Genomic DNA, 72,089 nt, shown 5'->3' on the forward strand with positions numbered 1-72,089 from the left:
AAAAATTCTAAGTCCCAAGTCAAATGTTCACTTCTTCCACCTTGAATAACTTCTTCCACCTTAAAAAAATTCTAAGTCCCAAGTCAAATGTTCACTTCATAAAAGTTGTAGACATTTAAAACTTCTTCAATTTGGTAACAAATTGGACCTCATTTGGATTTGGCATAAAGTAGTTATGCATTTTAGAATTTGAGGAAAATCACTTGTTCAATGGTAGTGGCCCAAAATGACCTATAATATTTCCTCTTGGCACATGCATTTACAAGTTGAATTTGAACTTATTACAAACATAAAAGTTGAATTAGACATATTTAATTTTATCATGGAATTTTAATTGATTCTATCTCATAAAAATTGAGAAAGTTATGACCTTGGGAAGTTGGCCTCCAAACTAGGGTTCAAACAAAATGACCTATAATCTTTCACCATAAAAAATGACTTTCCAAGCCAAAATAGCTCTAGACTTCAACATGAACGTTGTTTGGAATGTCATTTTGAGTAAATTTTCTCTTGGAATCGTTTTCATATTACAAAGTTTGTAGGAGATAGGGTCTAGAGAACCCCAGTTTTGACCAGTTGACTTTCTCTAGTCAACCACCATGAACCAACTTGCTAGATTGACATTCTATTGACTTTTGGGACTCATGGAGGATCATATATGTGTAAGATGATGAATAATGAAGTATCCCTTGAAATATTTGATCAAATGTTGAAGACACTTATTGAAGAAGTCACGCAAGATACCTAGATAAATTAGGGTTTCCAAGGTAAACAAACTCCAAACTCTTGATGATTCCTTGATCAAAATGATATGTGAAGATCATGGGGATCAATATATGATGCTTAGAGCCAATGTGAACCATTTCTTGATTTCACTTCTTGCATTGAGGGTCTTGAACCCTATATATGAGCTTGATAGAGCATAGGTGAGCATCCACACTACGTACAAAAGCAACAAACTATACATTGACATATTTTTGATATTTTTGTTAGTAAATAATGAAAAAAAAAAGTATGATACAATAAAAAATGTTCTTGGTGATCTCTCCCAATGCAAACCCAATGAATGAAGGGTAAAGAAGATTCTGAGGTGTGGTCCCAATGCTAATGCATATGATGAGATGGCATGAGGGATCTTAGGGTCAAAATTGGGGTCTTACACCCTCGAGATGAAAATTGGATGGAAGATGCTCTTGCAACTTTAGCTTCCATGATTATGGTGAAATTTTGTAATGAAGTTCCCAACTTGACTATGATGCGTCTTGATAGGTCGACTCATGTGTTTGCTGTTGAAGAAATCAAAGATGAAAAGCCATGGTATTTTGATATCAAATGTTTCCTCCAAATTCATATCTACCCATTTGTGGCATCTTTGAAAGATAAGAAGACTTTGAGAAGATTAGTTGGCAATTTCTACCTGAATGGTGATGTACTTTACAAGAGAAACTTCGATATGATGTTGCTCAGATGCGTGGATAGACACGAGGCAGACCTATTGATGACTGAAGTCCATAAAGGTTCCTTTGGTACTCATTCCAATGGACATGCTATGTGTAAGACCCCAATTTTGACCCTAAGATCCCTCATGTCATCATAACGTTGCATTTGCATCTTGCCTCAAGGATCATAGCATCTTGGCTCTTAACCTTTGGGTGGGAACACTTGTGAGTTGGTTTGAGATCACCAAGCATTCTTTAATTGTATATTATTGCTTTCCTTCTTTTCTTTACTAACCAAAAGCACAAAAATATGTCACTAACATCTTTTGTTTTGTAGCTTGAGCAACCATGAGATCCAAAGCTCCTAGAAGACCCTATGCTCATTGATATGGCCAAGTGAAGATGAAAGCAAGCATGACAATGGTTCACAAATCTCTCATCAATCAAATATGCCTCCCAAGTATCTCAATTCATCATTTTGATCAAAGCAAACCAAAGGGCTTGAGGCTTGTTTCCCAAGGAAACCCTAATTCATTTGTGCATCAACTATGCCTTGCTCATGAAGCAACCTCAACCCATGATCAAATACAATAAAGAGAAGTTCTTTATTCATCATTTCATGCATATTTAAGCTTATTTTAGTGTCCTCAATCATCAATGCATAAATATTTGAGGCATGGACTTGAGAAGTTGATCAGTCAATTCATCTGACTATTTTGAAGTACACTGAGACCTAACTTTTAATGTGTTTGTCAAATGGAGGTGACCCCAAGAGAAACAATGTTCTTAAGAACCATATTAACAACTTTAATTTTCATCAAAAGTCCATTTTAAGCTTGGAAGTTCATCATCCATTTCAAAACATTATAGGTCATTTTGACTGAAACCCTAATTTTGGGTCAACTTCCCAAGAACATAACTCATTGATTTTTCATGATTTTTATGTGGGATCAAATGAATTGGAACTTTTAAGATGTCTACTTCATTTTTTATGTTTAGAAAATTTTCATAATCCTAAAAGAAATACATGTGATAATGCAAAACATTATAGGTCACTTTGGACCAAAGGCATTGAAATGTGAAAAAGTCCAACTTCAAGTGCCCATAACTTTCTCATCAAAAATCTAAATGATGCAAAATTTGAGTCCAAATTGATTTTCTTGAAAATACATACAACTTTGATGTTGAAGGTTTTGTCATTTGGGGCTTGCATTGAAACAGAAGGGCTTGAAGTTGGCCCATTTTGGAAATTTTCACATACACATGTTTTGCACCTTGCACTTTATGATCAATTTTCACCAATTTCCCATTTCCAAATGAAGATTTGTTCAACATAACAATTGATCCTCATGTCAAGAGATTTCCAACCATTACCCATAAGGCTACGTTTTATTTTTGGAAATAGCATTTTCGAAGAGGAGAAAGCTTTGGTACATTTTTAGAAACTTGATTCAAACTTTATGCATGAGCCAAATACACCTCATCTACACGTTCAAAACATATTTGTTGATGTTAAGCTTGCCATTCCAATCAGAATTGGGCCCTCCATGCGCCTGTACAGGCCCATGCATGGAGGCCCTCTTCATTCATGCACACACTTTGTTCATGCATTGCAGCTTCCATTTGCTATAAATAAGAGTCCATAGCTTCATAATTTGATAGCCTAAAGGCGCCTGTTATGCTGCAAGAATCCCTCCATAGCCATACTTAAAGGAATTTCCACTTCTCAAAAATTCATATTTGAATTTCAACTACATTGGTTGATTTTCAGATTTATAATTCCTTGACCTTGCTTCATCTTCATCACTAGATCATACTGCAAGCATTAGCAAAGGAGAATCGTGCTCTCAAGATCCACATTTCAGAGGTGGATATTCAAACTTTCGTTCTTCGAATCTCTTTATTTATAGCTTGTTTCTTGCATTTATTGGGTTGGCTGAAGTCCTCTCATCAGAGGCAATTGATTGATGCTTTGAATTTTGAAATCCATTAAGTTTCAATTGAACACCATATTTTTCAACCTCTGATTTCTCTTACCATGGAGATCTAGAGTGAAAATAGATGGCACAGGGGTGATGTACATCACCCCAGCTTTCCATTGTTGTATAGATCACCTCATTTGGTGAAGGTTTATTCTCTCCAACTCTCGCCGGAATCTCTGGCCTCGCCGGAGAAGACGGTGGTGTACACCACCGTCTGGTTGTCAGATCAAACCATGGCCGTTGGATTTTTTTTCCAGATCTAATCTAGACCATCTCTTTTTATGACTTATTTAATGGCAGCGTGTATCTCATTGACTTGAGTGTATGATGAACGCGCGCTTTAGGAACCGTCTGATGCGCCAACTCAATTAATGAGCTTCTATCCAACGCCTCACGTTTTTTCCTATTTTTAATTTCTGATTTTAATTTCCATTTTCATTCTTTTATTCCATTTCATTTCAAAAAACCATATCACATTCATTATTGGTCCAAAAAATGTGAGACCAATTGCATTATTTCTCTTTTAATTTCTAGTTTCTAAAAATGAATTTTAATATTTTTTATTTTATCATTTGATATTTTTTATGAATTTTATCTTTTCTGGTTATTTTTAATTCATTTTAAATAGTTTTCAATATCCAAAAAATACAAAAATATTTTCTCAACCTCTTTGAATGATGATGGATCTATGAAAAATATTCTCATCAATTTATTAATTGATTTGAGATTTATTTGAGATTTTAATTCAATTAGGTTATTTTTATGCATTTTTAATTGATAAAAAAATAGTTTCTGGTTTCTAAAAATGCTGAATTTTTTTGTCAAACTTTGTTTGACCTTGTTGAACTTAGGATGATCCATTTGGACTTTTCAAAGTTGATTTGAAATGGATTTGAAGTTTGACCTTTAATTGTTTATTTTAATTCAAGTATTATTTTAATTTCCAAAAATAACAAAAATATTTTATTTGTTTCTTGACTTCTAAGTTTCATTTTGCTTCTGTTTACTAATGTTTGACCTTGATTCCATCTATCTTTGGTCAATGTATGTTGATTACTTCATTTGAACTACCATTAATGTTCATTCTTATTCATCTCCTTCTTCATCTTTTCTTTTCTTTTTTTGATCAATGAGTTAAAGATTGGTGGTTAGCCTTGATGTATGGGAGGTTTAACCTTCCTTGATTCAAATCTAAATCATCTCGATCATAGATCAAGTGAATGACTTTGCATTAAGGATAGGTTGCTTCCTAATCAAGCAAAGAACCTAAATCAATACAAGATCATTTCTCATCTTCTTTTGGCATGGCAAGTTGTAGGAGCTTGATTCACTAATCAAGATCTCTAACTTGTGTCTGTTGCCTATATTTCATTGATCAGCCTCAGATAGGTGTGACTACTACATTAGTCCATTTACGATTGCTTAACATAGCGCTAAATTGCCTCATGGCACACTAACACTAACAATTGACCATTAACATTTAATTTTTGCACTTTACATTTATGCAATTTAATATTCTTGTACATATTATTCATTTGCTTTTGCCCTTTGCTCATTTGAGAACATGTTTATGTTAATGCAATTTGCCTTTTGCTCACTTGAGCACATAATTGTGTATATATTATTGTGCTTTGTGTTGTGTTTTGATTGTTGTGAACCAAATGCAAAATGGACAAAAGGACTTAGACTTTAGGACATTCCCTATGCAAAATGGAGTCAAAGAGCAACTAGGCCTCATGCCTTTAGGGTGCTATAAATGTCAAAGAGTAACTAGGCCTCATGCCTTTAGAATGCTTAATGTTGAAGATGAATTGAAAGGACCTAATCTCTAAACTCACTCTTGTCCATTCTTTGTTTGCATTGTGGAATTTTTTGATGTGTGTGTTCTTGTGATAGGGATGCTAACTTGAGCCTAAGTGAATAACCATTGTCATGAGCTTCTAAAGTGAGAGATACAAGAGCAATTGGAAGATTTGTAAGAGCTTTGCTTGATTGGTTGATTTCTTGAGTATACACTTATTTGCTTGCTTATTCCAAAGGATGAGAGCTACTTGGATCATCAATATGATCTCAAGAAGGGAACTCCATTTGGGGTCTTGTTTCTTCTCCTCATCTCTTGTATGCTTAGGACTTAGCCATTCTTCTTCTTCCTTCCACTATAACCCAAGCCAAAACTTTTGTGCAAACATTAACATTTGTTTTCAAACATTAGAAACCTAAGCATTATGCTTTCGATTTTCAAACTTTCTTTTCGTAACACTTATTTTGAATTGAATCTTTAAGTCAACTTTAACCATATTTTGTAAATACTGACCATTGGTAAATATAACTCATTCAAATGTTTTGTGGTTTCAATGGACACTTTCTTATCAAAACTTTTCATAACCATTAGCTATTAGGTTTGAGTTATCCTTGAGGTAGATATAATACTCACCTATATCCTTAGTGATGGACAATGAGTCTTCCATGCTTATTATAGGGTTAACCCCTCACAAGCATGTTTAAGCTATCCTCACATGATGGATTTGTGGTTTTCGGTTGAGTTTTCTCCCTTGGATAACAAAAGACCTTAAGGCTTTTGGACCAATCAATCCACTAACTTGTTTTGAGATTTTTACCCCGAACTACGAGGTTTTGATCCTAATCTTTTTTAAGATGGTACGTAGGCAGTGGGTTTATCCATTCAAACACAAAATTGTAAATAATTTCTACATTCTTCTCTCATCTCCCCCAATCATGTTTGCACAAATAATTTTCACAAAATACCAACCAACCTTACAACAAATTATGAAAAGGGCTCCCTAGGAGTACCTAGGATGTTTTGGGTGCTTAAAACCTTCCCATTGCATAACCAACCCCCTTACCCAGATCTCTGACATTTTTATTAGTTTTTGATTCGATAAAACTTCTCGGTTTTTGTTCTCTTTCTAACCTTTCCTTTGGATAAATAGAAGTGCGGTGGTGACTCGACTTGTATGGTTTACTTTTAATTTAGTCAATAAATCTAAAGGTAATGAATACCTCGCTACACTACGGAAAAGAAGATGTTGAGAGGAGGTTACTATTGGCTGATAATGGAATCTGACTGTTGCAAGTTTGTGAAGAAATGTTACAAGTTTCAAATTTATGCAGATAAGATTCATGTTCCTCCGACACTTTTGAACGTCATTTCCTCTCCATGGCCCTTCTCCATGTGGGGAATTGATATGATTGGCATGATTGAGCCCAAAGCTTCAAACAAACATCGTTTCATTCTGGTGGCTATTGATTACTTCACAAAGTGGGTTGAAGCGGCATCGTACGCAAATGTAACCAAGCAAGTTGTTGTAAGGTTTATCAAGAATCAGATTATATGTCATTATGGTGTGCCAAACAAGATCATTACTTATAATGGATCGAAATTGAACAATAATATGGTGGAAGCTCTTTGCAAAAACTTCAAGATTGCACATCATAATTCTTCTCCCTACAGACCTAAGATGAACGGGGTTGTTGAAGCTGCAAACAAAAATATCAAGAAGATCATTTAGAAAATGGTTGTGACATGCAAAGATTGGATAAGATGCTCCCATTTGCTTTGCATGGGTACCGTAAATCCATCCGCACTTCAACAGGGGGAACTCCTTTCTCTCTTGTTTATGGTATGGAAGTTGTGCTCCCCGTGGAGGTTGAGATGCCATCATTGCGTGTTTTGATGGAAGCCAAGTTGACAGAAACTGAATGGTGCCAGACCAGATATGACCAGCTGAATTTGATTGAAGAGAATATATTGACTACCATGTGTCATGGTCAATTGTATCAGTAGAGAATGAAGAAAGCATTTGATAAAAAGGTCAAGCCTCGTGTGTTTCGAGAAGGTAACCTCGTGCTCAAGAAAATTGTATCCTTCAAACCTGATGCTAGGGGCAAATGGACTTCTAATTATGAAGGCTCATATGTTGTTAAAAGAGTCTTTTGAGGTGGTGCTTTAATTCTTACAACTATGGATGGTGAAGAGTTCACACATCCATTGAATGTCGATGTAGTCAAGAAATACTTCACCTAAAAAGAAAAGAACAACTCGCTAAGTTGAAAACCCGAAAGGGCGGCTTAGGCAAAAATGAGCGTCTCAGTGGATTGAAAACTCGAAAGGGAGATCCAGGCAAAAGTTAGAGACATAAAACAGAAAATGTATCCCGGTAGATTGGGTACCCCACCTTGGGGAAATCTAAGCAAAAATTAGGGACTATGGCAAGTAACTGCATTGGGTTGGTCCTAATCATGGTAGCAGCTTCGACCAAGTCATTTGGCTCTGATTCATCATTCTCAACTAAAGACAAGCACAATGGATATTGAAGTTGGTAGGGAGAGTAGTGATCATTGTGTTCAATGTAGCCCTTTTCCATGTAAATTACCATTTTTTCAAACTTTGTAAAGATCTATGGAGTCTCATCATTTACGGACTACCATTCTATTAAATAAAGTTGAGCTTTTTATCCAATCATTTCTATTCTTATTTACTTCTGCTAAATAAAATTGAATTTTTATGATGATAATTTTAAAATATATTAATGAATAATAATTGTTTTTCTTAAAATAATAAGAAAAATCACTTTAAGAATAATCGATTTCAGTAAGGAATGTCAACAGCAACCTGAAAATAGGTAAGTCTTGAAGTGCGAAGCATCGTTATTCTTCCCCAAGCAGTTGGTTTGGCAACTATTTTCCTCCCCAACATTTCGTTATTTATCCCCGGCTTGGTTGATGAGGTTCTCCCCGAATATTTCATAATCCTTGGAAAAGCCAGTGAGTCTCATCTCCAGTTGAGCTGATGATTGATCCCTTTTGCGAATTCATGTTCCCCAGCTGAGGTGTTCATGTTTGGTATCCCCCAGTCTTATGATTAGACCCTGGAGATCCGGAACCTTTATTTGGTTTCCATTTTCTTAATTGTGTTGCGTAACTTCGGCAGTTTCTCCTTTGTGGGAATCAAATCCGGTTATATTTTCCTTGGAATTGGTTTATTTCATAATTTCCAAGAAGAATTTGTTGATTATTGAGGAATGTGATGATCTTAGCCATAACATCCCCAGCAATTTGCTTAGATCCCCATGCAGAGTTTTACCTCTTGTGTCCCCTGACGGAGTTTATCTTCTGACATGAAGATCCCTTGCTCCCAGCAGTATTGGATTCTGAGTAGTATTTGGTTTTGTCCCCTGTAAAGTTGTCTCCCATTCGATATGGTGTTGACCTAAAATTCCCCACAGTGTTGACAATTTGATCCTCAGCAGATCTTTTCTCTATCCTCGACATGTTTGGTTGATTATCCTTCGGCAAGTGCTCTCTCTCCCCGTAGAGTTTGCCGCGATCGATTGGAAGCATGTTCTCCATGACTTTCTCAGCCATAGTTGATTTGTTCAAAGTTATATGATTTATTTTCATCCCTAGCATTTCCTCTAGTTGGTGTTTCCATCTTATTGAGATTAGTTGAGTGTTACAGTAGTGATTCAAATCTTTGTTATTTGTATCCTTTATGTTGATTGTCAGCATAATCATAAATCATATACATTCACATTCATGCATAAAACGTAGAATCAGATATTTCATTATTCATTTTATAGAATTTGATTTCTTTATTTTGATCCCCTACTTCGGAAATATCATTTACCTACGCATATTTGGTGTGTCTGTCCTCCTTCAATTTTAGAGTGTCATCCCCTTAATCAGAAAGAGTTTAACCTTTCTTATTTCCTCATGGATGATTATTATTTCATTTTTCTCCCTAGTTAATTGTCTGGATGGAACCACTCCCCTTGAGTTGTGTCCTCATTGGGTTGAGTCTTCATTTGACTGTTTCTTTCTACCTATTACCTAGATAGATATTTTGGTCCCCTGAGAGTCTATTACTCGGTAACTGATAATATTCTTCTCGATTCTTGAGTACTTTACTTTTTCCCAATACCCGGTAAAATGTAATTTACTTCCTTTGCTTTCCCTAACAGATTCTTTTCACGTTTCCCCCGGTATTTTATCCTTGATATGTTCACTTTAACCGGTGACGGATATTCTTCCTTTTGTGGTTTTCTACCCAATAAAAAGGTAGTCGTAATCCCTATTTTTATTCCCTAGAGAGTATGTCCCTGATATGTTCACTCTAACCAGTGATGGATTTTCTCTCCCTTTTTGGTATTCTACCTGTCATACCCTGATTTTGGCCCTGAAATGTTTTCCCATCAATCATTTGTTTGCATTCTTTTTTTTCATGATCATTCCATCTGGTCATGATGCTACCCACCAACGTTGTTGTTGGACTCGCTACCACGACCAGTCCATGTTTGTCTTTTGGGCCTTGTTTTTTATTTTTGATATAAGATGATTAATCTCCCTAGCCGTGCATGATTTGAAAACTCTTTCATTTGGTAGAATCAAGTGAACCTCGCGGTTTTCGTTTGTGTGTCCAATTTCAATCCATTTTTCATTTTTTTGTTCCAATCCATCATCCGTGCTCCCCAATGAAATTAAGTCAAACTCCAAGGAGGAGATGGTTCCCGTGAAGAAAAATCAGGTTCAGCTACCGTCGTTGGTTAGGACTTCGAGAGGGCGAGTTCAGGTTCTTCCTTCTCGTTTTAACGACTCTGTCATTAATGATTGGAAGAAGGATGAAAAAATTAATTTGCGTGATTGTGAAGTGGAATTTGAATGCAACAAGGACAGGGTTGTAGTACCCAAAACCTGCAATAATGATGTTAAAAAAGGCGTAACAATGGGAAAGTTTGGTTATAAGCAACGCAGGTATTCGGCACTGCATGGAGAGGGTGATGTTACCGTGAGTGGGCGACATAAGAGTTTTGGGTAGAAGAAACGATTCAGTTTTGTATGAGGATGAAGTTGATTTGGCTAAGGGTAGTGATGATATAGTTGAATGGAAGGAGAATAATGGAGAGAAAAAAGGTGGTTTTTCACTTTATAAATACCATTTCTTTGCTTTCTTTTTCTTATATCTCTTTGTTCTACAAAGTTGAAAAGAAGAGAGAGAATTTATATATTCTACTTCAAAGATTATAATTTGTGTAATTGTCCTTAATAAGCTTGCAACTATGAGTTTTCCAAATGAATCCATGCCTGATTCTCCTCAGAGAAAGATTGGAAGGGGAAAGATTGAGATCAAGAGGATTGAAAAAACAATAAATCGCCAAGTTACCTTCTGCAAACGTAGAAATGGCTTGCTTAAGAAGGCATATGAGTTATCCGTGCTTTGCGATGCAGAAGTTGCTCTTATAGTCTTTTAGACTCGTGGTCGTCTCTATGAATTTGCAAATAACAGTGTGAAAGCTTCTATTGAGAGGTATAAGAAAGCATGTTCTGATACTTCTGGTGTTAAATCAGCTTCTGAGACTAATGCCCAGTATTATCAGCAAGAAGCCGCGAAACGGCGAGTGCAAATCAGTAATTTGCATAATCATAACAGGCAAATGATGGGTGAAGCTTTAAGAAATATGAATGGTAAGGAACTCAGAAACCTAGAGAGTAAATTAGAAAAAGGAATTAGCCGAATTCGCTCCAAGAAGAATAAAATGCTATTTGCAGAAATTGAGTACAAGGAAAAGGTTTTGTTTCGCTACCAAAAAACCACCATTTTCTCATTTAGCAGCAAGTGTCCTGTGCATTACACGTCATAAGATGTTCCGAATTCACGAAATCTACACAAATGGAATGTGAACCAAATTCAACCCACCCTAAAACCCCAAAAACCCCAATCCCTACTTCACTCTCCTGTTTTCCTCCTCTACCAAATAGTAAGGCAGTTTTTGGCTCCTGAAATCTCCTACAGTAGGCAAAATGAGACTGATGGGCATGTGTGCTCACAGTTTTGAGAAGCTCTCCGCAATCCGTCAAAGGAGAATTGTTCCTTTCTGCAGGGGTTTTAATGCATTTCAACAGGCTCAGTCGTTTTTCAACCGCCGTCACCCAAAATTCAGGTTGAAATGTTTGCTGCTACGGTACCACCTGAAACCAATGAAGAAGCACAAGTTTAAAATCTAAAACTCATAAAAAGCGAGTTTGCAGCATACAATATAACCATCGTTCGCATACCGTGTCGACTTAAAAATGCAGTCTTGCAATATTACCTTGTAAAACACTGCACAAGTTTATGGCAGGCATTAAGTAATAAACAAAATCCAAAACCTGCTTTCTTCTAGCAACTCAAATTTGCTCCATCTGAAAACAAGCATTGCATTGCATTAACCACTACAATCATGTCAAGTTTTGGAACATGGGAAAGAGCAAACCGCTGAAACCTATATCGAAACCTTATGCGTCAACAGGGCAACAACATATGCATTTCTCCTACTAACCCTGTTGCCAAAGAGATTTTTCTCTTGTATCATCATGACTAAAAACAGCCAAGGAAATGACGTGGTTTTATTACAAAAAGCACCAGTCAATGTCATGTTTGTTACAAGTCCTAAAGGTTTTAAACTTACAACCTCCTACACGCACTTCAACGTGTCTGCTGCGGGGAGGATCATGTTCAAATTGTTCAAAGAAATAAAAGGGATCATCAGAAAGTAAATTTGAAGGAAACTATAAAAGGCTAAGGATTGGTATGTGAGTCAGCAACTTTGGAAATGTTTTATTTTTGACATGCACAACAGTAAGAGTTTGTAGGTATTCTGCTTTGCTTTAAGTCCAAATGACAGTACTGAATGGAGACAACATATTCAAGCTGAAGCAGAGCACTTCTTAGATGTACCTGCCATGACAGTAGATACGATAAAACGTTTGATCAACAAGAATAAGGTTCAGATCCTTTTCAATCCTAATACAAAAGGTGCCAAGATGAAGTATTTGCAGTGAAACCTGCACCAGTCCAAGCTTAGCATATGAGAATTCCTAGCACGATTGAGTCCACTTACACAGGTTACTTAGCCGCTAATGAATCTGGTTCACTTCTTCAGTATGCACAACTTTTATCCTGAGAGTAATAGCCGCACACGAACACACCAAAACAGGGCCTCATCAAGTTTGGGAGGACTTCCTTTTTACTCTAGGATTGCTACACTGAATGCAAACTTCTCCGCAATGTCGATTAGGCTAACCCGTAGCAATAGAGTGATAGTCTACCACTAACAATAGAAGAGAAGCTGCTGCAACACAAACACACAAAAATCAGTTTAAGTCAAAAAAACGCATCCTATTTTGATCTAAGTAAGTTTACAGTGGTGAAACTTTTTCTTACCAACGGTGAAGTTTTTGGAGATGGAGAGGAATTGAAGGAGGGACCACCAACTAGGGATGAGGACAAAATTTCCCAAGCATCCTCCGTACGAACACGCTCCACTACTCTGAAGAAACACAGCAGAGAGAAAGAATGGAGATTAGTGATATATAAAGAGAATCAACCAAAAAACCCTAGGAATTCCTTTGACGGCGAAATAGCAAAAAAAAACCCTAAAAAGAGAACACGGAGGAAAAGAAATACACTCTGAAGGGGCAAAATCGAGCGGAAGTTGATATCAAACGAACCAAAAGAAAAAGAACATTTTGGAGGAGATTCAGCAAGACATTACCTACATCAATTGTTCGATCTCGTTGCATTTGGTTAGTTCCTATTTACGATCTTTGTTGTGTTATAATATTGTTTGGTATTCCTTTGTGACCATAGAGCGATGGGAGAATAGTAATCCTCGTCCAACTCCGGCTTTCTCTTAGAAGTTGTCGTCGTGGATATGGCTTCAGTAGTTTATCTTTGGATGACAACATTGATGCCTCTTCTGTCGTTTTCTTTTCCTGTGCTTTTCAAAAACGAAAGAAAGTTTTTTTGAAGAGAGGTTGGATTTTTCAAAAGAGATAGGCGGGTGCTTTTTTTTTTCGGCTTTCCTTTCCTACATTTCTCCAAGTTATAGTGATTTTTTGCGGTGTGTGGCTTTTGAACCGTTGCAAATGTCGTCTCCTTCACGATTCTCCAGGCATTTATGACTTGTTGATAACTTGTCTTTTCATGTCCCCCATATATTGATTACAGTGGAATATTTTCTTTCACAAAGCGATACAGCCATGTTGGCTTTCTCTGTTTTTTTTTATATATTCAATCTTGTCGAGTTTTATTTATATGGTAGGGTCGCTGTTAAGGTAATAGTTGGCCGTCTGTGGCCAAGTGGAGAAAGCTTTGTCTTTCCTTCCTCATGGTGGTGGGTTCGATACCTTGTGACACCCATTTTCTTAATTTCTATTTTACTTGCATGTTTCTCATATTCATATTATATATTAAACAATTGTTGATTTTTATGTTTGACCCTGATTTATTTTCATGAATTAGACATCGATTTTTAATCTATGGATTCAACAATTCCTGTGTTGTTATTCCATTATTATTTTATTGATATATTGGTAGTATTTCGCCACGTTTTGATTAATCACATATGAAATTTCGATTGTTGTCAATATGTGCAAATCGGCTTTGAGCAAATTATCTAGGTTTTGCTTGCTTCTCAATTTCCATTCGCCTTGCACGTCTTTGTGTTATGTGACTTTGATTTGCATCCTCGCATCCCGATTTTAATCCGTGCATGTCCCAATTTTACTTTTTTCGATTTAATTTTTAAGTGTGTTGTAAATATAACTTGTTGTACTTGTTATTTTCTTCACATGGCTTACTCTTGGGCCTTCTTACAATGAGACGGTTCTCTTGCACTTACACTCATGCATTGCTCGTTGATTATTTTGTTCCAATTTAATTATTTCATTACTTTGAATCCCTATTCGACAAAATATGCCCCCACTCCCCTAATGTGTAATAATTTTACTGTTTTTATTTCTTTATTGCTTGATTGTTTAGCTAGTTACTAACACAAGAATAAAATCAATTTCTTTTCAAAAAGATCAAAAGTAAGACTCGATCCAACGTCAAGTATTTTCTCAATAAATAAACCCATCCCTTTTCTTTCAAACCACTTCATTCAAATCTTCCTCAATCACTCATCAAATGCTTGATCCAACGTCAAGCCATTTTCATAATAAAAAATCAAAAAAACTTAATTCATATTTATGACCTTTTCAATAAAGATGGAAAAGGAACATGGTGGATACCACGCACTCCTGAGACTAGGGTTCAAGATGGATGTCTCGCCTATCTTAGCTCTCGTTATCACCCAAATCTATCCATTCTGTTTCTCTCAAACATCCATTCAAATTTCTCAAAAACGTCCATCAATGCTTGATCCAATGTCAAGCCATTTTCATAATAAAACTCAAAATACTTAATTCATATTTAACACTTTTCCAATAAAGATGGAAATGGAACATGGTGGATACCATGCACTCCTGAGATTAAGATTCGATGTGGATGCCTCGCCTACACTTAATTCTTATTAAATACTTTTGCAAATAAGATGGAAATGGAACGTGGTGGATACCACACACTCCTGAGACTAGGATTCGAGATGGATATCTCGCCCATCCAAGTTCTCGCCATTACTCACAACGCATCAAACCAATCAACTTCTTTTCTCACCGTCGTGCGATTGACTCTTAAACCTTTTCTCAAACGAAAGTCACTTTGTTTCAAAAAAAAGCAAGGCAATGTTTCTCCACCTGTTTTGGGTAGTCCAACAATGTTTTCGTCGATTGACACAAAGTAGCTTTCGCTAAAATCGACCAACAAACAAACATTTTTCTATCCAGAACTACGTAAACCTTGACTTCTCTATTGAGATACGTAGGAGTAAGATTTGTAAATCTTGTCAGGCCCACTAATAAAAAACTTAGGTTTAGTCCTTCGTCAAAAATCCAAAAACATTCTCCTCTCTTTTATTCTTTCTTTCCCACCTAATAACTTAAAGCCTAACATTTCAAACTAACACTAATATGCACAACTAACCTTACGGTTCCCATTGAGTACAACGGACGTGAGGGGTGCTAATACCTTCCCCTTGCGTAATCGACTCCCGAACCCTGATTTGGTTGCGACGACCAATATCATTGTCGTTCTTTCTTGGGTTTTATCGATATTTCCCTTTCCTTTTTAGGAATAAATAAAGTTCGGTGGCGACTCTGTTCAGTCCATCATTGTGAGCGTGTGATTGCGCTTCACTAGGTCGTATCCCCATTTTCCGAGGCACGACAGATGGCGACTCTGCTGGGGACGTTGTTCCCTAAGTAAGTCAAGCCTAGTTAGGACGTTTGTGTGCCTTTGTTGTTTAATTGTGTGGCTTTTCCTTATTTATCGCTTTTATTATCTTTATTGTTATATTGATATATTTGTTGAATATTGGTTCCACTGTGTTGGGTACTTGGATATTTGATTGCAAACCATGTGGGAAAGACTCTACACCCGAGTCTAGAATGGAAAGACATAAGATAGGATGGTGGTTGAGTAGTACAGACTCCCGAGATGAATACTTCGTAAGAGTCGGTACGAGAACCTCACTCGGAGTAGATCCTTTTACAAATATTGTCGCCCGAGGTGGATACCTCGTAAGCTTCAATATTTCAAAGGGGTCCATGACTCTAAGAACCTTTTACAACATTGAACCTTTGGCCAACTAGAAATGATGGTTGCGTAGTATGGATTCCCGAGGTGAATACTTCATAAGAATTGGTACGAGAACATCGCTCAGAATAGATTCTCTAGATGGAGTTGACGATCAGAAAGTATTTTCCGTAAGCATCAAACATTCTTTTGAATCCATGAATCTGAGTACCCTGTCTAGAACCAAGTCGATGGTTGCGTAGTACGGACTCTCGAGGTGAATACTTCGTAAGAGTCGGTGCGAGAACCTCACCCAGAATAGATTCCCTTGATGGAGTTAATGACCGGAAAGTATTTTCCGTAAGCGTCAAACATTCTTGTGAATCAATGACTCTGGGGATCCTTTGTAACCAAACCCTAGATCACACCCGGTGAGAACCCCGTTTTGGAAAGCAATCAAATTTATCCATACCCCGGACCTTTAAACCTGTACCAAAAAAACATTGCATTCATCCATTCATTGCATACGCATAAAAAGCAAAACTCTTAGTTTGTTTCGCGTTATTTCAGGAATCCAAGACTTGTTAGAAAAATGAATCCTGAGAGAAGAAACACTTTTCAGTTCAAATACAAGAACGTGGACCTTGCCAGCCTGAAGAAGTTGAGTTCCAAAGTAACACCAATCAAACTCAATAGCTTTGTGCAAGACTATGGAAGAATTTTGGACATCCTAAATGAGAAGATGGACATGATGACTGCAGTGACTATTGCTCAATTTTTTGATCCACCTCTATGTTGTTTCACGTTTTCTGACTTCCAATTGGCTCCTACCTTGGAGGAATTTGAGAGGATTGTAGGCCGGAACCTGAGGGATCATAACCCATTTACAAAGTTTGATGAAGGTATTCCTCCCAAGAGGATAGCTTTAGCTTTGGGTTTGAAGGTTTCTGAAGTCGTGGACAATTGGGATGTGAAGGGAGTTCTCAATGGTTTTTCTAGGAAGTTCTTCGAAGAACAAGCTAAGAAGATGGAAAAGGGGGGGAATTGGGAAGCCTTCTATGATGTGTTAGCCATGTTGGTATATGGGATAGTTCTCTTCCCAAATATTGACCATTTTGTGGACCACCTGGCGGTGAGAATCTTCCTCTCTGGAAACCCTGTACCGTTCCTCCTGGCATACCTCCACTATGCTCTCCATGATTGTCATAAGAAGAAGGGAGGAACCATCTTATGTTGTGCGCAACTGTTGCATGCCTGGTTCAGATCTCATATGCCCGAAGAATGCCCTTTTGTCTCGAAGGAACTCAAGCCCTCTCAGAAGTTAGCTTCTCTCACCTCCAATCATGTTAAGTGGTATATCAGGGATTGGGAAACCGAGGATGTTATTGTCAGCATTAGAGACTTCCCAAATGTACCTTTGATAGGAACCAAGGGTTGCATCAACTATAACCCCGTGTTATCTTTGAGGCAGCATGGTTACCCTATGAATGGCCCTCCAAAAGTGGAAGCTTTAGAACCTTTCATCTTACACAGCATTGAAGCAGATCACCCTATGGTGAAGAAGATCAAGAGGTCTTGGCAAGCAGTTATCAGAAAGGGTAAGGAGTTGGGTAAGAGAAATGTCATTGCTCAAGAGCCTTATACTTGTTGGGTAAGAGAGAGGGTTCATATGGTTAAACTCCCTTTTCCATTTGATCCTTCTATCTATCCGTTGGTTCCTGAGCTAGAGCCCATATTACCTGAAGATGTGGAGAAGCTTAATGCCTATATTAAGGAGTTGGAGTTGGAGAATGCTGACTTGAGGATTAAGCTCGGCCGAGTCTCGGTAGAAAATGGGAATTTGAAAGATGGTCAATAGAGGAAGGACAAAGAGCTTGAAATCTCCAACAAAAGAGCTAGGGAGTCTAAGGCAAGGAGAGAAAAGTTAGGACAAGCGCTCTACAACACTAAATTTGTGTTAAAGTCAAAGGAGGAGGAGTTGGATAGAGCTTTACTCCGGATTCAAAAACTCAACAAGACTCTGGAATTGACCCTTGAAATGAAAAGGGAAGCACAGTTGATTTCTGAGATTCGTACTCGTGAACTGGAGAATACCATTCAGAAATACAAGGATACTCTGGAACCCGGGAAGCTGAGAACTGAAGAGTCAGAAAGAGTTTGCACACGGCTGAAATATCAGTTGGAACAAGCCGATGCTAGAATCCAGGCACTTGAAGGTGGGGATCAGGATGTTGCCTATATGATGTTGCTAGGTGAATGCAGATATTGGAGAAACCTCTATAGGGATACAGAGGTGACCAAGGCTGAAGACTTGCGCATCATTCAAGATCTCCAAGGGCTTTACACTGAGTGGAAGGGCAAATTTCTGAGGCTGTCCAGATTTGTGAATTCCGTCATGCGAGAGCTACCTGAGAAACTGCAAGAAGTTGATTGGTGCATGTGCCCAGAGAACACCCTGCATCAAGTCTTTAATTTCATTAAGTTTTGTAAGGCGGTGTTGGAGGGGCTGACTACCGACCTTGCTACGGTTCCGAAAGCCCATAATCCATAAGAATTTCCGTTTGTATTTGAACTTTGTTTTAATTAATGAAAAATCGCTTTTGGGATTCATTTTATTGTGTTTTATTGCTTTATTGCTTTAAATACTTGCGAGCAAGGTTGTGGCATTTCTGAAATGAATGACTGAAACTAACCAAGAGTTTTGCAAACAAGATGCATCCATACATGCATTCATACATTGTCAAAATAGAGTCTCACTCCGCCCTTTCTTCCCCCAGTTTCACGTTGATTTTTCAACACCAGTACAATAATCGCGCCCGAGCAAGACAAATGATGACTGAACAAGAGCAAGAGAGCGCCCAAGTTAGAGTTAAATTAGACGAGATCAAGGGGGGTGTCGCAACCTAAAAAATGCGAGGAAACAACCGGCAAAAAAAGAAGACAGAAGAGTCGCCACCGTTCGTTATTTATCCCAAAGGAGGGAAAGGAAACGATCGAAGAAAACCTGAAGAGAAAAGGAAAAGACAAGGTCTCGAAACCAAATCTTGGGTTTAGGAGTCGATTATGCGAAGGGAAGGTATTAGCACCCATACACATCCGTAGTACTCTACGGGATCCACTCTTGTTGTTCTCGTCTAAAGGGTGTATGTTTATCTAAGGTACTATTTACTAAAAGAAAGTCAAAAGAAAAATGACTCGCACGGATGTCGCATCCACTGCATACGTATCTCATCTGAATATGAGAATCAGAGTCTTCGTAGCTCGGCTACCTATGGGTGAAAGAGGATTGTGCTCGCTAAGACATCGCGTCTTATGCCTACGTATCTCATCTAGAATGAGAATTAGAGCAAACCGTAGTTCAGCTAACTACGGGAACAAGGGTCTCGATTGCAACTAGGGCAAGAGAAAGGGAAGGTCTCGATCGCAACGAGGGCGAGAGAAAAGAATCGCAACGAGGGAGAAAACAAACAAGGATTAGTTATTAGTCGTCATTCAAAAACTCGGCAAGACATCGCATCTCGTGCCTACGTATGTCATCTGAACATGAGAATCAGAGTTGTTGTAGTTCGACTAACTAGGGGTTAAGGATTGCCATCTGAACATGGACTTACAAAGGAGGACACCAGTTGTGTCAAAGGAGAGTGGGCAATGTGTTCAACGTCCTAGCAGTAGGTGCCGCAGCTCGCTGAATCGAGTCTTAGGCAGTTACCTCTTTGCAATAGAACAGATTGACATGCCACAAGATCGGAGACGCACGGAAGGTCTAAAAATGGGGAAGCTCTGTCCTAGAGTTGTCATGCAATATGGACCTATGTGTTAGGATTTACAAATGGGAACGTCTACCTAATGTTAGCATGCAAAGAATAAGGGAATTCTACCTATGTTATCATACAAAGAAAAAGGGAATACTACCTATGTTATCATACAAAGATTAAGGGAATCCTACCTATGTTATCATAGAAAGGGTTCTATCTAATGGGTGCCACCTAAACGGAACAAGAGTCGACGGATGGAGCAAGGAGAGGAACCACGGGTAAGAGTAGATGGTGATGCCTGAGGCAATCGACTTACAGGTAAATGGCGATGCATGAAGCAATCTACTTACAAGAGAAATAGCGATGCATGAAGCAATCGACTTACAAAAGGATGGATGAATACGTGTCGGTTCTGTTAAGTTTTGAAAACGATTACTCGACGTTGGATCGAGGTTTTGATCTTGTTTTGAAATGATTATCGGATGTTCGTTTTAATTCTTGTATTAACAGATGAATAAAGAATGAAAGAATAAACATTATACACTTCATGGGAGAGGGGTACATTTGTTTTGAATGGGGATTGTTCATGGCAATCAAACAAATAAGAATATATGCCTCATACATCGTACAAGTAGGCAACAATTAATCAAACAGATAAGATAAGCAAACATGTATATAATCAAATCAAATAATCAAAGAATGAAATAACGGAGCATTAGACAATGCATGAGAAGTATAAACATGTTAAACAATCAAACAATAGAAGCATGGATGAAAGAAACAAGTATAACAAATGACAGATGAATCAGATAGATGAAACTATGCACACAAAGGATCACTGAATAATTTAATCGGGAAATGATGCAAGGATCAAATAAAAATCAAGATAAAAAGCCTCTAATGTATGACATATGAGATGAACAAGGGAGGAATAAAATATCTCTTCAATTTCCCTAAGCAATCCCTAAGTCAAACATCAATCATAGAAAAGTCAACTGAAAAGTCAAGTCAACTTAAAAAATATGGAATAAATAGTAAATTAATCAAGAAAATTATGAAAAATTAAACTAACTAAGGTGGGGTCAGGACATCATCATCCCCCAAAAATATTTCAAAAATAATGAAAATTAGTGTATAAATTAATTGAAATAAAACAGAAGTCAAATGAAAAGTCAACCAAACAAACTAGGTCAAAAATAAATCCAAAATAAATTTAAAATGGGAAATAAAATTCCAAGAAAAGGTCAGGTTGACCATGAGACATTGGTCAACCTTCATCCGAAAAATCAAAAGTTAAAAATAATTTTAAGTCATGAAAATAAAAATCACAAAAAAAGTATGCTAATATGAACCATTTAGAATAAATAATTAAAATAAAATACTAAAATTTAATAAATACAAAAATTAAAATTAAAATAAATTAAATAAGACATCAAGAATGTGAAAAATATTTTTTGGGTATTTTAATGAATAAAGAAAATATTTTTAAGAATTAAAAAACAAAACAGAAAAAATAAAATAAGAATTAAAAATGAAAAATGAAAGTAAAGGTGAATGGATCATGGGCCAGGCGTGTGGGGTGCTGGAAGTAAGTGTGCAGGAAGCCCGGTCCAAATGAACTTATTCAGCGTGTGACATTAAATAAAGTAACATAAAGTTTTAAAAAAACATGTGACATACATATCAACCGGGCAAGGCATCACTTAAGCACCGCAGGACAAAAGAAGACTGGGTGGCTAAGATTATATCATGCGCTAGGGATCGAAGGGCTAACAAGGCGTCACGCGTTCATCATCTTCTCCAACTAAACCCTAGCGCCATGCACGAAGGAAAACGCGAAAAACAGTAAATCTTTTCTCATCTTCCACAACAAAATGCAACCAACTTAGTGCACCAAATGGCATGGTATAAAAAGCAAAGTTCAAGTATGCAATGAGTAGAACATCATGGTATTTTATTTCAGTGAAAATAATGGCCTTAACATGAAGAAAAGTGGACAGCAAGATGGCCATATGCACACGGATACAACAGAAAACAACAGCATAAACTCAAGCTCAATAACAATGCCTCATGGTGAGGGCTTCATAGACAAGCATGGCATATTGTTAACATGGGAAACAACATAAAGCAAGCATGTAAACATGATGAACAAGCATGGAATGAGCATGGAAAACATGATGAGCAAGCATGAATATGGCCATGGAAGAGAGTGATAAAATGCTTACCTAGTGGATGTAAGGTCCACTGCCTCTTTGTATTGGAGAGGATGGAAGGAAATGAGGTGCTGTTTCAATGCTTCTACTTGAGAAACTTGTGAAATGGAAATGGAAGGAAAGCAACCTTGTCCACTTGCCTTTGCTCTTTGCTCAAAAATACCAGCCTCCACCTCTTCAGATTAGGGTTTAATGCCTTAAATATGTAGGTCTAAAGTGTCTAATGGGCTTGCAAATGTTTGGTTTTGGTTATGTGCACTATGATACAAAAGTGAGGTGTATTAGAAGATCTCTTGTTTTGGCAAAACTTAAGTGAATGGAAGAAATATTACATGCCCAAATGAGGAAAAGCATGTGGGCTAGTCGATTTGCAGCATGACTTGGTTGTCTTGGCTTGGCAAGGAAACAATCCAACAGGGTGACTTTGAGACTTGGTATCTTGATGAGTACATGACCAAATGGCAAGGCAATGCAAACAGTAGGAAGAGTTCATGGAGCTTAACATCTTTCATGTTGGACACAAGTTGATATGATGAATGTAAGAAGGTGAAAAGTGGCCTTAAAGTTCAGGTTTCATCATCTGCAAAATGGTTGGGCCAGTTTGGCCTAAATGCTGCCTAGAAATTCAGTTTATGATACCAACTTTAGATGAGTGCATCTCCCAAACCAAAGATCCAAATGGGATGATTCCGAAAGTATGTGAAAGAAGACATGGAAAGGTACAATTGTTATGAAGAAAGTATTTTCAAATGGTGCCTTGAAAGGCAAGAAATCTGGCCAAGAAGTCTTGACAAATTTTGCAGATTTTGGACTTAGAAAATTTTCTAAGTGTCCTGAAATAATGTCTCACTTTGACCAAGCATAACTTTCTCAATTTTGATCCAAATGGAGCAAACTTTATATCTCTAGAAAGCTTGAAACAAGAGGAACAACTTTCATGTTGGAGAAATTTTCAAATGGAGCTTGCATATTGATGGAAAATAGGCTTAAAGTGAGTGTAACAACCATGAAAACTTGCCCTAAATGGAAAGTCAACCATTTCCAAATTTAGTAACTTTTGCAACTCCTGATTAAATGATGAATCCATGATCCAACCTTGATCAAATTTCACATGTAGGCTCCCTTAGGCATGAATTTTGAGATTCCACTCTTAAAATGTCAGGAGTTGACTTTTCTGGCCCCACAATTGACTTTTCCCAAACTGTTTGATTCCCGATTCCATTGATCAATTGAAGCACTTCTAGCTCAAATAGAGAGCTGATTTTTTGTATGTAGACCCTTGTGGAGATATGGAGGGCTATGGAAATGAGTTTCACCAAAACCTAGTTTAGGGCAAAAATGATCAGGAACTGATTGCACTGATTGCCAATGGATCATTCTGAGATAATTGTGAATCTTCCTAGGCCAAGATGCCTCTATAATCATGACATGAATGAGCCCCCTTATTTCCAACCAAACATTGCCTGTTGCAGGTAGTCATGAAACCCTAATTTCTGTTTAAATCCATATGCACACTCTGGGAGCTCTGAATCCTCCACTGATGAACTGAGGACCATAATAAGATACCCGGACCCCCTTGAGACCCTTAAGACTTGTATACTTGGAAAATGAAGTCCAATTCTCAATCTTGCTTTGTGTGGGCTCCTTCTGTTAAGGAGTGATCAATCAAACCCTGATTTCCAAGTCATTGATGCAGTATGCAATGAGTATGACCTAGTATGATGCTAATAAAATGTGAAACAAAATCCCATGCTTCCAACAAAAAATGAAGGGTAAATTTTGGGGTATTACAGGGGGCATGTCCCAGATGAGGGAAATGTTACAAGCTTTGACTTTCAGGTTTGAGGTTCCACAATCGACCGTGATTTCAGAGACCACGAGCCCAACAGTGGAAGTCCAACTTCAGAGGATGTTACCCTCAACCCTTCCTCCATATGGGCTACCTTACGACTTCGTCCCTCGAGTGGAAGTAATGCACGACATGGGGCAATATGTCCAACAAGCCGTGCCATTACCGGTTTACACCGATGCATGCCCAGTCATCCATATCGTTGCTCCACCAGCTGCCTATGCTAGGCACATTCCGCACTTCGAAGATCAACATCACATGTATCAGACTGTCGACTCAACCGTTGTTGGTGACGAAGTAAGACTTGAAGATTTCAGAGAAGTAAAGGAGAACATGCAACTCCTTGAGAAGAAGTTCCGAGATTTAGAAGGAGACCACGTCTTTGGATCTGCCGCCAAAGAAATGTGCCTGGTATTTGGGTTGGTGATTCCGGCCAAATTCAAAACTCCAGACTTTGACAAATACAAGGGGCATACTTGTCCAAAGAGCCATCTCATCATGTATTACCGAAAAATGGCTGCACACGTGGAAGACGACAAGCTGATGATCCATTGTTTTCAAGATAGCTTAATTGGGGCTCCTTCCAAGTAGTATTTAAGTCTGGATCAGAATAGGATCAGGTGTTTCCAAGACCTGTCAGACGCGTTCATAAAACACTACAAATACAACATGGACATGGCATCTGACAGAAGACAGTTGCAAAGCATGTTCCAGCATGACAAGGAGTCCTTCAAGGAATATGCTCAAAGATGGAGGGAACTGGCTTCTCAAGTTGAACCACCTTTAGCTGAGAAGGAATTGGCTGAACTATTCATCGACACTGTCCAACCCCAATTCTATGAGAAGATGGTTGGAAGTGCTTCCTTGGGATTCTCCGAGCTTGTTTCTATAAGGGCTCGGGTCGAATATGGTTTAAGAAATGGCAAACTTGCGGCTGTAGCTAGAACTTCAAATGCTAATCCAAAGAAGTTCTCTGGAGGGTTTCTCAGAAAGAAGGAAGGGGAAACGAATGTTGTGACTATTGGCCAAGGAAGAGCCCCTCCAAGGAGGAGACCATAATAATATTCACCACAACAGTATGTTCAACAACCCTTTCCCTATCAGCAACCCATGTATCCCGTTCAGTACGCCCGACAACCGTACGTAGCTGCTGTGATGCCTGCATTCAATCAACAGACTACTCAGGCTTATCAAGGGCCTCTAGTTTATCGACCAGCTCCAGTTCAACGTGTTGCGGTTCCTCCAGCTTATCAACAAGCACCAGCAGCTCCTGTATATCAACAGCCGAGAGCTCAAGCTCCAAGGTAAAATGCTTTGAACCAGAATAGGAGGCAAGGGGATAGGGCGACCTTCAATCCAATCCCAATGTCGTACACTAAGCTTTATCCCTCCTTGTTACAAAAGGGTTTGGTGGTTCCTAGACCTATGGGACCTCCACCTGATCGTCTGCCTCCATGGTACAACCCTAATGCATACTGTTCTTTCCATGAAGGTGCCCCCGGGCATGACTGTTAGGGACCAATTAATACTACTTTTTATATCAATTTATTGGTCCCTTTTACCAAGTTTTGATGTAATTACACATTTTATTCTCACTATTTTGTATAAATGCAATCCTGTTTAATTTATGTTGTTTTGAATGGCTATTTCACATATTTGTTAGTTTTGTAGAATTTTTGGGCAAGAGAGCTTTGGAATGCACAATCATAAATTTAAAGAAGTGTTGAATGCAATTTGGAAGCCTAACTTGGAAGAATACCACTTGGAAGACTCTTTGGATGAAGCTTGCAAAGCAAGGAAGCTGAGATAGCTTCAGTTCGCGCCGCGAAGCTTGCGAATCTAGCAAGCTGTTTTTGGGCCAAGGGTGTTATTTTTCATGACCAGCTGGTTTTGCCATTTTGGTGTCTGCCTTAGGGGAGCTTTTCTACTTTGGATGAAAATGATCATTTTAGGAAATGTCAACCCTTTTTAGAAAATCAGAATGGAAATTGATATTCATTCTAGCACATTCACACATTGATACTTTGATATTTTGTAAGAGGAAAAAACAGAGTTTTCTTCCATTGCCTATTGCTTTTGAAAATGATGATGAGGAGCTAAACCCCATTTTGTAAAGACTGGAGGTAGTAGCTATTCTCATTTTTTATGTATTCCATTTGATTTATATATATGATAAAAGATTGTTGATGTATTGAATGATATTTTTGCCCTAAGCTGAATATCAGATTTGAATAGTTGTTGAAAGAGATTATTTAAATCTTGACATAAAATAGATTTTCAAGTAGTGAATAAGTTGTAGAGATAGATTTATTCATTACTCTTCTTTGGTATCAACCATTAAAGATTTCTATATTGATAGTTAGGTGGAGAGATCGTCTAAGGATCAATATAGTGATTATCACAATGTCATTTAGACATAAATGACATTGAGAGGATACTTGAACATCATCAATAATCTTAAATCTATATAGTTATCATAATGAATCATAAGCACTTGGAATAGTGAACTCCAATCTTGCCAAGCTTTTACATTTGATTAAAACCATTTTATTGTTTTAGTGACATTTTACTCAAAAAGATAACTTTCCAAACAAAACAACTTGGTTACTTTCTAAACTTATAACAATTTGGATTATAGAACGGTGGTAATAACAACCAATCTCTGTGGATACGATAAAAAAATATTTGCCGAAGATATACTTTTCAACAATGACCTAGAGGGTTGTTACGTTCTGAAGCATAGGGTTCGTGAACTGATTGAAAGCAAGATCCTGTCTTTTAAGGATATGGGACCGAATATGAAGAACAATCCTCTTCCTCCCCATGGAGATCCTACAGTAAATGCCATTGAAGATGCCTTTGTTGGTGTTACGGTTGATAAGGTGGATGATGTTAAGACTCCTTTGGCAGCATTCCATGCCCGATTGGTGCAAGCTGGCCTGATTAATGTTCGCCATGACAAGTGTGAAGAGTGTGCGGCATACCCAAGGGGATGTCAAGTGGTATGAGATAACATTCAAGACTTGATAAATAAAGGAGTGCTTCAGATCTCCAGCGTTATAAAAAACGAAGACGTGTTGGTAATTGAACCTTGTTTCAATTTACCTGAACCAGTTGAGATCCCATATTATAGTGGTGGAGTGGTTCCTATGAATGGTTAGCCGTCGCCTGTTGAGATATGTATGCCTATGCATTTTCCATATGAGAACACCAAGGTTGTGCCTTGGAAATATGAGATTACCGTTGTGGACAAGGTTGTTGAAGGAAGTGCAAACGTTGAAGTGACAGAAGCTATAAGTGAGGATGTCACCAATATTGCAAGGATGAGCAGAATGACCCGTAGTGGTCGAATTTATACGTCTGAATTCAATGTGACTCCTCAAGCGCCGACCAAGGAATCTACAGTTGCAGCTCCCACTAAAGAACCTGAAGCGGTCCAGTCTGAAGATGCGGTTGAATTCTTGAGGTTGATCAAGAGGAATGATTACAAAGTGGTGGATCAGCTGCATCAGACACCCTCTAAGATCTCTATTTTGTCTCTGCTATTGAACTCCCAAGCCCATAGGGAGGCTTTGTTGAAGGTGCTTGCCCAAGCTCATGTAACACAAAACATAATAGTAGACTAGTTTGATGGGGTGGTTGCGAATATCACAGCTTGTAATACTTTGAGCTTTAGTGGAGAGGAATTACCTGAGGATGGACAAAATCACAATCGTGCTCTCCATATCTTGGTAAAATGCAAAGATGATGCTTTGGCAAGAGTTTTTGTTGATACTGGATCGTCTTTGAATGTTATGCCAAAGAGAACACTCGCCAAGTTATCTTATCAAGGACCAGCTATGAGGCCTAGTGCCTTGGTAGTGAAAGCTTTTGATGGTTCCAGGAGAATCGTGATTGGAGAGGTTGAACTGCCCATATTGATTGGACCTCATGTATTCCCGATTAATTTCCAAGTCATGGATATTAATCCAGCGTATAGCTGCTTGCTGGGACGTCCTTGGATTCATGTTGTAGGGGCAGTCACCTCCATTTTACATCAAAAAATGAAGTTTGTGGTGGACAATCAACTGATTATTATCTCTAGAGAGGAGGACTTTATGGTCAGACACCTTTCATCCTTCAGGTATATCGAGGCTGATGACGACGCTTTGGAAACTTCTTTCCAAGCTCTTGAAATAGCCAATGCCACTTTTGTGGAGATGAAGGACCCGGTTGGGAAAGCTTGTTCATCTTTCGCTTCTCTGAAAAGCGCAAAGTCTAGCATTGAAGGAGGAGACCCTGAAGGTTGGGGTCAGCTTATTGATATTCGTGAGAAGCATGATCGCTTTGGTCTGGGATATGTGCCTTCCGCTGTGAAAGGAGCCGAGTCCTTGCAAAGGACAGCACCCGAAGCATCCAGGAAGTATTCCTTAGCACAGGATTCATCCATGGAGATTAAGTCAATGCAATTGAAGACAACACCGAAGATGAAGATGAACCATGTTTGGTTTACCGGTGTGAGACAGCTTTGAACAACTGGAAGGCGGTTGAGATCCCCAAAAATTTTCCTTTGTCAAAGTAATAATTGTTGTTTTTTCCTTTCAAATCCGTAGCTCTTCCCAAGGCTAATGGATCATGTTGTATGGCCCCTTTTCATTTTCAAATAATCATTATCTGTGAATGAAAGGCATTTTGTTAAATTCTTATTATTCATTTATTTTGCTTTCTCTTAAGAAAATGGCAATCTTTTCAAAAACAAAAAAAAAGACAAAAAACTTTTCATTTATGCATCTTTTATTTTTACTTTTCTAAAAGAAATCAATCATTCAAACATGCAGAATAAATGATAACCCCGTTGAATCCAATGACTTTACTCCCTCTCATAACTTTAACTCCCCTATCTACCAAGCGGAAGAAGAGGGTGAAGAAGATTGTTACATCCCCGACGAATTGGCAAGGCTGCTCGAGCACGAGTCCAAAGCCCTTCAGCCACATGAAGAACCGATGGAAACAATCAACATTGGCACAGAGGAAGAGAAGAAAGAAGTCAAAGTCGGCACCACGCTTGAAGCAAACCTCAAAGAGAGATTGGTTAAGCTGCTACAAGAATATGTGGATGTATTTGCATGGTCATACCAGGATATGCCAGACCTAAACACCGACATCGTTGAGCACAAGCTTCCGCTTCAGCCAGAATGTATGCCAGTAAAACAGAAACTCCGAAGAACAAGACCAGATATGGCTCTGAAGATTCGTGAAAAAGTCAAGCGACAATTTGATGTTGGTTTCCTCGCAGTGGTGAAGTACCTACAATGGGTAGCTAATATTGTACATGTGCCTAAAAAGGATGGAAAGGTGAGGATGTGTGTTGACTATAGGGATCTGAACAAAGCTAGTCCAAAGGACGATTTCCCTCTACCACACATTGATACTCTGGTAGATAACACTGCAAGTTTTGTTGTATTCTCCTTTATGGATGGTTTTTCTGGATATAATCAAATCAAGATGGCTCCAGATGACATGGAGAAGACCACTTTTATTACCCCTTGGGGCACATTTTGCTACAAGGTAATGCCTTTCGGTCTCAAAAATGTCGGGGCAACTTACCAAAGAGCTATGGTCACTCTTTTCCATGATATGATGCACAAGGAGATAAAGGTCTATGTTGACGACATGATCGCTAAATCTTAGAATGAAGAAGATCATATGAGCCATCTGAAGAAGTTGTTTGAACGCCTCAGGAAGTTTAGATTATGATTAAACCCTACAAAATGCATATTCGGTGTCCGTTCAAGGAAGTTGCATGGTTTCATCGTTAGTCAACGAGGAATTGAGGTGGACCCCGATAAGGTCCGAGCTATACAAGAAATGCCTGCTCCATGCACCGAGCGAGAAGTTAGAGGTTTCCTTGGACGTTTGAATTACGTCTCAAGGTTTATCTCACATATGACAGCCACGTGTGAGCCTATCTTCAAATTGCTTCGAAAGGATCAAGCTATCGAATGGAATTCTGATTGTCAAAGTGCTTTTGAGAAGATTCGTCAATACTTGCAATAGCCTCCTATTTAAATTCCACCTGTCCCAGGAAAGCCATTAATCATGTATACGACTGTGCTTGAAGGGTCAATGGGATGCGTGCTGGGGCAACATGACGAAACTGGTCGGAAAGAACATGCTACTTACTATCTGAGTAAAAAGTTTACCGATTGTGAAAGTCGTTATTCGCTTTTGGAGAAAACTTGTTGCGCGCTAGAAGGGGCCACTCGTCGTTTGAGGCAGTACATGATTTACCATACTACTTTGTTGATCTCGAAGATGGATCCAATAAAGTATATCTTTGAGAAACCTACCTTAACTGGAAGACTTGCCCGTTGGCAGATGCTCTTGTTGGAGTACGACATCCAGTACGTAACCCAGAAAGCAATCAAGGGAAGTGTTTTAGCAGAGTATCTTGCTCACCAACCAGTTGAATACTATCAGCCATTGAAGTTTGATTTCCCTGAAGAGGATATAATGGTGATAAAGGATTGTGAGATCCCAGGCCCAGATGAAGGACCGGAGCCAGGATCCCGATGGAAGCTCGCGTTCGACAGTTCCTCCAACTACAATGGTAATGGTGTGGGAGCTATTTTGATGAATCCAAATGGTGGCTTTACCCCTTTCACAGTAAAGTTGTGCTTTGATTGTACGAATAATGTCGCAGAATATGAAGCTTGTATCCTTGGTCTTGAAGCCACAATTTATCTTCGAATCAAGATCCTTGAAGTGTATGGAGACTCAGCCTTGGTGATCTATCAAGTCAAAGGTGAATGGGAGACTCGTGATGCGAATTTGATCACGTATCGTGCTCATGTTGTAAAGATGATAGAATACTTTGATGATATCACTTTCCATCACATCCCAAGAGTAGAGAATCAAGTGGTTGATGCTTTGGCAACATTAGCATCAATGTACCAAGTCAGATTTCATAATGAAGCTCCACTTATTTGAATCGAGCGTAGAGATGAGCCTACTTACTGTCAGCTGATTGAAGAAGAAACTGATGGTAAACTATGGTTTCATGACATCAAGCGATATCTTTTAAGTCAAGAGTATCCAGAAGATGCTACATTGTTGGATAAGAAAAATCTGAGGAGGTTATCGTCCAAATTCTTTTTGAGCAATGATGTGCTTTACAAGAGAAACCATGACATGGTTCTACTCAGATGTGTGGATAGACACAAAGCAGACCTGTTGATCAAGGAGATTCATGAAGGATCCTTTGGAACCCATGCTAATGGGTATGCCATGGCCAAGAAGATTTTGAGAGCTGGCAATTATTGGTTGACCATGGAGTCCGATTGTTTCAACTATGCAAGTAAATGTCATAAATGCCAAATTTATGCTGATAAAGTGCATGTACCACCAACACTGTTGAATGTTTTGACATCGCCTTGGCCCTTCTCAATATGGGGCATCGACATGATTGGTGATATAGAGCCTAAGGCTTCCAATGGTCATCATTTCATCCTGGTTGCCATCGATTACTTCACTAAGTGGGTGGAGGTTGCTTCCTACACCAATGTGACGAGACATGTGGTTGCTCACTTTATCAAGAAGGAGATTATCTTCCGCTATGGAATCCCTAGCAAGATCATTACAGACAACGGTTTAAACTTGAACAACAAGACAATGACAGAATTATGTGAGAGTTTCAAGATCAACCACCACAATTCTTCTCCATATCGTCCAAAGATGAATGGTGTTGTTGAAGCTACCAACAAAAATATCAAGAAGATCCTGCAAAAGATGGTGAAAACTTATAAGGATTGGCACGAGATGCTACCCTTTGCTTTGCATGGATACCGGACCTCAGTCTGCACTTCAACAGGGGAAACCCCGTTCTCCTTGGTGTATGGGATGGAAGCAGTTCTCCCAGTCGAAGTTGAGATACCTTCAATGAGAATATTGATGGAGGCCAAGCTAGACGAAGCTGAATGGATCCAAAACAACTATGATCAACTTAACCTCATTAATGAGAAGCGTATGACCGCTCTGTGCCATGCACAATAGTACCAGCAACGAATCAAGAAAGCGTTTGACAAAAAGGTCCGTCCTCGAGAGTTCAAGGAAGGGGATCTCGTGCTCAAGAAGATCTTGCCAGTACACAAAGATTCACGTGGGAAGTGGACTCCCAACTATGAAGGCCTATACGTTGTAAAAAGAGCATACTCTAGAGGTGCTCTATTTCTCACAATTATGGATGGAGAATAGCTCATTCACCCTGTGAACTCTGATGCAGTCAAAAGATACTATGCCTAACAAAACCCGGTGGACTGAAAACCCGAAAGGGCGGTCCAAGCAAAAGTTAGGGATAAAAAAAATGGTAGCTCGCTAAGTTGAAAACCTGGAAAGGCGACTTAGGCAAAAAGAGCATCCCGATGGATTGAAAACCCGAAAGGGCGATCCAGGAAAAAATTAAGGACAAAACGCATAGACTGCATCAGTTGTCACTAATCAACACAAAAGAGCTAAAAGTGGAAGATCAACTCAACTGCTCCCTTCGGAAGCGAGGTTTTGTGGAATCATTGTTATTAGGGATAGTAGTAGTAATTGCAATTCAATGTAAACCTTTCCCTATTGCCATTTGCAAATGTGCAACATTCCATGGAGCTACACCATTTCTGTGCTACCATTCTTGAATATATACAAGTTTGCCTATCAAATTCTATCATTTGCTGTTTTTCTCTGATTTTCTTTGTTATGCAAAATGCCATTTATTTATTAATTATGAAATTTTGAACTCAAAAAGAATTTTTCAACATATTGAGAAACACAATTTTGCTTTGCCATGTGGAAATATTAAAAAGGAAACCATTCGTCTTTCCCCACAAATCTCAAGTTGCAAGACTTCTCTTGGATGATTTACATATATCTCCAGAGAGCTTAAAGTTATCATTCTCTAAAAGGATTATTGGGCTAGTTGTAACTGTTCAGCTTGATAGATCCTCCTTTGATGCAATTACTCACTCATTTGGTTGAGTTGTTGGTGTTGAGGATTCAGTACCTCCATAAAGCTTTCCCTAATTTCCAGTATGTATATTGTCAGCATTTGCATATCGTGATCATTCATACATCATGCACATAAGCAAAATCCAAATCATGTCTAGCCTGAAGTGCTTCATGCTCATTTGCATAATCATGGGTCTCGTTGTTAATTTTTATCCCTGGACCTCTAAGACCATTTGTTACTGGTGTCGTTTGTGAAGTCTGGTTGTCACCAGCGTCTTTGATCAAATCCAGTTGTAATTGGTATCCTTCTAAGGTCTGGTTGTCACCAGCGTCTGTCTAATCCATCTTTAAATGGTATCTTTAAGTCTGGTCATTACCAGCATCCTGGAAGTCCAATTATAACAGATCTCATTTTAAAGTCTGGTTGTCACTAGTATCTGTAAAATCCATTTGTCAATGGTACGATAAATCTGGTTGTAACCAGCATTGTCGGCAAGTCCAATTGTTATTGGCATTATCTGTTAAGTCCAGTTGTAACTGGCGCTCGAATGTTAAAATCCAGTTGTAACTAGTGGCTCTGTAAAATCTGGTTGTCACCAGCATCTTATTGTAAATCCAATTGTAATTGGTATCCCCAATCAGAGTTGTAACTAGCACTGTCTTAAAATCCATTTGTAAATGGTCTGATAAGTCTGGTTATAACCATATTTATTTGTAAGTCCAATTGTTATTGGCATTGTCTGTTAAGTCCAGTTGTAACTGGCGCACATTTTTTGAAATCCAGTTGTAACTGGTATCCTTTTAAAGTCTGGTTGTCACCAGCATCTGTCAAATCCAGTTATAACTGGTATCAGTTTAAAGTCTGGTTATCACCAGCCTTTGTCAAATCCAGTTGTAACTAGTATCCTTTTAAAGTATGGTTGTCACCAGCATCTGTCAAATCCATTTGTAAATGGTAGCTTTGAGTCTGGTCGTCACCAGCGCCCTTAAAGTCCAAGTGTAACTGGAACTTCCTGGAAAGTGGTCATTTTGACTCTTTCATTGATAGTAATTTCCATAATTTTTGATTGGATGATTTTCTTGTGAGAAATCTCCGGATTTGTCAAGAATGTTCAAAGTGTCGTCAGGTCATGTGTGAACCCGTTGATATACGCTTTTTGAATTTTTCTAGTGTTGTCAGGTCATGTCTGAACCTGCTGTCAGAACTTTTTGATATTCCCCAGCATTGTCAGGTCATGTAGGAACCTATTGCTGAACTTTTATTCAAGTATTACCAGGTCAGGTTTGAACCTGCTTTGAATAGCCTTTTTCTTTGATGATTCCAGTGTTGTCAGGCCATGTATGAACCTATTGTGGGAATTCTCGTAGAAAATATGCAAGTTGTCTTCATGTGGTGTCTGAACCTGCTGACGAAATCTCTTGTATTCTAAGTGTCGTTTGTCAACTTTCACTTTGAGTACTCCCCGGTGTGTGTCGGACTCTCCAGCAAGATTGTTATCCCCAGCGGTTTGTTTTAGCCTGTTGTTTCTGTTTCTCTGTGTGCCATCAGCATTCCCCACAGATGGGTCTGTCTGGTAACATCTCCTGTTAAGGATTCACTGTGTGCCTAATAGATAAATTCAGAAATAAAGTCTTTCACCCATGCATATCATATCATAGCATTTTCATTTTTAAGGATCAAAATCTGGGTCTCCATGGTATTTAACCATCCCCCACTATGATCCGATGAAAAAGTGTCGTTTCATTTTCCTCTGGTGGAGGATGTTTAAATAGGGGCAACTGTCATACCCTGATTTTGGCCCTGAAATTTTTTCCCATCAATCATTTGTTTGCATTCTTTTTTTCGTGACCATTCCATCTGGTCGTGATGCTACCCACCAACGTTTGTTGTTGGACTCGCTACCACGACCAGTCCATGTTTGTCTTTTGGGCCTTGTTTTTTATTTTTGATATAAGATGATTAATCTCCCTAGTCATGCAAGATTGGAAAACTCTTTCATTTGGTAGAATCAAGTGAACCTCATGGTTTTCGTCCGTGTGTCCAATTTCAATCCATTTTTCATTTTTTTGTTCCAATTCATCATCCGTGCTCCCCGGTGAAATTAAGTCAAACTCCAAGGAGGAGATGGTTCCCGTGAAGAAAAATCAGGTTCAGCTACCGCCGTTGGTTAGGACTTCGAGAGGGCGAGTTCAGGTTCTTCCTTCTCGTTTTAACGACTCTGTCATTAATGATTAGAAGAAGGATGAAAAAATTAATTTGCGTGATTGTGAAGTGGAATTTGAATTCAACAAGGACGGGGTAGTAGTACCCAAAACCTGCAATAATGATGTTAAAAAAGGCGTAACAATGGGAAAGTTTGGTTATAAGCAAAACAGGTATTCGGCACTGCGTGGAGAGGGTGATGTTACCGTGAGTGGGTGACATAAGAGTTTTGGGTAGAAGAAACGGTTCAGTTTTGTATGAGGATGAAGTTGATTTGGCTAAGGGTAGTGATGATATAGTTGAATGGAAGGAGAATAATGGAGAGAAAAAAGGTGGTTTTTCACTTTATAAATACCATTTCTTTTCTTTCTTTTTCTTATATCTCTTTGTTCTACAAAGTTGAAAAGAAGATAGAGCATTTATATATTCTACTTCAAAGATTATAATCTGTGTAATTGTCCTTAATAAGCTTGCAACTATGAGTTTTCCAAATGAATCCATGTCTGATTCTCCTTAGAGAAAGATTGGAAGGGGAAAGATTGAGATCAAGAGGATTGAAAAAACAACAAATCTCCAAGTTACCTTCTGCAAACGTAGAAATGGCTTGCTTAAGAAGGCATATGAGTTATTTGTGCTTTGCGATGCAGAAGTTGCTCTTATAGTTTTTTCGACTCGTGGCCGTCTCTATGAATATGAAACTAAATGTGTGAAAGCTTCTATTGAGAGGTATAATAAAGCATGTTCTGATACTTCTGGTGCTAAATCAGCTTTTGAGACTAATGCTCAATGTTATCAGCAAGAAGCCGCGAAACTGCGAGTGCAAATCAGTAATTTGCATAATCATAACAGGCAAATGATGGGTGAAGCCTTGAGCAATATGAATGGTAAGGAACTCAGAAACCTAGAGAGTAAATTAGAAAAAGGAATTAGCCGAATTCGCTCCAAGAAGAATAAAATGCTATTTGCAGAAATTGAGTACAAGAAAAAGGTTTTGTTTCGCTACCAAAAAAACACCATTTTCTCATTTAGCAGCAAGTGTCATGTGCATTACACGTCATAAGATGTTCCAAATTCACGAAATCTACACAAATGGAATGTGAACCAAATTCAACCCACCCTAAAACTCCAAGAACCCCAATCCCTACTTCACTCTCCTATTTTCCTCCTCTACCAAATAGTAAGGCAGTTTTTGGCTCCTGAAATCTCCTACAGCGGGCAAAATGAGACTGATGAGCATGTGTGCTCACAGTTTTGAGAAGCTCTCCGAAATCTGTCAAAGGAGAATTGTTCCTTTCTATAGGGGTCTTAATGCATTTCAACAGGCTCAGTCATTTTTCAACCGCTGTCACCCAAAATTCGGGTTGAAGTGTTTCTGCTACGGTACCACCTGAAACCAATGAAGAAGCACAAGTTTAAAATCCAAAACTCATAAAATGAGAGTTTGCAGCATACTGTAGCACCTCAAATTTGCATCCTACCTTTTGTACATTCATTTCATATTAGGTCATTAACATAACATAGGCCACTGTATAACATTGCATTGTCCATTTGCCCAAGTGCAAGCTCAGTTGACAAATTAAGTCAAACTGGTCAGGAGAATCAGTCAAACCAGCAAGCATGTGCTATTTTCATTGGAACAAAGCCCTAGGGTTAATTTATCAAGTTCATATGGTCTAAGGATCATTTTGAAATGAGTTGGCCAAAGATTGGATGCACAGAAGTCATCTGTCAAGCCGAATCTCAGCTGAAATCCTAGAAAGTCAACTGTGGTCAACTGTGCCTGATTTTATGGATTGGAAGGTGGGAGATGGTTTGAAGGGCCTCATTCATGTCCATATAAGTCTCATTTGACATATCAAAGACCAAGGTTGAAGAATTGGAGGTCAGACAAGAAGTTTCCTAAAATGGCAGGTGACCTGTAATTTCAGCTGCCCAAAATGGAAAGTTTTTCTCCCCAAAATTACTTCATCATACAAGCTTCAAATGGAATTTTATCCAACATGAAAGTTGAAGATCTTGATCTCACCTTTCCAAAAAGTCCAAGAACTTGAAATTCCCATGTGTGGTTGGCAAGATATGGTCCATTCATTTTCCAAAAATGCCCAAATTCAAAGTGGCATAACTTTCACATGGAATGGCCAATTTGGTTGATTTTTCTTTGAGCAAACCACATTTCATATGATCTTTCGTGGTGCATAATCAAATTTCATCAAAAACTCTCATAGCAAAATGCCATTTTTTAAGTGAACACATTTGCATTTTTAGCATGACATGGTGATTTTGAGAAATACATTGAATTTGCACATGAGACCTCTTCTAACACATTCCAAATGATATTTTTGACTTGTGAGAACTGGTTTTGAGCTGAAAAATGGACTGGTTTTAAAAAGGGCATATTGGACCTAACACATAAAAATGCACATTACACTAATCATCTTAATTTTGCTAATCTTGATTAATTTTGGATTATGGAGAGGTATAAAGAGTTAATTGTAACTGTTTTGCATAATCAATAATCATTTTTTCAGATCCAATCCAAAAAAACTCTCCAATTCTCTCAAAATTTCACAATTTGCATTTTCACTTTCTTCATCAATTTTCCAAGAATTCATCATCGCTTTGGCCTTTTTTCTATTGATTCTTCACGTGCAGGTAATCTTAGAGTTCTGTTGATAGCAAATTGAAGCAAGAACGGTGCCAAACTCCAACTGTTACAAGCTAGCTCATCAATGGCAGCTGGAAGAATCTTCATGATCGTGCACCTTTGAGCTGAAATTTCTTCACCAATCACCTTCCTAATCATTGCACTACATCTGTTTTCAAGAATTAGAGCAAGATTCGCGCGATTTTCACACTGCCACTTCAAGTAGGGACGGTGAAGGATTACGACGACGATCCTGGAAAGTTAACCAAGAAGACTCTTCAAAGTCTAAGGACTGGAAAGTTTGTATGAATCCCAGGAATTCGATCTTCGTGGGATGAATCAGAAAAGTCCAGACGAGTCTGGGAGTTCTCAAAAGTGGAAAGTCAACACTGTGGTGGGATGGTGAACACCAATGTTCGACGAATCGAAGGGCGGCCCATGTCCGATAGGCCGTATTTCTCCAATGGGTTTGAGAGTGTCATCTCCCTAGCAGATTCGAGATCGGTGCCTCCTCAGCAAGCCTGAAGGTTACCATATCCTCAGCGGAGTTGTGACTGTTTCCCAAGTTTGAAGCTGTCTTCCCAGCAAAGTTTGTATTGATGGTTCTCCCCCCAGCAAGGTCCCCAAGCGGATCGAGTCCGGTGAAATCATCCCCAGTAGAGACAAGCATGGGTTGCCTCCCCTAGCAGGGTAATCGCCAAGCAGTTCGGGTTCGATGGAGTTCATCCCCAGCGAGGATTGTCTTTCCCCAGCAGGGTGGAAATTGACGTGGCAAGGAGATCCTCAGCACAGTTCCTGGAGTTCCCCGGTGTTGTCTCTGGAGGGGACATATTTTTATGCATCCATCATTTAGACAAGCATAGCATATTGCATCATTAGTGCATAGCATTTCCATGATCATGGGGCATTGTGTAAAACAAAAAAAAACTCATGCATCAACATTGCAAACATGTCCATTAGCCCTAGGCAGTGGTGACCGGCCGAGATTGGGTTGTTGGAAAGAGTTTAGCATCGCGCCATTGGATCGGCTTCAGAGTTGGGTTCTCCAGCATGGTTGAGAGGTTGGTGTTTTCTCAGCAAGCGACTCCTTAGCCGAGCGGGTATCCCCAGCAGTACAATTCCCCTAGCAGATGTGGGTGTGTCTGATCTCTCCATGTAGAGTCTACCCCTTAAGCAGAAAGTGTCTACCATTTCCTTCTGTGTTCCCCCATTGAGTTAGATCCTCGTGGATGACGGTTGTTTCCGTTCCCTCCCTCACGGGACGGGTTTCCCTATTGAGTTCTTTCCTCATTAGGATGAGTCTTGTTTCAGTCTGCCTTTTGGGATTGATCCTAAATTGGCTCCCCGTTGACTGTTTGTTGACTTCTACCTGCAAACCGGTAGTTGTAGGTCCTATCTTTGTGTATTTCTACCTACAAGCCGGTAGTTGTAAAATCCCACTTTCATCCCCTAGTAGAGGTAACCTTTGTGGTTCATTCTGTTTGTTGGCTTCTACCTGCAAACCGGTAGTTGTAGGTCCTATCGTTGTGGTTTTCTACCTACAAGCTGGTAGTTGTAAAATCCCACGTTCTCCCCTTGGTGGAGTTAACCCTTTGTGCTCATCCTGATTGATGACGGTTACTTTTCCGTGGTTTTCCTCCTACAAACCGGTAGATGTAATCCCCTCTTTGTGGTTATCATTATCCAGTTTTCGATATTGATATTCCTTTCCTTTCGGATATTTGCTTTGATTAAGCAACTTTATCCCCAGCGGGTATTCCCTGCCCTTTTGATTGGTCATCTTTGCATACCTAGTCCTGGTACCCCGATGCCTTTCTTTTCGGTCGATTTATCCATTTTACAACCCACCCGGTTATGGATAACCTTCCATGCGAGTATGTTATCTACGTTTCGACGGTTATAGATAATGTATCTCATGCGCTCTTGGGTCGAAGTCGTCCTCCCCAGTTGAGTAAGATTCGTATTCCTTTGTTCGGAATCGAATGTCCATCCTTTAACAAGTTTGCCTTTGCTCTCTTCAGGATGATGTCGGTCGATCTATCCATCTAACAACCTCCAATCCGGTTATGGATAATCTTCCACGCGAGTATGTTGTCTACGTTTCGACGGCTATAGATAATATTTCTCATGCACTCTCTGGTCAGTCTTTTGATTGCTTTCTCCAGCAGAGTAAGATTCGTATTCCCTGTGGAATCGAAGGTCCATCCTTTAACAATATCGCTTTTCTAGCCCTCTTCAGGATGTTGAGTATTTTGGAACACAAACCAATTCACGTTTGGTCGGTCACCCGTTTCATACCTACAACCAGGTATCCGTGGTGTTCCTTCCTGTTTGCTCACTGTCGTGACCTTGTTCCCCAGTGAGATCCCCTGCAAGTGTGTAGCCTTGCCCAGGCATGTAGATGTCAGTATCCTGTCAGCACCCGCGTGTGTTGTTTCTTTGGTGTCGGTAAACACCATCTTTCGGTGCTTTCCCAGTCATGCGTAGTGTCTGGTCTTCTTTGGTGTCGGTAAACATCATCTTTCGATGTGCGTAACATCGTCCCTTCCCTAGTGAAGTTTCCTCCTCTCCGTTGGTGTCGATAAACGTCGAGTTTTTCCTATGCGTCCGATGACGTATAGTTGCTTGTTCCCCGCAGATCATTTGGTAATGCCAGATAGTTCCCCTCAGAGTTTCCTCCTCTCCGTTGGTGTCGATAAACGTCGAGTTTTTCCTAGTCGTCCGATGACGTCTAGTTGTACCTTTCCCCATGCGGATTTACCTCTCCGTTGGTTTCGATAAACGTCGAGTTTTTCTCATTCGTCCGATGACGTTTGATTGTATACCCTATTCCCATTCATTCATTAATGTCTGGTTGATTTCCCAGCCAGAATCCCCAGTAGACGTCCTGTTTGGTGTCCGGCTGTGGTCTCCCTTTCGTCCGTTGGCGTCTGGTTGAGTTTTCTCCTTCTCCGTTGGTGTCGATAAACGTCGAGCGTCTCCCTTTCGTCCGATGACGTCTGGTCGAGTCTTCCCATTCATCTGATGATGTCTGGCTACCTCTCCGTTGGTTTTGGTAAACGTCGAGTTTTTCCTGGTCGTCCCAGCTGATTTACCTCTCCGTTGGTTTTAGTAACGTTGAGTTTTTCCCATTACGTCCGCTGACGTATGGTTGTATCCTTTCCTGGTCATCCCCAGTAGAGTTGATTTACCTCTCCGTTGGTCTTGGTAAACGTTGAGTTTTTCCTAGTTGTCCGTTGGCATCTAGTTGAGATTTCGGATCCTAGTCATTGTCGTCCGATTGTCTGGATTTGCTTGTGCTTTTGAAGAGAAGACAGAAGAATAAAAAAAACAAAAGAAAGAAAAACAACAAAATTTCCCAGCAGTGTGCAAATTTCTACGGTTCTTGGTATTCAATCCCTGTTTATCCTGAAAGTCTGACAGCCGTTGCTCTCATCCGTTCGGGTTCCTAGTTGATTGAATAGGGGCAGCTGTAGCACCTCAAATTTGCACCCTACCTTTTGTACATTCATTTCATATTAGGTAATTAACATAACATAGGCCACTGCATAACATTGCATTGTCCATTTGCCCAAGTGCAAGCTCAGTTGACAAATTAAGTCAAACTGGTCAGGAGAATCAGTCAAACCAGCAAGCATGTGCTATTTTCATTGGAACAAAGCCCTAGGGTTGATTTATCAAGTTCATATGGTCTAAGGATCATTTTGAAATGAGTTGGCCAAAGATTGGATGCACAAAAGTCATCAGTCAAGCCGAATCTCAGCTGAAATCCTAAAAAGTCAATTGTGGTCGACTGTGGTCAACTGTGCCTGATTTTATGGATTGGAAGGTGGGAGATGGTTTGAAGGGCCTCATTCATATCCATATAAGTCTCATTTGACATATCAAAGACCAAGGTTGAAGAATTGGAGGTCAGACAAGAAGTTTCCTAAAATGGCAGGTGACCTGTAATTTCAGCTGCCCAAAATGGAAAGTTTTTCTCCCCAAAATTACTTCATCATACAAGCTTCAAATGGAATTTTGTCCAACATGAAAGTTGAATATATTGATCTCACCATTCCAAAAAGTCCAAGAACTTGAAATTCCCATGTGTGGTTGGCAAGATATGGTCCATTCATTTTCCAAAAATGCCCAAATTCAAAGTGGCATAACTTTCACATGGAATGGCCAATTTGGTTGATTTTTCTTTGAGCAAACCACATTTCATATGATCTTTCGTGGTGCATAATCAAATTTCATCAAAAACTCTCATAGCAAAATGCCATTTTTTAAGTGAACACATTTGCATTTTTAGCATGACATGGTGATTTTGAGAAATACATTGAATTTGCACATGAGACCTCTTCTAACACATTCCAAATGATATTTTTGACTTGTGAGAACTGGTTTTGAGCTGAAAAATGGACTGGTTTTAAAAAGGGCATATTGGACCTAACACATAAAAATGCACATTACACTAATCATCTTAATTTTGCTAATCTTGATTAATTTTGGATTAGGGAGAGGTATAAAGAGTTAATTGTAACTGTTTTGCATAATCAATAATCATTTTTTCAGATCCAATCCAAAAAAACTCTCCAATTCTCTCAAAATTTCACAATTTGCATTTTCACTTTCTTCATCAATTTTCCAAGAATTCATCATTGCTTTGGCCTTTTTTCTATTGATTCTTCACGTGCAGGTAATCTTAGAGTTCTGTTGATAGCAAATTGAAGCAAGAACGGTGCCAAACTCCAACTGTTACAAGCTAGCTCATCAATGGCAGCTGGAAGAATCTTCATGATCGTGCACCTTTGAGCTGAAATTTCTTCACCAATCACCTTCCTAATCATTGCACTACATCTGTTTTCAAGAATTGGAGCAAGATTCGCGCGATTTTCACACTGCCACTTCAAGAAGGTAAGATTTCGAAGTCTTCGATTCTTGCAATTGTTGTATGGATTCAATAGTGCCTGGAACGTAGATCATTTTGACGTTTGAACCATGCGATTTCATCCACTATGCATCAAGATCTTTGGATTTGAAGTTTGTGTAGTAAAACTTTTCTTGAGTGGATCTTTGTATACATTGACTTATAGACAAAACCATGGCCATATCCTTGATCTACGCTGAGAGACGGAGAGAACGGTATAAGATTTATTCATTTTGGTTGAGAATCGCTCATAACCGCATCTAGTGATGAAGAACACGTGGAAGTTCTTCAAGAAATCTGGAAATCCCGTGTTTCAATCCGTTCAGTGCCTGGCCATTTTCAAAAACGTGTTTGGCGCCGGTTTCGTCCAATGGCGACGCGCCAGCGCTTTTAATGATACTGCGTCGTTTTAGGCCAGGACGCGGGAATTACAAGTTTGCCATCCGGAATTAATTAATCCATTTAATCAATTTAAATAAATATTTCATTATTTCACAAAACTTCAAAAAATCTAAACTAATCCAATTTTAATCCAATTTGAGTGAGGATTTTTTTGTTAGATTCCAAATTTCATCTAGTTTTTTTTAGGTATGATAGTCAAAGTTGTGCCTGGAGAATTTTTGACTTTGCCTATTGATCTTGTTCTTGTATGCATTTTGTGTATGTTTCACCATTTAATTCATAAAATGATCATACATGATCCAAAATAAATGAAATTTTATAGGCTTGTTCTTGACTCCTTTATGGTGATTTTGATGTATAGTTTGTGAATTTTGGGTTTATGGTTTGCAAGATATGATGTGTTCAAGTTGTGTGTGACAATTTGTGTCACACTATGCTATGCTGTATTCATGAATTTTGTTTCTATGCCTATGCTTTTCCAAATGCTCCCAATTTTTTCATGTGATATCTTGTATATGTCTAGCTTTGCCATGATTTTTTGTAGGAATTGTTGAACCATTTCCTATTTGATTGGGATTTTTGCTTGCTGTTTAGACATTTTAGGGTTTTGCTTGAGTGATTGTCTTCTATGCCTTGTGAAATTGCCATACCTTATCATATGAAGATGAAATTTGATGGAGTGATTTCTAACATGTTTGAATTCACTTTGGCTTTGGTCCCATTCATTTCTTAATTGTTCTCACTGTTTTGCATTTGATTGAAGTTGATGCTTATTTTGCTACCATGTGTTGGCTTGCTTGGATTTCTGTTGACTTTATGATTTTCATTGACCTGCTTCCTCTTGTCCAAATGACATGAAAATTGATGTGTAGCTAATTGAATGTGTCCTATTTAGGCTGGAATTGTTGTGGAATTTATTGAGCTGTTTAGGTATTTGTTTGAGTGTGACCATTCTGTTTGCTCATATATGGCTCACAATTGCCTAGTTTGACTTAAATTGTGCATGAAATGAATTTGGTGCATAGTTTTGATGTGAGACCAATTGGATTCTCTTTTTAATTGATTAATCTTGGTTTTGATCATGTTTCACTTGCTGTTTTGACTTTTTCACTTCCTTTTGACCCTAGGCTTGTCCTAGTGGTCTTGTATCTTATGTTTGAATGTGATTTTCAGGTTAAGAAGCAAAATACTTAAGGAGGTGGATTCACATTTGATTGAGTTGTCTCATTTGATATTGTAAACTAACTTGGTTTATGTTGTAGGATGCTTGGCTCCTTTGAGTTGACTTGCACTTTGGTGCATTGGAGTGTGTTTGTCTGTATATAGCTAATTGTGAACCATTTGCTGTTTAATTCTGTGATTGGTATACTGATGATATTTGATTGATTTCAGGTACATTAGTTGCTAATATTGCTCTGCTTTGCTTGATAAGCAATTTGCATTGAGGTATAACATTCTTGTCTCCATGTAGTCTGGAAGACCTGGCCTGTTACTTGGCCAGGCACCTGTCTGAAGTCCTCCTTAAGAGGCAATGTTTGTGATTGTTTACTTTTGTCCCCAAGCAGGTAAAGACCTCAATGAGGCAATTGGCGGATATAAGAGATATGCAATCTATCTCCCGCTATTCTGTTGAGTCGTCCCTCTGCTCACACCACTGTGTTGATGCATTGGGATACAAACCCAAGATCTTGTACAATGTACAGTTTAGTCTCAAGTGTAGAAGGGTTCCTCCTTTCTGAACCCACACTCCTTTGTCTGAAGCTCTCCCTGACCAGGGATAAGAGCTGTGAAGTCTTATCTTCACTCTCCTCTCATCAGCTTCACCTTAGCCCCTCAATGGCAAGGTTAAGAGCTAACACTACCTCTGTATAGATGACTTGCTCTTGCAGTCTTACCCTTTGATTGAGCCCTTTTGTGTGCATATAGTGTGTGCTACTTGTGAATGCTTGATTTTCCGTTTACTTGTGCTGAACAGGATAGGCTTGCTTCCTGTGCAAGTTAGCTAGAAACCTTGACTTAGGGACAATTTTGCATGATAACATCTAGGCTCGAGTTAGTCTCCCTAGTTGTGTCTCCCTCTGTTATCTGGCTAGGCTAGTCCTGTGTCCCTCCGTAGGGGAACTACGTCGCCCTGATCCTCATACCAGATGAGGTACGTAGGCAGGAGATGAGCAGATCTCTCCGGGCGCCTGTGTCTTTGTTTCGTGTTGTTGTGTGCTTGGAAGCTGATGTAAGTCCATCGAGTGGCATTCGGGTTCCAGTGTTTGTGTGTGTTTTGGTTCGGATGCTGATGTAAGTCCAGTGATTGGCATTTGGGCTCCACGTTTGCCTTCTTGTGTGTGTTTGGTTCGGAAGCTGATGTAAGTCCAGCGATTGGCATTCGGGTTCCATGTTTGCCCGTGTTTGTGTTGTTTTGTCTGGTGCGTCTTAGCCGAGCTACGGATGCTCTGATTCTCCTTCGTCCGAGGAGATACGTATGCATAGGATGCGATATCCTAGCGAGCATGTGTTTTCCCAGTCCGAACTACTTAGACTCTGATGTCTATGCTTGATAGACTAAGTAGGCCCAGGATGCGATGTCCTGCCGAGTCAGTTTCAGTCTGTTTTCTTGTGTCTCTTTCAGCCGGTGTGTGTGTGTGAGCAGTGTTTTAGCAACCATTTTCCTTCCTATTGTGTGTGGATCCCGTCGAGTACGACGGATGCGTAGGGGTGCTAATACCTTCCCTTCGCATAACCGACTCCCGATCCCATTCTCTTTGGTCGCGAGACCATGCTTTTTCCAGGTTTACTTCGAGCGTTTCCTTTCCCTCTTTTGGGATAAATAACGCACGGTGGCGGCTCTGTTGTTCTTGTTTCCCGCCGGTTTTTCGCGTAATGCGACACATACAATATAACCATCGTTCGCATACCGTTGTCGACTTAAAAATGCGGTCTTGCAATATTACCTTGTAAAACTCTGCACAATTTATGCCAGGCATTAAGTATCAAACAAAATCCAAAACCTGCTTTCTTCTAGCAACTCAAATTTGCTCCAGCTGAAAATAAGCATTGCATTGCATTTTAGTCCATTCATTGAATCCTATCAAACTGTTACACGATCTCACGTTAGCGCCGGTTTAATTCATGAACCAACCATGCTACTAAACCACTACAATCATGTCAAGTTTTGGAACATGGGAAATAGCAAACCGCTGAAACCTATATCGAAACCTTATGCGTCAACAAGGCAACAGCATATGCATTGCTCCTACTAACCCTGTTGCCAAAGAGATTTTTCTCTTGTATCATCATGACTAAAAACAGCCAAGGAAATGACGTGGTTTTATTACAAAAAGCACCATCCAATGTCATGTTTGTTACAAGTCCTAAAGGTTCTAAACTTACAACCTCCTACACGCACTTCAGCGTGTCTGCTGCGGGGAGAATCATGTTCAAATTGTTCAAAGAAATAAAAGGGATCATCAGAAAGTAAATTTGAAGGAAACTATGAAACGTTAAGGATTGGATATGTGAGTCAGCAACTTTGGAAATGTTTTATTTTTGACATGCACAACAGTAAGAGTTTGTAGGTATTCTGCTTTACTTTAAGTCCAGATGACATTACTGAATGGAGACAACATATTCAAGCTGAAGCATATCACTTCTTAGATGTACCTACCATGACAGTAGATACGATAAAATGTTTGATCAGCAAGAATAAGGTTCAGATCCTTATCAATCCTAATACAAAAGGTGCCAACATGAAGTATTCACAGTGAAACCTACACCAGTCCAAGCTTAGCATATGAGAATTCCTAGCACGATTGAGTCCACTTACACAGGTTACTTGGCCGCTAATGAATCCGGTTCACTTCTTCAGTATGCACAACTTTTATCCTGAGAGTAATAGCCGCACACGAACACACCAAAACAGGGCCTCATCAAGTTTGGGAGGACTTCCTTTTTACTCAAGGATTGCTACACCGAATGCAAACTTCTCCGTAATGTCGATTAGGCTAACTCGTAGCAGTAGAGTGATAGTCTACCACTAACAATAGAAGAGAAGTTGTTGCAACACAAACACACAAAACTCAGTTTAAGTCAAAAAAAATGCATCCTATTTTGATCTAAGTAAGTTTACAGTGGTGAAACTTTTTCTTACCAACGGTGAAGTTTTTGGATATGGAGAGGAATTGAAGGAGGGACCACCAACTGGGGATGAGGACAAAATTTCCCAAGTGTCCTCCGTACGGATATGCTCCACTACTCTGAAGAAACACAGCAGAGAGAAAGAAAGGAGATTAGTGATATATAAGGAGCATCATCCAAAAAACCCTAGGAATTCCTTTGACGGTGAAACGGAAAAAAAAAACCTAAAAAGAGAAAAGAGAACGCAAATGAAAAGAGATACACTCTGAAGGGGCAAAATTGAGCGGAAGTTGATATCAAACGAACCAAGAGAAAAAGAACGTTTTGGAGGAGATTCAGCAAGACATCACCTACATCAGTTGGTCGATCTTACTGCATTTGGTTAGTTCCTATTTACGATCTTTGTTGTATTCTAATCTTGTTGTGTATTCCTTTGTGACCATAGAGCGATGGGAGAATAGTAATCCTCGTCCAACTCCGGCTTTCTATTAGAAGTTGTCGCCGTGGATATGGCTTCAGTAGTTTGTCTTTGAATGACAACATTGATGCCTCTTCTGTCATTTTCTTTTCCTGTGCTTTTCAAAAACGAAAGAAAGTTCTTTTGAAGAGAGGTTGGATTTTTCAAAAGAGAGAGGCGGGTTCTTTTTCTTTTCAGCTTTCCTTTCCTCCATTTCTCCAAGTTATAGTGATTTTATTGCGGTGCGTGGCTTTGGAACCGTTGCAAATGTTGTCTCCTTCACGATTCTCCAGGCATTTATGACTTGTTGATAACTTGTCTTTTCATGTCCCCCATATATTAATTATAGTGGAATCTTTTCTTGCACAAAGCGATATAGCCACATTGGCTTTCTCTGTTTCTTTTTTTTATTTTTATTTTTTATATATTCAATCTTGTCGAGTTTTGTTTATATGGTAGGGTCGTTGTTAAGGTAACAACCGACCGTCCGTGGCCAAGTGGAGGAAGGTTGGTCTTGCCTTCCTCGTGGTGGGGGGTTCGATACCTTGTGATACCCCTTTTCTTAATTTCTATTTTACTTGCATGTTTCTCATATTCATATTATATATTAAACACTTGTTGAATTTTATATTTGACCCTGATTTATTTTCATGATTTAGACATCGATTTTTAATCTATGGATTCAACAATTCCCGTGTTGTTATTCCATGATTATTTTATTTATATATTGATAGTATTTCGCCGCGTTTTGATTAATCACATATGACATTTCGATTGTTGTCAATATGTGTAAACCGGCTTTGAGCACATTATCTAGGTTTTGTTTGCTTCTCAATTTCCATTCGCCTTGCACGTCTTTACGTTATGTGACTTTGATTCGCATCCTCGCATCCTAATTTTAATCTGTGCATGTCCCGATTTTACTTTTTTTCGATTTAATTTTTAAGTGTGTTGTAAATATAACTTGTTGTATTTGTTATTTTCTTCACATGGCTTACTCTTGGGCCTTCTTACAATGAGACGGTTTTCTTGCACTTACACTCATGCATTGCTCGTTGATTATTTTGTTCCGGTTTAATTATTTCATTACTTTGAATCCCCATTCGACAAAATGTGCCCCCACTCCCCTGATGTGTAATAATTTTACTGTTTTTATTTCTTTATTGCCTGATTGTTTAGCTAGTTACTAACACAAGAATAAAATCAATTTCTTTTCAAAAAGAGCAAAAATAAGACTCGATCCAACGTCGAGTATTTTCTCAATAAATAAACCCATCCCTTCTCTTTCAAACCACTTCATTTAAATCTTCCTCAATCACTCATCGAATGCTTGATCCAACGTCAAGCCATTTTCATAAAAAAAACTCAAAAAAACTTAATTCATATTTAAGACATTTTCAATAAAGATGGAAATGGAACGTGGTGGATACCACGCACTCCTGAGACTAGGGTTCGAGATGGATGTCTCGCCTATCTTAGCTCTCGTCATCATCCAAATCTATCCATTCTGTTTCTCTCAAACATTCATTCAAATTTCTCAAAAATGTCCACCAATGCTTGATCCAATGTCAAGCCATTTCCATAATAAAACTCAAAATACTTAATTCCTATTTAACACTTTTCTAATAAAGATGGAAATGGAACATGGTGGATACCATGCACTCCTGAGATTAAGATTCGAGGTGGATGCCTCGCCTATCTTAGCTCTCGCCATCGTTTAAAATTGTCAATGCGGTTTCTTGAAACCCTTTCTCAATCAAATTCAAAAGACTTAATTCTTATTAAATACTTTTGCAAATAAGATGGAAATGGAACGTGGTGGATACCACGGACTCTTGAGACTAGGATTCGAGATGGATATCTCGCCCATCCAAGTTCTTGCCATTACTCAAAACGCATCAAACCAATCAACTTCTTTCCTCGCCGCCGTGCGATTGACTCTTAAACCTTTTCTCAAACGAAAGTCACTTTGTTTCAAAACAATGCAACGCAATGTTTCTCCACCTGTTTTGGGTAGTCCAACATTGTTTTCATCGATTGACACAGAGTAGCTTTCGCTAAAATCGATCAACAAACAAACATTTTTCTATCCAAAACTACGTAAGCCTTGACTTCTCTATTGAGATACGTAAGAGCAGGATTTATAAATCTTGTCAGGCCCACTAATAAAAAAACATAGGTTTAGTCCTTCGTCAAAAATCCAAAAACATTCTCCTCTCTGTAGGAGAATTGCGGTCCAAAACGCAGCGGAAATTAAAATTGTCTCCTTTAGAGATCCTTACGAATGGTCATGATCAGTGATAGAATATTTACCTCTTGTAACGACTGAAACCTTTGGTGCAGATCCACGAAGCGATCACGAACGTTGAACGATGACAACGTCTCTACTCAGTCCACACGAACGGGTTCCTTCAATCTCAGTGCTAGCTGGTACGAATGAAGGCTTTGAGTGAGAGAGAGAGAGTGAGAGAAAACGAAAATAATGCAACCGCTATGCATGCTTCTGCACAAGGGTTCTATTTATAGAACCACTTGTGTGGGCTTCAAGCTAAAAGCCCACTTAAGTGTATTTTGGCCCATATCTTATAATATGCCCAAAATCACTTAAGCCCATGATACCTTACCATATTTCGTATTCTACTCAAGTACACCGTACCTTACGATGTTCTATAATTCACTTAAGGGCACCGTACCTTACAGTATTCCTTAGTTACTCTATCTCTCATCAATCCGTCCTTTGTGTGTGACCCTGTAGGTTTTCGTGACGTTGGGAATTATATTAAATCACGCATTTAACATAATAAACAGTGAGCGGTATCTAGCAACACATCACTGCTACCCAAGACACGAAAATGTCATGTAATATGACAATTCCTTCTGTGATAATACTTATGTGTATAATCACCCTTTTGCCCTTATGTCTATATTGAACACAAGGCATAGACCGTGTCATCCTTGTCCAGTTCAATATTGGGCCCATAGACATATATCCTGTTATACAGGATGGGAAAATTCCATCTAGGTCACTCATGTCCCTCAGCATGCTTCGTGGAGTACCCATCAACTGTCTTATGGTTATCCAGTTACGGACAATGTTGGATCAGCAATAAAGCACTCGACTCTACATCTAGGGTCCATAATGGTTTCAGGTCGAAGAGTGGTATACACCATTATCACCATGAGAATAACTTATGACACTTTACATAACATTCTATATAGTATTCTCATAGCGGGTCAATCCGGTATAAATATTACTCCTAATATTCATACCTATGTTTAAGACTTGATAACTCTTTATCCATGATCCATGAGATGTGATCATCAGTCTACAAACATAATAGTCTTAATGCTTTAATGTTATCCCACTTCACAATAAAGCTCGACTACGGATACTTTAAGAATGGTGTCCTTATGTTTAATGTGTTCTCATGATTAAGTCACACTTAATACATTAAACGGACTATCTATTCCAGGGACTTTATTAATCAACCATAATAAAGAAAAAGCCTTTTATTATTAATAATTAATTCGATACAAGTACCAAAAGCATTGGCCTCTAGGGCTTACACCAACACTCTCTTCTATTCTTTCTTTCCCACCTAATAACTTAAAGCCTAACATTTCAAACTAACACTAACGCGCACAACTAACCTAACGGTTCCCGTTGAGTACAACGGACGTGAGGGGTGCTAATACATTCCCCTTGCGTAATCGACTCCCGAACCCTGATTTGGTTGTGACGACCAATATCATTGTCGTTCTTTCTTGGGTTTTATCGATATTTCCCCTTTCTTTTTTAGGAATAAATAAAGTTCAGTGGCGACTCTGTTCAGTCCATCATTGCGAGCGTGTGATTGCGCTTCGCTAGGTCGTATCCCCATTTTCCGAGGTACGACACTACCCAGTAACCGGTAGTTGTAATTCCTATTTTATCTTTCCCCTCTGAATATATCCTTGATATGTTCATCCTAACCGATGACAGATATGCTCTCTTTGGTATTTTATCCAGTAACTGATAGATATAATTCCTATTTCTCCCCAGCAGTTTATCCTTGATATGTTTACCCTAACCGGTAACATATATTCTTCCTCTTTCCCCAGGTGGTCTATCCTTGAAATGTTCATCCTAACCGATGATGGATATTCTTCCTTTGATTTTATCCTTGATATATTCACTTTGATAGGTGACGGATACTCTCTCTTTCGTAGTCTACCTAGTAACCGGTAGTTGTGAATCCTATTTGAGTTCTCTTTCCAGTAGGTTATTCTTACCTAGTAACCGGTAATGGATACACCTCTTTTTCCTCAACGATTCATCCTTGATATGTTTACCATAACCGGTAACGGATGTTACTCTATCAGAGTGCATTATCTTCCTACCCAGTAACAGGTAGTAGATAATATACCTTTGGTACTCTTGTGTTGAAGTTCATTCTTCCCCAGTTGAGTTTGAGTGTGATGCGTGCTTTTCGCAAGTATACGAATGCGTCAGAGTAATATAAAAGATTGTCGAATCCATAGAGACCAAGTGTCACTCTATCGTTATCTATTGTTATGGTCTTTATCTAAGGTAATCAAAATAGGGGTTTTTAGAGTGTGTAGTGAAGAGTAAAGTACTAAATTAAATTCAATTGATAAAGACAGGCTCAAATGTAATTCACATAATCAATTAATAATCCAAGTACTTGCTCATAGAACTACTTATGGGCAGTGTTTCCTACTTTAAAAAGAACCAATTTAACAGGAACTGTCGCTTTCGCGTATTCAGAACCGAGTTGTACTCCCTAATCAAACCCTCTTATTGTCACTTATAAAAAGGTGCGCATTGCGTTAGAGTAGTAAACCTATTTTTAAGAAATATAGTATCTTGACTAAGTTGAAAAGTATTTTAACCTGGATTTCTTAACCAAAAGAGGTTCTCACGAACCAGACTCTAAACTTATAAACGCGTCCGAAAATAGTTTTAAAATCACTTTTCTTCTTAAGTTAAATACTCCTAATGAACTAAACAAAGCGCTGTCGCTGTATTTCAAATAGTTAAAAACAACAAAGTTTAAAAATACGTTGGACGGCTTTCGATCTTACCCAACGGAAATTAAGTGCGGGAAAACTTAAGTTGAAAGTCAAAATAGCCCTTAAGTGTTTCTACGAACAATTGTACGGATTATCGATTCAATTACGATCCTTACATTCTAACGTTTATAGATTTAGTTAGACATGGTAAAGTAAAGGTGCATTTTAATTTAAATAAAAGTAGTGCGAGTGCGGAAAGTAAATAAAAGTAGTGCGACTGCGAAAAGTAAATAAAATTAGTGTGAGTGTGGAAATAAATAAAAGTAGTGCGAGTGCGAGAAATAAATGAAAGTAAAGCAAGTGCGAGAAATAAATAAAGTAGAGCGAGTGCGAGAAATAAATAAAGTAAAGCGAGTGCGAGAAATAAATGAAAGTAAAGACAGTGCGGGAAAATAAAATAGATAAAGGCAAAGCAATAAAAACCTGCTCCAATAGGAGGGTTGAATAAAATGCGAAGCGGAAATGAAAATGGCGGCAGGATTAACTTCCTTCCAAAGTGCTCCAAACTCGATTACAGACTTGATCACAGACTTGATTACACAATTGTGGTAACACCTCAATGCGAAGCAATTACCACTTTTAAAATACTGAATATATGCCTAAGTGAAACTAAGTTTGCTCTAAGTTTGCATCTGCTCTAAGATTGGATGATTAAACAAATGAATTCGAGTCTCTATTTATAGGCAATTAAAATAATGGAAAAGACAAGGATGCCCTTCAGTTTGAAATTGGGAGGGAAAACTATTCTTCTTATGGCGCCCGCCACAACCCCATGGCGCCCTCCACAAGAGCAAAGTGTGGCGCCCAAGTGGAGGTAGTGGGGAACGTGGCAGTTGAGGGAAGTTGATATGTGACACGTCATGGCTGGACCCATGGCGCCAGCCACAGTGGGAGCCACAAGTGCAAAATGCTGAATTTTAGTCTTTTTAGCTCATTTTCACTCCTTTTCTCGATCGGGACTCTGATTAGACTGAAAACCTGAAAACAAAGAGAAACATAGTAATAACACAACAAAATAACAATAAAACTACTAAAATGCATGCGAAATCGGCGTCGAAAATACGGTGAATTTCAGTGTCATCAGAGTGCGTATTTCCTCACTGGAATCGCCTTTTCCTGTTTGATTTGATTATTTCAGCTTTGTTTTGATCTACCTGTTTCCCCTGCAAATTTTCCTAGTTCCCCAACCGAGTCCTTCCATTGATTTATTTTCATGGAAGTCCCCTCGTGTCTCTAGTAGTTTTTAAGTCGTAGCCTGGCCTACGCACAACCTTTTTATTCCCCGCAGAGTCTCTGTCTCCCCATTGAGTTTTCCTTATGGAATGCATTATGCTCCTGTGGACTTTCAGTCTCTCCGGATTCTTTTCCTTTGTGGCAATATATTCCCCATAAAGATTATTCTAATATTCATATCATATGTATCGTGAGGTCTCTTAGGGACCAAAATTCGTTTCTATATGTTGTTATTTAAGTCCATTCTACTTAGTTGATATGAAGATTTTAACCTTCACATCCTCATTTAGAATGTCCTTAAATAGGGGCAACTGTAAGACCCCAACTTTGACCCTAAGTTCCCTCATGCTATCTCATGATATGCATTAGCTTTAGGATCACACCTTGGCATCCTCATTACCCCTTATTCATTGGGTTTGCATTGGGAGAGATCACCAAGTACATTGTATTGTATCATACTTTATCTGTATTTGTTTACTAAACAAAATACCAAAAAAATATGTCTATGTATAGCTTTGTTTTTTTTGTAGGTAGTGTGTGCATCCACCAATGCCTCATCAAGCTCACAACTAAGGTTTGAAACCCTCAATGCAAGGATATCAATCAAGAGATGGTTCACATTGACTCTAGAAATTATATATGGGTTCCCATATTCTTCATTTATCATTTTGATCAAGAATTCATCAAGAGTTTAAAACTTGTTTGCCTTGGAAGCCCTAATTCATTTGGGTATCTTGTGTGACTTCCTTAGAAAGTTTCTTCAACATTTAATCAAATATTTCAAGGTATACTTCATTATACATCATCTTATGTATATATTGTCCTCCATGAGTCCAAGAGATCAAGAGAACTTCAAGTTTGCAAGTTGGTTCAAGGTGGTTGACCAGAGAAAGTCAACTGGTCAAAAATGGGGTTCCCTAGACCCTATCTCCTACAATTTCTATCATATGAAAATGATTCTAAGAAAAAATTTACTCCTTATGACATTCCGAACAACTTTCTTATTGAGTTCAAGAGCTATTTTTGCTTGGAAAGTCTTTTTTATGGTTAAAGATTATAGGTCATTTTGTCTAAATCCTAGTTAGGAGGTCAACTTCCAAGGACCATACCTTGCTCAATTTTTATGAGATAAAGGACATCCAAGTTTCAGGATTAATTTCAATATGTCCTCCCCAACTTTGATTCTTTGAGAAACTTAAAATTCAACTTACAAGGGCATGTACCAAGAGTAAACATTATAGGTCATTTTGGGTCATTACCATTGAATAAGCAATTTTCCTCAACTTATCTTGCCTCTTGACAATCAGTCTCGTTCCCTTTTGTTTCATCCATAGTAGGTTGAACTACGATTGCTCTGATTTCTTTATTGCACTATAAGGATACGTAGGCAGGAGAACCCAGATTCTTCGCGAGCTACCCTATTTATTAATCCATCATCCTTCATTCAATCAATACCATCTTTTTGAGATCGAATACTATTTTTCCCTTGATTCCATGCACATCCTTTTAGGACGCCTAATGAATAGTCCTCCTCGTGAACCAAGAGTTGTTTGGCTTGTACCCAGACATTTAATTCCTTTGTTTTTGGTTATTCTAATACAGTGATACCATGCCTCAGACCCCTCATTTGTTGGTTCATACTAGTTTTACTCTTCGGTCCAGAGTTTATTCCTTCATGGATCCAAGATATTATTCTCCTTTAATTTCAAATTGTTTGTTCCCCAACAAGTGATATATTTTTCATTGTTCTAATTAATACTTCCCTTTGGGTTCCATACTCATCCTTTTAGGATGACATAATCAATGTCCATATTTGTATCAAGAGTTGTTTGGCTTATTGCAATATAGTTAATTCTCTTTGTTTCCAGTTATTCAACGACAATGATACCATGCCTTGGGCCCTCACTTGTCGACTTGTCTGTTTACTCTTTGATTTGAATCCAATTTTCCTTTGTGGATTTCCCACATTACCATTCTATTGGTACAAGTTATATTGGAAATCACTTCAATCATACATTTTCAGTTGTTTGTCTTGTCAGACCTTGTTGCTTAGGCAAACACTATTTTGCGCTCTTTGTTTTCGTAGTTCCACGAACTATGATTGCTCTGATTTTCTCATTGCACAATGAGAATGCGTAGGCACGAGGATACGAATCCTTGGCGAGCATACTTCTAATTATTCCTTCTTCCGCCCTAGGGCATCATCCATATCTTTCATGGTTTATTATCTACCTTCGATCATAAACTGTTCACTCCAGTGACATATTGTTTCCTTGAGATCAGATACACTTTCTTTGGATACCCATACATATCCTTTTAGGATGCCTAGTGAAAAGTTTGCATTTGTGCCTAGAGTTGTTTGGATTGTCCCCAGACATTTAATTCCTTATTTTTCGGCCCAACCATATAGTGATACTATGTCTTAGACCCATCACTTGTGGTTTATGCTACCTTTTCCTCTATAGTACAAATTCCATTTCTCCTATGGATTCCAATAAACATTCACCTTTGGTTTTAAACTATATTTCTCTAGTCACCTGTTACCAAATCTTCAATTATGTGACTTTGGTCACTTCATTCTATTCATCTCCTTGATGCATCCAGATTCTACCTTTATTAACCTCATGTGATATACCCTTATTTTTGAGCCAAATACAATATACCTCTTTGAGCTCCATCTTGTATCTCTTTATGAACCAATAGCCATTTTATTTGTCTTGTCAGACCTTGTATCTTAGACAAACATCTCCTTACTTACTTTGCAGCCGTATACAGGCAACCCTTCTTTTTCTGTTATTCCAATACAGTGATACCATATCTTAGACCCCTAACTTGTTGGTTCATACCAGTTTTAGTCTTGGGTTCATGTTTCACCCCTTGTTGGAGTTCATATAACATAATCCTTTGGTTCAGACCATACTTTGGTCATACTTCTTTTCATATCCCACCATTAGTTCTTTGAACTACAAAGCTTTGAATTCCTCATTGCACTATGAGGATACGTAGGCATGAGGGCCCTAATCCTCACCGATCATTCTATCTATTTATTTCCTTTCCCTTATTCTTTTGCGAGTAATCTTTAGATATCACACCCATTCGAGCGAGAACAATCAAAACGGTTCCCATGGAGTACCATGGATGTTAGGGGTGTTAATACCTTCCCCTTGCATAACCGACTTCCTTACCCAGAATATCTCTTTCCCCCGGGTTTTATCGATGTTTTTCCTTTCCTTCAAGAATAAATAAAGTTTGATGGCGAGTCTGTTGTATGTTTGAGTGTGCGATACGTTCGGGTATATTTCCGCTAGCTTCAATACCGACTCACATGTTTTTTTGTTTTATTTAAGTTGTCACGTTTTATTTTAAATTCAGATTAATTGGTTTTGGATCATGGGCCTGAACACTTCTCTTTTCCCACCCCCATCTTTTGGCTTATCTGTGTGTTTCACTTCTTTTTCAGTTTATTTCTCATTTTACTTGTGCACCCATTTATCCCTTTGACCTCATTTTATTTATTTTTGTTATATTTTCTCTTATGATTTTATTTTAATACTTCTAAAACTCCAAAAATCCCCCCAAAAATCAAGGTTGAAATTTAGGATGTTATTTAATTTTCTATATTTTTTATTTTATTTTTCTAATTCTTTTGATATTTTATTTTTATTTTATCTTGAAATTTGTTTGGCTTGACCTAGTTTGTGAATTAGGGTTTAATTCTTGATGCTTCCCTTTGATTTTTAATCCCAAATTTTGTACACACTTAGGCAAGTGTATGTAGTACATTTAGGTTTTGTTTTTATGATTTAATAATTCATTTTGGATTATGTTTAAACTTGTTCTTAATGCTTAACTTGTATGATCAATGGTGGTTTGTCGTGCTTGATGCTTGATGCCATGTTGAACTTGGTCTTGAGCCAATCTTTTGGGCATTTTTAGAAACCTATATGATTAGGGTTTGAGTGTGTATTTGAGGTCTTTTGATGTCAAAGATGATGCATGTCCATTGTGTTTTTTATGAGCCTCGATTGCTTGCTTATTTGCTAAGATACTTGTGGATAATTGTTGATTGTTTGAGTTGCTCCTTGACCATACTCTTAGGCACATGTTAGGACATTTGTAAGTGGCTGAATTCATGTTGCTTTATTTAATTTTCACCTATTTTTGGGACCTCCTAGATGTTTCTCTTGTATGATACAATGCATGCTTAATTGATTGGTTTTTGCTTACATTGATTGTTTGATTAGAGGATGCACTTGCGCAACCATTTAGGGTTTCTTATTCTATCTTGTTCTTGATTAAGATTCCATGAGATAGATCCCTTTTACTCAATTTTATGGTTCATTTCATTCCTTTTTGTCTGTGTTTACAATTGAGTGCGACTTCTAATGTTTGCTTGTCCACTTTGTGATCTTCCTTAAGCATAGCTTGTGTTATGGCTTCTTAGTGCTTGAAGTGATCTATGTTATTAATGTAGTATGTCATTTGATTCTGACTTGTGGGATTTTATACCTCATTTCCATATTCCTTTATCACTTTTGTTTAACATGATGTTTATTTCCATTTAGAGGCATGTTTAGGTTTCACCCTGTCCATCTTTTTTTCCCATCTTTGAGTTTTGTTTTGGTATGATACCTTTGTGTTGATTATAGTTCCTCCATGTGTGATTATTCCATGTATAAACTATTGACCTCTTTTGTCTAATTTCCTAATTCCATGCCTTGCACTCATCCTTCCTTGTTAGGAATAATTGACTTCTCTTGTTGACTTGAATGAATGTTTGTTTACTTTAATACTTATGATCTTGAACTCAATTCTTGTTTGAATATTTGTATGCCATAGAGACATGTTTAAGTTGATTATCTTGTTCATGTTTGTATCTTCTTTATTCACCATGTCCCTTCTCTTTTGTCTTTGCTTGTTACCACCTATACTAGAGGACTAGTTTCCAATTAGGGTTTTTTGCTACCTTACCTTTGTGCAAGTTTGTGAAACTTATTTTCCAAGAATGATTAATTGATGATAATGAGTTTATTATGCCTTAGTTTCTTATTTGTATGTCCTCTCATCTTTTTCACTTCCATTCACTTTCTTATGCCATGTTAAGTTAAGCACCCCACACTTTTAGCCTTGTATGCTAGCTTTCTTAAGTTTTTGCTTTCTTTGGGCCTTCTAATGTCAAAACCTCTTGTGCATGACCCTTATGATTTTTATTTAATATTTATAAATTCTTACTTTGATTATAAGTTGCTTCCCCATGAATTTTTGATAACATGCTCATTTGGTTGGTTAACCTTTGTTTGTGAGTTTTCTTCCCTTACTTGTTCAAGTAGGATAGTTCTTAGGTTAGGAGATGTTTATCTCTTATATGACTTGAATATTTATTTCTATGGTTTTATGTGTGACTTTTCAATTATCATCTTTCCTTCTACCTTGTTGCTTTCTTAGGTGTTCACCTAATTGCATTTTCTTTCTGTGATGCTTGCTTGTTTAAGTAGGCATTGCTTTAGGTATCTTGTTTAAGTGCCTATGTGTCAGTAAGTGTTCACTTCTCATTTGATGTGTGATTATTTGATTACCATTTATTCTCTTATTTTTCCTTGATGACATGAATTCTACTTGTTTAATTTCTGTTTGTGTTATCTATGGTCTTGGTCTGTTACTCGCTTGGGTGTTTACCTAGTTGCATATTCTTTCTTTGATACTTGCTTGATTAAGTATGTATGCTTTAGGTTCTCTTTTTAGATGCATAATTGTTTAGTAGTTTTTTTACCTAAATACATGTTCATGTGATGCTTGCTTGCCTTCATTGCCTTTTTTAAATGTTTGATTGCATGTTCCCCATAGGATTCCTTAGTTCTTCCTTGGTCAAGTTTGAACTAAGTAGACCTTAGGATTGATATCCATGCATGACAACATTAGGTGGAAGTTTCCTTGATCCTAACTTTAGGTCCACCATTCATGACAACAAGTAGTATTAAGATTCCCCTTTTATTAGTCTTTTCCTCTTTTGCATCCATTCTAAAACTAAAACATTTTCTTGATCAAATTCAAAAACACTCTAATACTATTGAAACTCTTTCATAATTAAGAGAGAAGTACACAGATACCTCGACCTTCTGAGGGACCATCTGATGTATCCTTTCAACAAAAACACTCAACCAAACAAAACTCTTTGGCCATTTGGATTTTCTTATGAAAATTTTCAATAAGGGTTGTTACCCATAAAAAAAACACCAACACACCAAAGTTTTTTAGAAGAACTATGGTGCTCTGATTCTTTTTTGATACGTAGGCATTGGGTTACAAAACCTAAGTGAGTGCAATAATAAAAATATTTTCTTTTTCTCTGTTAATAATTCATTTTCATGCATTCCCTTCACAACCTAGTTTTAGACTTGACACACCCTTTGATAAGAACAACAAGAGTGGATCTTGTAGAGTACTACAGACGTGAGGGATGCCAATACCTTTCCCTTGTGTAATCGACTTCCTTACCCATGTCTTGGTTGCAAGACCATTAGATTCACCCTGTTGTAGGTTTACTCAGTGTTTCCTTTCCCTCTCTTGGGATAAATAACATTGGTGGCGACTCTGTTTTCGTGTGCGCGTTTCTCTGAGATGCGACATGAAGGAACCGCTCTAATGCCATGGATCCATTGTCTCCCCAGGAGTAAGTTATAATTGGCCCTGGAGAATATGACCATGAAAATAGTGTGTCTAGTTATCGAGCCAATTGTTAAGTAAACTTAAATCACCCCCAAAGTGTGTCTAATTCTGCCCTCGTAATTTAACAAAACCATGTTGTGGCGTCTTAAACCAGTATCATGCTTTCCAATATTTTTCAAAAGAAAATAAGGCATTAGGCTGATTGTTGCTCCTCTGTTAATCAACTCTTTGTTGATTCCAGCATTTTCAACTTTTCCCTTATGAATAAGGGTTTCAAATGGCTCTTTATGCCTTCGCCTGACCTTTGGAAGAAAGTATTATGTTCCTCTACACATATATTATTCATAACATAATAACAAATTTCCTATGCTGGGCCATTTCTCGTTCATCGCACTCCTCAGATTCCGCAATTTCTGTAGGGCAGTCATACTCGACTGGGAGTACCGACATTACATTCCAAATCACACCGAAATCAGGTTTCAATCTGAAATCAAAATTATCAAGCACCATATCATAATTTGCATGTGGTTCTTCTTTTACTTCTTTCCCTTTTGTTTTTGTTAGCATATGGGAAATTAAGTGTCTTCTCACTTGCTTCTTGTCCTTGTCAGTGACAGGATTAGGTTGTGATATATTGATACCTGATTCTACATTTTCTCTTCCAAACTCTTTCTTTCTATGGAGCCTCCTCCATTGGGTTCAATACATGAGATTTTTCCCTTTATAATTGTTAGGCCTATAGAACTGTTTTGACACTCATAAATTCTTTCGATATGCTAATGATGAGCGTCTGCCCATCTCAAAACTTTACACTTCTGGTGGATAGGTCCTTATTTTACCATAGGTTGCATCCATTTTCCCAGAGGAGTGTTGGATTTTAGGATAAAGGTGTTTGGTATGTTCCCTAGGTGAGTCGGGAACTTTTGTTGTTACTTTTTTGGGGGCACACCCCTTTTATCTTTTTTGACAAAAATGGTGTTGCATCTTGGATACAACATTACTTCATAATCCTTGAGTTTACAGCGGTTGAGGAAGTCAATTCTCTCCTCATCTGCCCTGTGGTAAAATACCTTCATTTTCTCCTCGCTATTCTCGCAAACTTCTGCTTCAACTTCCATATCGAGGTCTGAAGGTGGGAAAAATACATAAGAAGGGGGGTTGAATTGTGTATGCCCAAAAAAATATCTTTTCACAACTGATTCTAGAACATCAGATTCTGAACCATGTTCAGAGTCTGATACCAGAGTGAGTAACAACAGTGAAAGCTTTACTTTCTTTTCTTAACTTTGTTTCAGAACCTAAGGTGTCAAGCTCAAATTCGGATACAAGTAAGATGTTGAATCAGATCATAGTCTGACTTCAGAGTTTTTTTCACAGTGGAATGAAAATGCAAAAGCAAATAAATAGACACACAATATATTTTGGTTCCACTCAAACTGAGAGTAGTCCAGTCCCCTTGCAGCATAAGAGGTTTTAAGAAATCCCTTGTTAAAATCTATTGTTAAGAAATCTTGAGAGCCATATCCTGCTCAAGCAGTAGCTAGATTTATTTCCAATGTCTCAACGGTTTCTTTAGAAGATTTCAATTCTTCTTTAACAAACTCAAGTTGTTTCTTAACATCCTTCACGTGCCTTGCCTAATTTTGACAAAGGCTCAGGAAATCATGAATAAGATCGGAGGTTAGAATATACCATATCTTCCTCGTCAGATTCAGAGCCAGAACCTGACTCAGACTCTGAATTAGAGTATGTAAGAGCCATCAGTGCAAGGTTGGCTTTGTTGGTTCTAAGTGTTGGCAGCAATTTTGGTAAAACAAAGAGTGTTCACAAGATGTTACATACGATGTCATGACATCTGATATAATGTACCTGTTGGATATTTAAAAAGGAATTATGCAGGATTGTTCCAGGATGTCATACCCGATGTCATGACATCTGTACACAGAACATTCAGTCTGAATGTTATGTGTTATGTGATTGTGCTTTTGATGGCAATCTATGTTTGATTGATGAGTTAATTGCAAATGCAATCAATCAATGATTACAACGTGATTTAACTTATTTTCCAAAGAGATCTAACCAACTATCCTAAGAAGATTTGAATGGAAACTAGTTGTAGGGTTTTATGATGTCCAAGCCCAGCTGAAAGCTTCTATAAAAAGGACATGGAAAACCTGATTTGATACACAAGAAATACAGAGCGAAATATTGAGAGAGAATAAGGGTTTTAGTCTTGTGTAGTCGTGTGACTTGTAAGCCATTCAATTCATCCATAGATGATTGAATTGGTCTGATTTTTGAGTTGTAATTTATCACTCTAAGCTTTTAAGCATGAGTGTGTGTCTACTTGATTGAAGCTGCTAAGTAAAATCAAGTGTGTGTCTTTGAAGAGTGTCTTCTTTTCATAAGTAATTCTTGTTTAATATCACTGGTGTGATTGAGGGGGAGTGAGTGGGATCTCATATCTAAGAGTTCTTAGGTAGAAGTCATACGGGCAGAGATTAGGTGAAAAAGACTGTAACTTGTGGAGTTTACTGAGAGTCTTTGAACTGATTCTATTTAGTAGATTTCCTTCCTGGCTTGGTAGCCCCCATACATAGGTGGGTTTCACCGAACTGGGTTAACAATTGCTTGTGTCTCTTGCTTTACTATTCTTTATCTTTATCCTGTTTGTGATATTCAGATATTAGTGTCGTGACATTACCTTCGACATCTCATATCTGATACCATAATTTCAATTGGTATCAGAGCAGGCATCTTGCTCTGGTTCTGGGTGAGATCTAGGGACGATACTTTCTGGTGCTATGGAGAGAGATGGAGGATTTGTTCACAGGCCACCTATTTTGGATGGATCTAACTATGACTATTGGAAACCTCGAATGGTAGCTTTCCTAAAATCTCTTGATAATAAGGCTTGGAAGGCTGTGTTAACAGGCTGGAACATCCAGTAGTTACTAAGGAAGGAGAAGCCACAACTGATAAGAAACCTGAAGAACAATGGTCCAAGGAGGAGGGTGATCTAGCCCTTGGAAATTCTAAACCATTGAATGCGATATTCAATGGAGTAGACAAGAATATCTTCAGATTGGTAAACAACTGTGAGGTGGCTAAAGATGCTTGGGACATCCTCAAGACCACTCATGAAGGCACCTCTAGAGTAAAGATGTCTAGATTTCAGCTGCTCACTACCAAGTTTGAAAATTTAAGGATGAAAGAAGATGAAAATATTCATGAATTTCACATGAATATCCTTGAAATTGCCAATGCCTCTGGAGCTCTGGGAGAAAAGATGTCAGATGAAAAGTTAGTAAGGAAAATACTCAGGTCACTCCCTAAGAGATTTGCTATGAAGGTGACAGCCATAGAAGAATCTCAAGACATCTCAAATATGAGAGTTGATGAGCTAATTGGATCCCTCCAAACATTTGAGATGGGAATGTGTGATGGATATGAAAAAGAAAGCCAAGAGCATAGCCTTCATGTCAAACACTAGAGGGGAAGATGGGGAAGGTGGTCAAGATATTTATGAAGATCTGGCAAATGATGTAGCAATGTTGGGAAGACAGTTCAACAGACTTATGAAAAAGATAGATGTAAGATCTAAGGCCAATGTCAAGAACATCACATCTGACATCAGTATTGGAAGAAGGACAAGGTCAGATGAAAAGCCCAAAGAAGGAAAAGAAGTTCAGTGCTATGAATGTGATGGGTATGGTCACATTAGAACTGAATGTGGGACCTACCTCAAGAAACAGAAGAGGAGTCTTGTTGCCACTTGGTCTGATGAAAGTGAAACAGAAGAAGCTACAAATCATGTGACTACATTGACTGGAAGATGGGGTTTTGATGAAGATTCAAGTGATGATGAAGTAACCTTTGAAGACCTGGCCACTACCTATAGAGAGTTGTGTCACAGAAGTGTGCAGACAAGTTGAAAGTCAGAAGAAAGTGATAGCTCAGCTGGAGAATGAGAAGGGAGAACATGTGGAAACCGTCTCCAAGTTGAAGACTGAAGTTGTACTCTTACATTCTAAACTGGATGAGATGACCAAGTATGTAAGAATGCTTAACAGTGGATCTAACACCTTAGACAAGATTCTCCATACTGGTCAAACAATAGGAGACAAATCTGGAATTGGGTTCAATGAATTTAAGGCTGAGTGCAGTTACACCGGTAGCAAACCTAAATCCAAACTCAAGAGCAGCCATATTAAAAGCAAACCTGAGATGTCACATCATATGTCACAACATCGTAAGGGAAGACAGCAGAAAGGGAAACACCAAAGATGGAGATGCCATTATTATGGAAAATTTGGCCACAAAAAGCCCTTCTGCTATAAGCTGTATGGCTATCCTAGCCCTGTTCATCATCAGACTCACCATCAACCTAGACCCAAACATCACATACCTGTCAACAAAAAGCAATGGGTTCCTAAGACTAATGTTACAAGTCTAATAGCTCACACTTCCTTCAGAGTTTCAGCCAAAGAAGATTGGTATTTTGACAGTGGGTGCTCCAGACACATGACTGGAAACAAAGACCTGCTAACTGGCTTTCATCCTCATGCCACGAGCTATGTAACCTTTGGTGATGGAGCAAAGGGTGAAATCAAGGGGATAGGTAAGCTTGATTGCCCTGGAGTTCCTAAACTTGACAAGGTCCTACTTGTTAAGGGCTTGACTGCAAATCTAATAAGCATTAGTCAACTATGTGACCAAGGTCTAAATGTTAACTTCACTAAAACTGAATTTCTGATTACTAACAAAGAAAGTAAAGTGATCATGAAAGGAGTTAGGACCAAAGACAATTGTTACATATGGAGCTCTCAAATTGGTTATTCCTCAAAGTGTACCTTAGTCAAAGAAGAAGGAGTGAAGACATGGCATCAAATTTTGAGCCATTTGCATCTTAATGGGATGAAGATGATTATATCTATTAGAGGAACTCCCAAATTAAAGATTGATGAAAGAAAAGTCTGTGGGAAATGTCACACAAGGATGTGACACCAGAAACTCAGACATGACATCACTTCCAAAGGTTTGAAACTCTTCCATATGAATTTAATGGGACCCATGCAGGTGGAAAGCCTTGGTGGGAAGAAGTATGTAGTGGTGGATGACTTATCCAGATACACCTGGATCAAAAACAAATCTGATGTGTTTGAAGTCTTCAAAGATTTTTGTCTAAAACTTCAAGAAGATACAAGGAAGATGGTCCCAAAAGTAATGAAAGATTATTTCTGGGCTACAGCAGAGCATATAGAGTCTTTAATTCCAGAACCAAAGTAATGATGGAATCTATTAATGGTGTGGTTGATGACCAACAGACTGATGTCACAGACGATGTTAAGACATCTCTGAATGATCCCCCAGCTGATTTCTCAGACAAGGTGAATGAACCTCCTCAAGCTGAACCTGACAAAGTCAACAAGGGACCCTCCATCAGAGTTCAGAAGGATCATCCCAAAGATCTCATTCGAAGAGATCCAAGCAAAAGGGTCACAACTAAATCAAGGGAAATGATCTCAAATGACTACTTGAAAGAGGAAGTATATGTTGAACAGTCTAAAAGGCATGTGTACAGATTGAAGAAAACCCTATATGGTTTGAAGCAAGCTCATATGGCTTGGTATGAGAGACTCATAGTGTTCCTCACTAACAATGGTTACAAGAGGGGAGGTATTGACAAGATCCTATCTGTGAAAAATAAAAGAGAAAAGCTCATGGTGACTCAAATAGATGTGGATAATATTGGGTATGATGGGAGGTCAGATCAAATGGTAGAACATGGTGTTAGACAAATGCAGTCTAAAATTGATATGACCCTTGTTAGACTTGGACTACAAGTCAAGCAGATAGAAGAGTCTATTTTTCTATCTCAAAACAAATATGCCAAGAACAAGGATAAGAAGGTTGGCATGGAGAATGCAAATCATAAAAGGACACCTACTCCTACACATTTGAAAGATGAAAATGGTGTTTGTGCTATATATAAAGCTGAATACATAGCAGCTGGAAGTAGCTGTTCTTAACAGGGTTGGTTGAAACAATTGTTGACTGAATCCAATGTCACACACAATGTCATGACATTGTACTATGACAACCTGAGTTCCATAACTATTTCCAAAAATCCTATTCAGCACAGCAGGACTAAGCACATTGATATTCGTCAACACTTCATTAGAAAATTTATGGAAGAGAAAATCATAGCACTGGAGCATGAAATGCAATTAGCCGACAAATTTACAAAGGCTTGGGATGCTAATCAATTTGAATGTTTAAGAGGGAAATTGGGGATTTTTATTTATAAGAATTTATAGCAATTAAAATGGAGTGGAAAAGGTAATAAAAATATTGTCTGCCCAAAGTCTTGGAACACCTTCATATGGACTTGATGGGACCCATGCAAGTAGAAAGCCTTGGTGGGAAGAAGTATGCATATGTGGTGGTGGATGATTTCTCCAGATACACCTGGATCAATTTTATAAGAGAAAAATCTGATGTATTTAAAGTCTTTAAGGAGCTTTGTCTGAAACTTCAAAGGGAAAAAGAAAGTCCTGTTGTCAAAATTAGAAGTGATCATAGGAAGGAGTTTGAGAATAGCAAATTTGTTGAATTCTGCTCTTCGGAAGGAATTCATCATGAGTTCTCATCTCCCATCATTCCCCAGCAAAATGGTGTGGTGGAAAGAAAAAATAGGACTCTTCAAGAATCAGCCAGAGCTATGATTCATGCTAAGAAATTGGCCTACCATTTTTGGGCTGAAGCCATGAACACAACCTGCTACGTTCACAATAGAGTGGCATTAAAGAAAGGGACTCCCACAACCCTTTATGAAGTCCGGAAAGGAAGAAAACCTACAGTCAAATACTTCCATGTATTTGGTAGCAAATGCTATATCTTGGCTGATCATGAGCAAAGAAGGAAGATGGATCCCAAAAGTGATGAAGGAATATTTCTGGGCTATTCAACAAACAGCAGAGCTTACAGGGTCTTTAATTCCAGAACTAATGTCTTGATGGAATCCATTAATGTTGTGGTTGATGACCAACAGACTGATGTCACAGACGATGTCGAGACATCTCTAAATGAGTCTCGAGCTGACCTCTCAGACAAAAACAAGGAAGAAGAACCTCCTCAAGCTGAACCTGAAGATGACAAAATCAACAAGGGTCCCTCTATCAGAATTCAGAAGGATCATCCCAAAGATCTTATCATAGGAGATCCAGATAAAGGAGTCACTACTAGATCAAGGGAAGTGATCTCACATGGCTGCTTTGTGTCAAAGATTGAACCCAGAAATATCAAGGAAGCCTTGATTGATGAGTTCTGGATCAATGCCATGCAAGAGGAGTTAGGCCAATTCAAGAGGAATGAAGTATGGGAATTGGTTCCTAGACCTGAAGGAGTAAATGTCATAGGTACAAAGTGGATATATAAGAATAAATCTGATGAACAAGGGGTTGTTAGTAAAAACAAAGCTAGATTAGTAGCTCAAGGATATACTCAAGTTGAAGGAGTAGACATTGATGAAACATTTGCTCTTGTAGCTCGCCTTGAGTCAATTAGATTATTGCTTGGAGTGGCATGTATTCTGAAATTCAAACTGTTTCAAATGGATGTAAAAAGTGCCTTCCTGAATGGCTACTTAAATGAAGAAGTATATGTTGAACATCCTAAAGGATTCACAGATCCAAATCTTCCACAACATGTGTACAGATTAAAGAAAGCCCTCTATGGGTTGAAGCAAGCTCCCATGGCTTGGTATGAGAGACTCACAGTGTTCCTCACTGACAATGGATACAGGAAAGGAGGTATTGACAAAACTCTGTTTATGAAGAATGAAGGAGGAAAGCTCATGGTGGCATAAATATATGTAGATGACATTGTATTTGGTGGGATGTCAGAACAGATGGTTGAACATTTTGTTAGACAAATGCAATCTGAGTTTGAGATGAGCCTTGTTAGAGAACTGGCCTACTTTCTTGGACTACAAGTCAAACAGATGGAAGACTCTATCTTTCTATCTCAAAGCAAGTATGCCAAGAACATTGTGAAGAAGTTTGGGATGGAAAATGTAAGCCATAAAAGGACACCTGCTCCTACTCATGTGAAAATCTCCAAAGATGAAAATGGTGTCAGTATAGATCAGAGTCTATACAGAAGCATGATAGGTAGTCTGCTATATCTCACAGCAAGCAGACCTGACATTGCATTTGCTGTAGGTGTTTGTGCTAGGTATCAAGTTGAACCAAAAGTCAGTCACATAAACCAAGTAAAGAGAATACTGAAATATGTCAATGGCACCAGTGACTATGGGATGCTGTATACTCATGGATCTGGATCCATGCTGACTGGTTACTTTGATGCTGACTGGGTTGGAAGTGCTGATGATAGGAAAAGCACATTTGGAGGATGCTTCTTTTTGGGGAACAATATGATTTCATGGTTCAGCAAGAAACAAAATTGTGTATCTCTATCCACTGCTGAAACTGAATACATAGCAGTTGGGAGTAGCTATTCTCAACTGGTCTGGATGAAGCAAATGTTGTCTGAATACAATGTCACACAAGAAGTCATGACATTATACTGTGATAACCTGAGTGCCATAAATATTTCCAAAAATCCTATTCAACATAGCAGGACAAAGCACATTGATATTCGTCATCACTTCATTAAAGAACTTGTAGAAGAAAAGATCATAACTCTGGAGCATGTCACTACTGAAAAGCAATTAGTAGACATTTTCACTAAAGCTTTGGATGCCAATCAATTTGAATGTTTAAGGGGGAAGTTGGGGATTTGTGTTCATGAGAACCTATAGCAAGCAAAGGAGTTTGGGTTTGTTCATCCCAGAGGATATTTCTGACTGGGTGAAGTGTGCTGTGGCGAAGACTGGTCTAGTGTGGCGGAAGATGTGTTGCTGATGGTTGAAGGCTGAAGTTTTATTGTTTTTGAAAAATGTGTAATTTATGGCAGTCCTCATTGATGCCTGTTTGTAATATTTTGGGCTCTTAATGAGTTCCATGGATTTGTTCATTATCCCAGCTATCACGGCTGTGTATGATGATGGTTTGTACTGCCTGACTTTTATGTTTTAACATTTTTAATGTTATAACATTTGATCTGACAATCTCTACTAGGCTAATTGACATTTATTTTGTCTAATTGGTCACCTTTGGTCAATTTTGACTAAAAAGGGGGAGATGTGGAATGTGGAAGCAGTTGTGGAGTTGTGAGATGTATGTAGCTGAACTGAAGGACAACTATTATTAAAGGAAGTGCACAGGTGTTAAAACCGAATGTTGTTCTATTTACAAATGTCAAAGAGGATGTCTGATATGGTGCACAGGTGTTGATGTTGAAGCAGATGTCAGAATGACATTCTGGCTGGTACAGGTGTTGTGATTACAGTAGCTGTTATGTTCATGAAAGACGGTTGATGTATGCATAGATTTAGGGGGAGAAGGAGTACCTTTGTGCATTTGTGTGTCTTACTAGTTGCATCCATAACTAGTAATTCTGTTTTTGTTGAACAGATTTAGGGGGAGGAGAAGTACCCTTGTGCATGTGTGTATTACTAGTAACTAGCTAGTAATTGTGTTACTTCTGCTGCTGTTTAAACTACTGTTATGTTGTTTAACTGCTGATAGTTTACCTTGTGAACAAAAAGGACAGATATATGTTTTAGCCAAAATTTGCCAAAGGGGGAGTTTGTTGATTCTTAGTGTTGGAAGCAATTTTGGTAAAACAAAGAGTGCTCACAAGATGTTATGTGTGATGTCTTAACATAAGATATCCTATGTACCTGCTGGAGCTTAAGGAACATGATCATGCAGGATTGTTTCAGAATGTCACACACAAGGTCATGGCATTTGTTATGTATGTACCTGCTGGAGCCTAAATGAGAGACATGTTCATACAGGATTGTTTCAAGATGTCATACACAAGGTCATGGCATCTGATATGGTTGTACCTGCTGGAAGTTATAAAAGGAATTATGGAATTATGCAGGATTTTTCCAGGATGTCAGACCCGATGTCATGACAACCTGTACACAGAACATTCAGTGTGAATGTTTGGTGTTTTGTGATTGCATAATTAATGGCAATCTATGTATGATTGAGGATCTGATTTGCAGGCGCATTCAATCATGGATTACAACCTGATTTACTTATTTTCCAAGGAGATCTAACCAGCTGTTATAAAAAGATTTGATTGGAAAATAGATTTAGAGTTTTCAAGATGTCCAAGCCCAGCTGAAAGCTTCTATAAAAAGGGACTTAGAAAACCTATTTTACAACACAACCAATATTGAGCGAAATATAGTGAGAGAGCTAGGGTTTATGTTTGTTTAGTCGTAAGACTTATAAGTCATTCAAGTCATCTTTTGATGATTGAATTGGACTGATTTGTGGTTGTAATTTGTCACTCTAAAGCTGTTAAGCAAGAGTGTGAGTCTACTTGATCAAAGCTGTGAAGCAAGATCAAGTGTGTGTCTTCTTGATCAAAGCTGTGAAGCAAGATCAAGAGTGTGTCTTCTTGATTGAAACTGTGAAGTAAAATCAAGAGTGTGTTATTGAAAAGTGTTTTCTTTTCTCAAGGGATTGTAGTTTAAGATCATAGGTGTGATTGTAGGGAAGTGAGTGGGTTCTCATATCTAAGAGTGCTTAGGTAGAAATTGCACGGGTAGAGATTAGGTGAGAAAGACTGTAACTTGTTGAAGTGTACGGAGAGTCTTTGAACTGATTCTATTTTAGTGAATTTCCTTCCTGGCTTGGTAGCCCCCAGATGTAGGTTAGTTGGACCGAACTGGATTAACAATTGCTTGTGTATCTTGCATTACCATTTTCTATCTTTATTCTGTTTGCATTACTCAGATATTAGTGTCGTGACATTACCCTTGACATCTCATATCTGATACCAGAATTTCAACAAAGGTTATTGAAAAAGTGTTAGGCAATTGGGAGGAATCTTACAAACAACTTCCAAAATAAGTGTTGGCTCTAAAATAATATGCTCCAGGGACTATTGTCAAGTTGGAAACGTTTCCCGCATATACACCAGACGGGACGTGTGTTGTTGATAATGGAATATTCCACCGTCTCTTCTGGGTGTATCAACCATGCATCATAGGTTTTTCTTTATGTAAACCAATTATACAAATTGATGGTACATGGTTGTACGGGAAATACAAAGGAACGTTACTGATGGAAGTGGCACAAGATGGAAACAACAACATTTTTCCAATCACCTTTGCCCTTGTTGAAGGGGAAACTGCTGAGGAATGGAGTTTTTCCTAAGAAATCTCCGATTGCACGTTGCACCTCATCCTAACTTATGTTTGATCTCCGAAAGACACCCTTGAATCATCAGTGCATATAATAACATTGATAATGGCTAGCAAAATCCTCCTTCGACACATGTCTTCTGTATTAGACATATTGCTCAGAATTTCATGTGGGAAATCAAAGATAAGATGTTGCGGAAGAAGGTTGTCAATGCAGGTTACGCATTATCAGAACCTTCTTTCAAACACTACCGCGAAGAAATAAGATTGTCAAACGAAGATGCAGTACGGTGGATCGATAGTATTCCACTGAAGAAGTGGACTAGGGCATACGACAACGGTCAATGTTGGGGCCACATGACAACAAAATCTTGTGGAATCAATTAACTCTGTCTTCAAAGGTCTCTGTAACCTACTTATAA

General features: G+C 38.5%; 1 protein-coding gene and 2 pseudogenes across 1 annotated transcript; all 3 read left to right on the forward strand.

Moving 5' to 3' along the window:
- Positions 1-10,346: 10,346 nt before the first annotated feature.
- On the forward strand, positions 10,347-11,079 carry LOC127130505 (floral homeotic protein AGAMOUS-like; annotated as a pseudogene).
- A 5,535-nt stretch (positions 11,080-16,614) lies between these two features.
- On the forward strand, positions 16,615-17,730 carry LOC127130506 (uncharacterized). Its single transcript, XM_051059501.1, has one exon. It carries the CDS (start codon positions 16,615-16,617, stop codon positions 17,728-17,730), a length of 1,116 nt encoding a protein of 371 aa, XP_050915458.1.
- A 17,464-nt stretch (positions 17,731-35,194) lies between these two features.
- On the forward strand, positions 35,195-35,922 carry LOC127130507 (floral homeotic protein AGAMOUS-like; annotated as a pseudogene).
- Positions 35,923-72,089: the final 36,167 nt, after the last annotated feature.

Source organism: Lathyrus oleraceus, chromosome 3, assembly GCF_024323335.1.
Source record: "Lathyrus oleraceus cultivar Zhongwan6 chromosome 3, CAAS_Psat_ZW6_1.0, whole genome shotgun sequence".
Lineage (NCBI taxonomy): Eukaryota > Viridiplantae > Streptophyta > Magnoliopsida > Fabales > Fabaceae > Lathyrus > Lathyrus oleraceus.

Excerpts from the sequence above, each read along its gene's own strand:
- LOC127130506 (XM_051059501.1), top strand. The coding sequence starts at position 16,615 with ATGGACATGATGACTGCAGTGACTATTGCTCAATTTTTTGATCCACCT.